The sequence below is a fragment of the Phascolarctos cinereus genome, unplaced genomic scaffold (assembly GCF_003287225.1).
Source record: "Phascolarctos cinereus isolate Bilbo 61053 unplaced genomic scaffold, phaCin_HiC Scaffold_1;HRSCAF=81, whole genome shotgun sequence".
NCBI lineage: Eukaryota > Metazoa > Chordata > Mammalia > Diprotodontia > Phascolarctidae > Phascolarctos > Phascolarctos cinereus.
Genome location: NW_027555514.1, coordinates 200,963,307 through 201,035,395, shown reverse-complemented (window position 1 = coordinate 201,035,395; position 72,089 = coordinate 200,963,307). Strand labels below are relative to the sequence as shown.

At 36.6% G+C, this 72,089-nt stretch overlaps 1 protein-coding gene across 1 annotated transcript; it reads right to left on the bottom strand.

Moving 5' to 3' along the window:
• Window positions 1-15,889: 15,889 nt before the first annotated feature.
• DBX2 (developing brain homeobox 2) lies at window positions 15,890-56,478 on the bottom strand. Its single transcript, XM_020973682.2, has 4 exons — window positions 55,666-56,478; window positions 35,759-35,854; window positions 19,954-20,141; window positions 15,890-16,905 (listed from the first exon to the last, which is right to left on the bottom strand). The coding sequence occupies exons 1-4, from the start codon at window positions 56,051-56,053 to the stop codon at window positions 16,579-16,581; spliced, it is 999 nt and encodes a 332-aa protein (XP_020829341.1). The 5' UTR covers window positions 56,054-56,478; the 3' UTR covers window positions 15,890-16,578.
• Between the last annotated feature and the right edge of the window lie 15,611 nt (window positions 56,479-72,089).

Genomic DNA, 72,089 nt, shown 5'->3' with positions numbered 1-72,089 from the left:
TGACATATTGAAATATATTATATAACCTGAATACCTTTAATATTCTATCTTTATAGAAAATACTCACTTTTGAGATGCTCTACACTTGGTCATATCCAGGGTAGTGCTGATAAAACAGAAAGTGTAAACAAAAAGGCTCTTTGGAGTCAGGCCACCATCAGAATGAAGATTCCATGTATGTTTGGAGCCAAACCCCCTTGGAGTGTGGGTAAGGGGGTAGGCAACAGGTAACATGTAAAAATGTGACACACTTAGGGACTATACCCAAATGAAAGTTAGAAATATAACCCATAGACTAAACGGGAGTTAAAGCAAACAATTTGTTTCAAAATCTAGCGGGAGCGTGTTAAGAAATTGTGATACCACTTGCTTTCTTTAGTTTAGGGCTATCTTATGTAGAGGATCTTCAAATATGGATGTCACTCATTTATTCATTCATTCATTCATTAAAGAAATATTTATTGAGTACTTACTTATGCATCATACTGTGCAACATACTGTAGTTGACATAAAGAATAAGCAAATTTATATCCTCCTAGAGGTTACCATATTAAAATGCAAAATAACTAAATTGACAAGTGGGTAAATACGATATCTAAGGAATATAATAACCCAGAAAATAATCTGAATTTGCCAGTTGTGAAGCAGGAATGCTTTGCATTTATTTAATGTTGGATCATTTAAGTAAGGTTGCTAATCAGAGTTATTGTATTTCATTTTTATCTTACTACTGATTTAAATTTTTTAAAAATTATCAATAATTATCAAATTCATATTTTTAAAAAATAGAGCTGATGAAACTCCAGTCCAGGGTTTTTTAACCTTTTGTGTGTCAAGGGCCTCTTTGGCGATCTGATGAAATCTATAATAGCCCTTCTCAGAATAATGTTTTTAAATGCCTAAAATAAAATAATTACAAAGAAAACCAATCGTATCAAAATTATCTATCTATATCTATTTCTATAGGTGTTGGTTTAGAGATAAAAATAATAGAGATAAAAGTTCAGGGAGCTCAGGTTTAAGAACCCCTGTATCTAGTCTAATTTTCAATGATTTAAAAAAAACAATTAGTGGTTTATTACTACTCAGCCAAAAAAAATGAAATAATTCATCTCAATGCAATTTTATAAAATTTATTTATTTTTAGTTTTCAAATTCACTTTTATAAGACTTTGAGTTCTAAATTTTCCTGCTCTCCAAGATGGCATGCAATCTGATAGAGGCTGTACATGTACAATCATATTAAATGTATTTCCACAATTAGTCACGTTGTGAAAGAAAATCAAAAGAGAATAGGAAAAATCATGAGAAAGAAAAAACAAAGAGAAAATAGTATGCTTCAATCTGCATTCAGAGTCCATAGTTCTTTCTCTGCATGTGATAGTATTTTCCATCATGAATTTTTTGGAATTGTCTTAGATCATTGCATTGTAGAGAAAGAGCTAAGTCTACAAAAGCTGGTCATCGCACAATATTGCTGTTACCGTATATGATGTTCTCCTCGTCCTGTTCACTTCACTCAGCCTCAGTACATGTAAGTCATTCCAGGTTTTTCTGAAATCTGCCTGCTCATCATTTGTTATGGAACAGTAGTATTCCATTACATTCATATACCACAACCTGTTCAGCCATTCCCCAATCTATAGGCATCCTGTCAATTTTCAATTCTTTGCCACCACAAAAAGAACAGCTATAAATATTTTTGTACGTATGGGTCCTTTTCCCTTTTTTATGGTCCTTTTGGGATACGGACCTAGTAGTGGTATTGCTGGATCAAAGGGTATGCAATCTAAGAATTCTAAAAGATTCAAGATGGAGTATACTATCCACATCCAGAGAAAGAACTATGGAATCTGAATGCAGATTGAAGCACACTATTTTCTTTCTCTTTTTTTCTTTCTCATGGTTTTTCAATTTTATTCTGATTCTTCTTTCACAACATGACCAATGTGGAAATGTGTTTAATATGATTGTACATGTATACCCTATATCAGATTACATGTTGTCTTGGGGAGGGGGAAGGGAAGGAAGGAGAAAAAATTTTGGAACTCAAAATCTTATAAAAGTGAATGTTGAAAACTTTTTAAAAGGGTTTGCACAGTTTTATAGCCCTTTGGGCATAGTTCCAAAATGCTCTCCATAATGGAGTGAACAACTCCAACAGTGCCTTAGTGTGTCAATTTCCCCACATCTCCGACATTTATCATTTTCCTGTTCTGTCATGTTGGCCAATCTGAGAGGTGTGATGTGATACCTCAGAGCTGTTTTAAATTGCATTTCTCTAATCAATAGTGATTTAGAGCATTTTTTCATATGACTATACATAGTTTATTTAGAATTTTAAAAATTGAGAATATTTAAAATTTCTATATCTAAAAACTGCCTGTTCATATCCTTTGACCATTTATCAATTGGGGAATGACTTGCATTCTTTTATATTTTTTTGGGGGGGGGCATTTGGGGTTAAGTGACTTGCCCAGAGCCACACAGCTAGTAAGTGTTATGTGTCTGAGGCTGGATTTGAACTCAGGTCCCTCCTGACTTCAGGGCCGGTGCTGTATCCACTGCACCACCTAGCTGACCTTATACTTTTATATTTGACTCAGTTCTGTATATATTTTAGACATGAGGCCTTTATCAGAGATGCTGGCTGTAAAAATTGTTTCCTAGCTTTCTGCTTTCTTTCTAATTTTGGTTGCATTTGGCTTTGTTTGTGCAAAAACGTTTCAATTTAATGTAATCAAAATTATCCATTTTGCATTTCATAATGTTCTCTATCTCTTGTTTGATCATAAATTCTTCCCTTCTCCATTGATCTGACAGGTAAACTATTCCTTGCTCTCCCAGTTTGTTTATAGTATCAGCCTTTATGTTTAAATCATGTACCCATTTTGACCTTATCTTGGTATACAATGTAAGATGGTGGTCTATGCCTAGTTTCTGCCATACTATTTTCCAGTTTTCCCAGCAGTTTTTGTCGGATAGTGAGTTCTTATCCCAAAACTTGGAGTCTTTGGGTTTATCAAACAATAAATTACTGTAGTGATTGATGACTGTGTCTTGTGTACCTAACCTATTCCATTGATTTACCACTGTATTTCTTAGCCAGTACCAAGTAGTTTTGATGATTGCTACTTTATGATACAGTTTTAGGTCTAGTATGGCTAATTTACCTTCCATTGCATTTCTTTTCATTAATTCTCTTGACATTCTAGAACTTTTGTTCTTTCAGATGAATTTTGTTATTATTTTTTCTAGCTCTATAAAATAAGTTTTGGTAGTTTTATTGGTATGGCACTAAATAAGTAAATTAATCTAAGCAGAAATGTCATTTTCATTATATTATTTCAGCCTACCCATGAGCAACTGATATTTTTCCAATTATTTATATCTGACTTTATTTGTGTGAAAAGTGTTTTGTAGTTGTGTTCATAGAGTTCCTGGTTTTGTCTTGGCAGGTAGACTGCCAAATATTTTATAATGTTTACAGTATATTAAATAGAACTCCTCTTTCTATCTCTTGTTATTGGGTTTTGTTAGTGATATGTAGAAATGTCAATGATTTGTGTGAGTTTATTCTATATCCTGCAACTTTGCTAAAGTTGTTAATTATTTCAAGTAGTTTTTTAGTTGATTCTCTAGGATTCTCTAAGTATACCATCATATCATCTGCAAAGAGTGATAGCATGGTTTCTTCATTGCCTATTTGAATTCCTTCCATTTCTTTTTCTTCTCTAATTGCTACAGATAACATTTCTAGCACAATTTTGAGTACCAGTGGTGATAATGGACATCATTGTTTTGCTCCCAATTTTATTGGAAATGCTTCTAGCTTATCCCTATTACACATAACGCTTACTGATGGTTTTAGACAGATGCTACTTATCATTTTAAGGAAAACTCCATTTAGGAATAGGAATGAGCATTTTATTTTGTCAAAAATTTTTTCTGCATCTATTGAAATAATCATATGATTTCTGCTAGTTTTGTTATTGATGTGGTCAATTATGCTGATAGTTTTCCTAATATTGAACCAACCCTGCATTGCTGGTATAAATCCCACTTAGTATATTCTCATGATAAATTGCTGTAATTTCTTTGCTAATATTTTATTAAAATTTTTACATCAATATTCATTAGGGAAGTTGATCTATAATTTTCTTTCTCTGTTTTGGCGCTTTCTGCTGCATGCATCATAAAAAGAATTTGGCAAGACTCCTTCTTCACCTATTTTCCCAAACAGTCTATGTAGTATTGGAATTAATTGTTCTTTAAATGTTTGGTAGAATTCACTTGTAAATCCATCTGGCCCTAGAGATTTTTTTCTTACCAAGTTCATTGATGGCTTGTTCAATTTCTTTTTCTGAAATGGGTTTACCTAAGCATTTTATTTCCTCTTAATCTGGGCAATTTATATTTTTGTAAATATTCATCCATTTCACTTAGGTTGTCATATTTATTGCCATATAGCTGGGCAAAATAGCTTCTAATTATTGTTTTGATTTCCTTTTCGTGGGTGGAGAATTCACCCTTTTCACTTTTGATACAGGTAATTTGGTTTTCTTCTTTTTTTAAAATAAAATTAACCAAAGGTTTCTCTATTTTATTGGTTTTTTTTTCATAAAACCAGATCTTAGTTTTATTTATTAGTTCAATAGTTTTCTTAATTTCACATTTATTAATCTCTCCTTTGATTTTTCAGAATTTCTAATTTAGTATTTAATGAGGATTTTTAATTTGTTCTTTTTCTAGTTTTTTTAATTGCATGCCCAATTCATTGATCTCTTTTTTCTTTATTTTATTCATGTAAGCATTGAGAGATATAAAATTTCACCCAAGAACTACTTTGGCTGCATCCCATAAGTTTTGGTATATTGTCCCATTGTTGCCATTCCCTTTGATGAAATTAAGATTTGTTGTTTGACCCACTCATCCTTTAGGATTAGGTTACTTAGTTTCCAATTAACTTTTAGTCTATCTTTCCATGGCCCTTTATTACATGTAATTTTTATTGCATCATGATCTGAAAAGGATGCATTTAGTATTTCTGCCTTTGTGCATTAGATTGTGAGGTTTTTATGCCCTAGTAGATGGTCAATTTTTGTGTAGGTGCCATGTACTTCTGAGAAAAAGGTATACTCTGGGGCAGCTAAGTGGCACAGTGGACCAAACACTTGGTACTCACTAGCTGTGTGACCCTGGACAAGTCACTTAATCCCAATTGCCTAAAAAAGAAAAGAAAAGAAAAAGGTATATTCCTTTCTATTCCCGTTCAATTTTCTGCAGAGGTCTACCACGTCTAACTTTTCTAAAATTCTATTCAACTTCTTTCTTGTTTATCTAGTTCTGAAAGGGGGAGGTTAAGATCCTCCACTAGTATCGTTTTGCTGTCTGTTTCTCCTGTAACTCATTGAACTTCTCCTCTAAGAATCTGGATGCATTACCACTTGGTGCATATATGTTTAGTATTGTTATTACTTCATTGACTATAGTACCTTTTACCAAGATGTGGTTTCCTTCCTTGTCTTTTTAAATTAGATCTGTTTTAGCTTTTGCTTTATTTGAGATCAGGATTGCTACCCCTGCTTTTTTTACTTCAGCTGAAGCATAATATATTCTACCCCTGTAGCTCTCTCCTTCAAATGTGTTTCTTGTAAACAAACATATTATAAGATTACGGATTTTTTCAATGCAAATTAAAAGAAAAAATTTGTTATAATGGATAGAGACTTTGAGTCAAGTAGACCTGAGTTTGAATGCTACCTGTGTGACTCTGAGCAAGTCACTAAACTCACAATATTTCTTTCTATCTCAAATCCTGCCCTCATAAGTAGGGGACCTCAATATACATAGATCCAGATACTCTCTCAAATACTCTAATTTCCTAGTTCCTTAATCTGATCGATTCCCATTAACCACTCCTCCATTCCATCTCAGATACACACCACCATAGTCAGTCAATAAACATTTGTTAAGTGTCTTCCATGTGCCAAGAATTGTGCTTAGTGCTGGAAACACTCCTTGCCCTCAAGGAGCTCACAATCTAATAGGGGGAAACAACACATTAAAAAAAATCTGAAAATCAGGGTGAGATGGGAAGGATACCTGACCTGGGTAATGTTGAATTCCTGCAGCTAGTCCCTGGGCCCCCTTCTTCATTGGAGGATCTGAGACATAAGAGCTAGAGGGGCAGAGAATATTGAAGAGGTATAAGTTTCACACCTGATTTCATTTTGTAGGAAGGTGAATTTCTGAAGACAGTAGCAGAGAGGAATTATGAGGTATTATGAGGTACTTTTCCTGGGCTCCCTCTTTAAATAAAGGATCTGGAAGGGAGAGGCCCCAGGAGCAGGAAATACTGAGGAGGTATGAATTTCAGAGTTGATTTTATTTTGGAAGATGAGTTTTTGGAAACAATAATGGAGTCTATGAGAGCATCCAGGTGGGAAATGATCATGCCCTTGATCTTGCCATCACCCACAAAGGTTTTACCTACATTTTCATGAACCCTGGAATTCTTTATTTGATCATAATCTTTTATCATTCCATTTTCCCCTCTGCTTTATGATCATTAGCTCCCTTTTTAGTCCTCACTGTGACCTCCAATATTCTCATCCTTCAGTTTCTTTCTAGGTCATAACCTCTGCACTGGGTATACTCTTCTTCCATTTTATCTTGACCCTTTGGTAAACCAATTCCACTCTACATTATCTTATACACTTGATTCTTTGACTCATAATCTTACAGCCTTATTAAGCCTCACCCTCAGATTATCCAGGCCATCTGCTGCATTTCCTTCTGAATTCATGTGTTGTTAAATAGAGATGGAAAACCAAAAAACTATGAGAAATCACTACAAATTTGGTTACATAATCTCAACTAGGCCCTAACTACAGGGAGATAATCCTTTTATACCTCTCTAATTGATTCACTATCTCACTTATCAAAGCTATTTCAAATCTTTTACTTCCTCCTCAATCTTCGCATTACACACCCTCACCTCACCATTACACCAGAAGACCTTGACTTATACATCACAAACAAATAATAAGCAAAAAGAGGCCAAACACTAAAAGATACTCAGGTATCTTGCCTCTTTTCTCTTCCTTCACCCTTTCCACCCTTCTTATGAAAATATGAACCTTTGAACCCATTCCATCCTACCTTCTCCAGCAGATTGGACCCTCTATCATATCTACTGCCAGTAATCTTCAGTCTCTCCCTATCTAATAGATGCTTGTTATCTGCCTAAAAAAAGTTTCATCTCCCCATGCTTAAAAAAAAAAAGTCAGGATCAAATGATCCTTCCATTCTTAATAATTTTCATCCCATATATCTCCTCCTTCTTGTGGCTAGATTCCTTGAGAAAGCTCTCTAACACAAGTGCTTCATCTTCTGTACCTCTTACTTTCTATTAAACTTTCTTGTAATCTGGCTTCCAATCACATCATTTAAGTGAAAATTCTTTCAATAGTTACCAATGACCTCTTAATGGACAAATCTAATATCCTTTTCTCATTTCTCTATATCATCTCTGCAACCTCTGACAGTATCAGTCACCTTCTTCTCTTGGATATTCTCTCTGTTCTAAAGATTTCATGACATTACTTTCTCCTGTTCCACTTCCAACCTCTGTGAATGCTCCTTAGTCTTCATGGCTGGGTCTTCCTTATGTACAGGTCAAGTCCACTAACTATGGGTGTCCCCCAAGAGTGTGTCCATGGCTTTCTTCTCTTCTCCTTCAATAACTTGTTTGGTGGATTAATTATCTCTACACAGATCTAACCTCTTTCCTAAGTTCCAGTCTTAAATCATCAACTGCCTCTTGGATATTTCAAACTGGATGTCTTTTAGACATCTTAAACTCAATATGTTCAAAACACAATTCATTATTGTAGCAACTACCCAGGTTCAGCCCTTAATCACCTCATATCTAGACTGTTACAATAAACTTCTAATTGGTCTTCCTGCCACAAGCATTTCTCCACTGCTTTCCATCATGTCAAAGTGCTCTTCTTAAAGCACATGTTTGACCATATCACCGAACTACTCAATAAAACCTAGTGATGCCAGGAGCCAAGTTGGCAGAGTAAGAAATAAGTCACTCACCCTCCCTCATTGACCTCTGAAAGCCCAGAAAATATTGACCCGAGCCAACAAAAAGACAGGGCAAAGCAGTCTTGTACTCCAGGAAGCTTGGGAAGTTAATGGGAAAGGCCTCTCTAGCTCTGGGAGAGGGGGAGCATAGAGGATGCCCCAGCAAGCTAGTGGCAAGTCCTACCTCAGCACACCAGGGGGAGATCCTGAGACCCAGGTTGGTGGAGCAGGCAAGTGACAATATCAAGACCCGCCCTCCCCCCAGAACCTCAATACAGGAAGGGGAACTGATAGACATCAGCTCAGAAAACCACCACAGGTGAGAGCATTCTCTAGCAGTGAAATCACCCAGTGCCTCAGTGCAACTCTGGGAAGCACAACTCCAGAAGGCAAAGCTCCAGGCTGACAGAAATTCACCAGCACTGAAACATCCCTGTGCAAGGCCCAGGCCAACAAGAGCCAAGCATTCAAGTACAAGCAATGGGTGAGCATGAGAAGAAGCTTGGGTAAGTGCCCCCTTCCCTCCAGCAGAACTCAACATTTTTTTAAGTCAGGAAATAGGCAAACACCATAAACAAAAAGCAGAAATGGAAAATGACCATAGATTGTTATTTTTGGGAAAGGGAAGAGCAAGGCACAAATTCAGAAGAGGACAACATTACTAATATACCCACATCCAAAACTTCAAAGGAGAATATGAACTGGTCTCAAGCCCAAAAAGCCTTCTTGGAAGAGCTCAAGAAGGATTTTAAAAGTCAAATAAGAGAGATAGAAGAAAAATTGGGAAAAGAAATGAGAGGTATGCAAGAGACAGTCAAAATCTTGGAAGAGGATGGACAAAAAATAACCGTGGAAACCAAGTCCTTAAAAAGTAGAATTGGACAAATGGAAAAGGAGGCACAAAAAATCATGAAGAGAACTCCTTAAAAAGTAAAATGGGCCAAACCAAAAAGGAGGTAAAAAATCTAATAGAAGAACACAACTCTTTAAAAATTAGAATGGGGCAAGTAAAAGTTAATGACTATGAGAGAAGAAGAATAAGTCAAACAGAAACAAAAGTATGAAAAAATATAAGAAAACATAAAATACCTCATTGGCAAAACAACTGACCTGGAAAATAGATCCAGGAGAGACAATTAAAAAATTATTGGTCTAACTGAAAACCATGATGAAAAAAAGAGCCTGGACAACATCCTTCAGGAAATCATCAAAGAAAACCGAAAGTACCGGAGGGTAAATTAGTCATCAAAAGAATCCACCAATCACCTCCTGAAAGAGATCCCAAATAGAAAACACCAAAGAATATAGTAGCCAAATTTCAAAATTACCAGATCAAAGAGAAAATACTGCAAGCAGCCAGAAAGAAACAATTTAAATATCATGGAACCACAGTCAGGATCACCCAGGACCTTGCAGCTTCTATATTAAAAGATCAGAGGGCATGGAATACAATATTCTGTAGGGCAAAGGAACTTGGATTACAACCAGTGATCAACTACCCAGCAAAATGTAGCATAATCTTTCTGGGGAGGAGATGGAAATTCAATGAAATTGGGGACTTTCAAACCTTCCTGATGAAAAGACATAGCTCAACAGAAAATTTGACTTTCAAATACAAGATTCAAGAAAGGCATAAAAAGGTAAACAGGAAAGGAAAAAAAAAGAACAACATATTATTATTAATAAGGGTAAATTGTTTACATCCCTACAAGGGAAGATGACACTCATAACTCTTAAGAACTGTAATATCATTATAACATTTAAAAGGGGATATACTTAGACAAAGGGCATGGGTTTAAGTTGACTTTGATGTGATGGTAAAAAATCTAATTAAGTAGTGAAAAGGGATTGTACTGGAAGAAGAAAGGAGGAGGCAGACAAGGATAAGTTACATCACATGAAAAGGCACAAAAACCAAATACAGTAGAGGGAAAGAAGAGAGGTAGATGAGTATTGTTTGAATCTTACTCTCATCAGATTTGATTCAAAGAGGGAATAACATAATCAGGTAGGCACAGAAATCTAACTTACTCTAGAGGAAGTAGAAAGGGTAAAGAGAAAATAAAAGGTAGGGGGCTAATAGAAGGTAGGGCAAACTGAGGGATATGGTGATCAGAAGCAAAACTCTACTGAGGAAGGAAAGGGAGAAAGGAGAGAAAAAAGCATAAATGGGGAGGGGGAATAGGATGGAGAGGAAGACACAGATAATAATCATAACTCTGAATGTGAATGGGATGAACTTTCCCATAAAATGGAAATGGACAGCAGAGTGGATTGGGAAACATAATCCTACAATATGTTGTTTATTAAAAAAAAACATTTGAAATAGAGGGGCACACAGAGTAAAGGTAAAAGGTTGGAGTAGAATATATTATGCTTAAGTTGAAGTAAAAAAAAAAAGCAGGGGTAGCAATCCTGATCTCAGACAAAGCAAAAACTAAAATAGATCTAATTAAGAGATATAAGGAAGGAAACTACTCTGGTAAAAGGTACCATAGATAATGAAGTAATGTTATTACTAAACATATATGTACCAATTGGTATAGCAACCGAATTCTTAGAGAAGTTAAGGGAGATACAGGAAGAAATAGACAGCAAAACTATACTTGTGGGGGACTTCAACCTTTCCCTCTAAGAACTAGATAAATCTAACCACAAAATAAGCAATAAAGAAGTTAGAGATCAATAGAATCTTGGGAAAGATGAATAAATAAATATAAATAGACCTCTGGAGAAAACTGAATGGGAACAGAAAGGAATATACCTTTTTCTTGGCTGTACATGGCACCTACACAAAAACTGACCATGTACTAGGGCATAAAAACCTCACAGGTCTAATGCAGAAAGGCAGAAATATTAAATGAATCCTTTTCAGATCATGATGCAATAAAAATTACATGTAATAAAGGGCCATGGAAAGATAGACTGAAAATTAATTGAAAACTAAATAATCTAATCCTAAAGAACAACAAATCATAGAAACAAGTAATAATTTCATCAAAGAGAATGGCAACAATGAGACAACATACTAAAATTTATGAGATGCAGACAAAGCAGTTCTTAGGGGAAGTTTTATCTCTCTAAATGCTTACATGAATAAAACAGAGAAAGAAAAGATCAGTGAATTGGGCATGCAACTACAAAAACTAGAAAAAGAACAAATTGAAAATCTCCAAGTAAATATCAAATTATAAATTCTGAAAATCAAAGGAAGGATTAATAAAATTGAAAATAAGAAAACTATCGAACTAATAAATAAACTAAGACCTGGTTTTATGGGGAAAAAAACCCAATAAAATAGATAGACCTTTGGTTAATTTGATTAAAAAAAGGAAGAAGAAAACCAAATCACCAGTATCAAAAATGAAAAGGATGATTTTACCACCAATGAAGAGGAAGTTAAAACAATAATTAGGAGCTATTTTGCCTAACTATGTGCCATTCACAATCTTATTGAAATGGATGAATATTTACAAAAATATAAATTGTCCAGATTAACAGAAGAAGAAATAAAACACTTAACCCCATTTCAGAAAAAGAAATTGAACAAGCCATCAATGAACTCCTGGAGAAAAATCCCTCCAGGGCCAGATGGATTTACAAGTGAATTCTATCAAACATTTAAAGAACAACTAATTCCAATACTATATAGACTATCTGGGAAAATAGGTGGAGAAGGATTACTACCAAATTCTTTTTATGATACAAATGTGGTGCTGATACCTAAACTAGGAAGAGCCAAAACAGAGAAAGAAAATTATAGCCCAATTTCCCTATTTAATATAGATACAAAAATTTTAAATAAAATATTAGCAAAAAGATTACAACTTATTTTGAGGATAATACACTATGACCAGGTAGGATTTATACCAGGAATTCAGGACTGGTGAATATTAGGAAAACTATCAGCGTAATTGACCATATCAACAACAAAACTAACAGAAATCTTATGATTATCTCAATAGGTGTGGAAAAAGCATTTGACAAAATACAACACCCATTCCCATTAAAAACACTAGAAAGTGTAGGAATAAATGGAGTCTTCCTTAAAATGATAAGTAGCATCTGTCTAAAACCATCAGTAAGCATTATATGCAGTGATGATAAGCTAGAAGCATTTCCAAAAAGATCAGAGGTGAAACAATGATGTCAATTATCACCACTGTTATTCAATATTGTACCAGAAATGTTAGCTGTAGCAATAAGAGAAGAAAAAGAAAATGAAAGAATTAGAATAGGCAAAGAAGAAACGAAGCTATCACTCTTTGCAGATAATATGATGGTATACTTAGAGAATCCTAAATCAAGTAAAAAATTACTTGAAATAACCAATAACTTTAGGAAAGTTGCAGGATATAGAATAAACCCACACAAATAATCGACATTTCAACATATTACTAACAAAGCCCAGGAGCAAGAGACAGAAAGATAAATTCCATTTAAAATTATGGTAGACACTATAAAATATTTGGGAGTCTACCTGCCAAGACAAAACCAGGAACTCTTTGAACACAATTATAAAACACTTTCCACACAAATAAAGTCAGATATAAGTAATTGGAAAAATATCAGTTGCTCATGGGCAGGCCAAGCTAATATAATAAAATGACAATTCTACCTAAATTAGTTTACTTATTGAGCACCATGCCAATCCAACTACCAAAAAATTATTTTATAGAGCTAGAAAAAACGATAACAAAATTTACCCGGAAGAACAAAAGATTCAGAATATTAAGGGAACTAATGCAAAGAAATGCAAGGGAAGGTAGTCTAGCTATATCAGATCTTGAATTGTATTATAAAGAAGGAATCATCAAGACTACTTGGTACTGGCTAAGAAATAGAGTTGGTGGATCAGTGCTATAGATTAGTTATGCAAGACACAGAAGTCAATGACTATACTAATCTACTATTTGATAAATCCAAAGACTCCAGTTTTTGGGATAAGAAATCACTATTTAGCAAAAACTTCTGGGAAAACTGGAAAAATGCATGGCAGAAACTGGACATAGATCAATATCTTACACCCTATACCAAGATAAAATCAAAATGGGAACAGGATTTAGATATAAAGACTGACACTATAAGCAAACTAGAAGAGCAAGGAATAGTTTACCTTTTGGATCTATGTAGAAGGGAAGAATTTATGACCAAACAAGAGATGAAGAACAATATGAAATGCAAAATGGACAACTTTGATTACATTAAATGAAAAGTTTTTGCACAAATAAAGCCAATGCATCCAAGATTAGAAGGGAAACAGAAAGCTGGGAAACAATTTTTACAGCCAGTGTCTCTGATAAAAGCCCCATTTCTAAAATAGAGAACTAAGTTACATTTAGGACAGGTCATTTAGGAGAATACAAGTCATTTCCCAATTGATAAATGGTCAAAGGATATGAACAGGCAGCTTTCAGAGGAAGAAACTAAAGCTATCTGTAGTCATATGAAAAAATATTCTAAATCACTATTGATTAAAGAAATGCAAATCCAAACTACTCAGAGGTACTAATGGCTAACATGACAAAACAGGATAATGACAAATGTCGGAGAAGATGTGGGAAAATTGGAACATTAATACATTGTTGGTGGAGTTGTGAAATGATCTAACCATTTTGGAGAGCAATTTGGAACTATGCCCAAAAGGCTATAAAATTGTGCATACCTTTCGACCCAGCAATACTAGGTCTATATCCCAAAGAGAGCATAAGAACAGGAAAAGGACCCACATGTACAAAGACATTTATAGCAGCTCTTTTTGTGGTGCCAATATGGAAATTGAGGGGATACCCATCTATTGGGGAATGGCTGAACAAGTTGTGGTATATGAATGTAATGAAATACTATTGTGCTCTAAGAAATGATGAGCAGGTAGGCCTCAAAAAAAAACTTGAGCAGAACCAGGAGAACACTGTACACAGTAACAGCCACATTATGGGATAGACTTGGCTCTTCACAGCAATGCAAGAATCAAAAACAACTCTAAAAGACTCACAATGGAAATTGCTATCCACACCCAGAGAAAGAACTACGGAGTCTGAATGCAGATGGAAGCATACTATTTGTTCTCCTTTTTCATTGTTGTTTTGTTTTATTGCATCATTCTCATGGTTCCTCCCATTAGTTCTAATTGTTCTTTACATCATGACTAATGGGAAAATATGCTTAACATGAATGTATATGAAGAGCTTATATCAGATTGTACATTGTGTGGGAGGGGTAGAAAATATAAAACTCATAATCTTATGCAAGTGAATATTAAGAACTAAAAATTAAGTAATTAATTGATTAATTAATTAAAACAACAACAACAACAACAACAAAGGGGCAACTAGGTGGCACAGTAGAGACAGCACTGGCCCTGGAGTCGGGGCACCTAAGTTCAAATCCTGCCTCAGACACATAACACTCTGGGCAAGTCACTTAACCCCAATTGCCTCACCAAGAAAAAAAAAAGAAAAAAATCTAGTGACTATTACCTCCATTATCAAATATAAAACCCTATTTAGCTTTTAAAGCCTTTACAATTTGCCCCTTCTTATCATTCCAACATTCTCACACTTTACTTAACTTCTCAAAGTCAGCAATTTATTGATTCTGGTCTTTTTGCTGTTCCTCATGCACAACACTCTGTCTCCCAATTCCATGCCTTTCCATTTCATGCTTAAAATGCTCTCCCTCCTTACCCTTGTCTCCTGGCTTCCTTCAAAATTCAGCTCAAATCCCACCTTCTCCAATAGACCTCTCCACTCCCCACCCCCCAAGCCTGCCCATTCTTTGTTCCTTCCCTTTGAGATTACCTTCTATTTATACTTTATCTTCTATATATTGTGAAAAGATAAAAATATTACTTCCGATTTCTGCGGTGTTGATTTTACAATGTAATTGATTTTTGTGATGTATTGAGTTATATAATTGAGTTAGTATCTGCCTGAAGTCACCTTGTTCAGAAATGTAGTTTCCCTTCCAGTTACTTTAAAAGTATGGTTGAAAAGGAATGTTATCACCCATGCAATTAGCCGCTGGGACATTTTATTGTCTGTAAACCCCAACCAGCTTAACCTGGTGCCATCCCCCCAAAAGGCAAGTCATCTGTCTATGTCTGTCCTTGCCTATCCTTGTGCAATTAAAGGAGCCTAGATCTCCTCCAAGAGAACAACACACACGGTGGTTCTGGTTTCATAGCCAAGATTGCAAGAGGCAGAGAAGTCCTATAAAACAATTAACATTCTTTAATTATCAAAGAGGGACACAATTAGCCATACCTGTACGCCACCCATTTTCCTTAGTACAGACAATTGTGATATTCCAAAACCACTCAGATGCCCCTCCTCATTTCCTGCATGTCAATAAAAAGGATCTACCCTTTTTCGTTGCTGTCATTGACCTTACTGGAGTGGCCAGTCTGGCCCATTTTGTTAACAGTTATACAGGTTGTATTACACTTGGACTTCACTGCATTTACCAACCACAGTTTATAGTTGTTTGCACATTATCTCCCCATTTAGAATGTGAGTTCCTTGAGTGTAGGAATCATATTTTTCCCTTTCTTTATATCTTCAGAACTCAACACAATGCCTGGCCCATAATAAGCATTTAATAAGTGCTTGTTAACTGACAATTCCTCTGGATTTCAATTTCCTACTCTGCAAAATGAAGAAGTTTGACTAGAAGACTGCTAAGGTCTGTTCCAGCTCTTAATCCATGATACTATTATCTTATGTGTGTTTATGTACATATTTATATACATATCTATATAAACATATAGCTATATAGAGAAATGTATATGTCTATTATTTCATATAGGTAGACACAGAGCTATAAAGATAAATGTATCTGTATAAATACATGTGAGGATGTACATATATAACCTCAACTAAAGTCCTACTCCAACACCTCATTATAGTGTGGAGGTGACCCTAGGTTTTTGAGGTGAATAAGTGTTTTAGCAGGTGCTACAAAATTGGAAAGGCTTTGAGTATGGACCTGATGATTGAATGTATGTCTTTTGTCCATGGATCAACCTAGTTAATGTATGAGAGGCTCATCACCAGGTCAACTACAACTATACAAGAAAATCGAATACAGATGGGTTGTGATCTGCATTAGTAGAAGAAGTCCCCACGTTGACTTAATTACAAGTATTGAAGTATTAAGTACCTGCACACATGCATATGTGCACATGTGAAACAGTGAAATAAAACAAAGCCAAATTTGGGTTTCATTTTGCACTTATATTTCCTTGCAATTTCTTTATCACTACAAATTTAGCATAAGAACAGTAACAAAATGAGAGAAAACTGAATAACGGGAATCACTTCTTAAAACACCAGTTCCTACACTTTTTTCAGTGGCGTTAAGAGCTTAGACACTGCTGACGTACAAACTAATTGGTTTTAGTGTTCCAATAGTATTAGCTTAAAAAGAATATCCATTTCAAGTTTCTGCTTTTGTAGTCAGTGTACAGTTTTCAGTTATTTTTCATATGGCTGCAGTAATTCCCTTGTCTCTGGTGTCTGCTTCAGAGTACAAATACAATGACTGATGGGAATCTGCTTGTGGAAGTAGCTGCAATGAAGTTTCGTAGTTAAGTTTTTCTGAAGGCTCTGGTGAATTTTCCCTCCATCTTGAACTTGCGTGCTGTTGAGATACTTTCCATACTCTGGGACAAGGGGAAGTAAAGCCTAGAGTAGGTCTTGAAATTTGATTCTCTTGAAAGCTTTCTTCCTTGATACGCTGGTTGGAAAGCACTTCTTTTTCTTTGCAGTTTCGCCATTTCATTCTTCTATTTTGAAACCAAATTTTCACCTATTTGTAAAAAAATTGAATAAGTAACTGGTCTTATCATTTCACTCAATGATTTTATTTCCTCTACCTGTGCCAAAGATGATTTGAAAAGGATAACTGGACCTGGCATTTTTCACTAAAGTTTTTGACTTTTTATACACACTTTACATAAAATGTTGGACAGCATTATATATAATCAGAACCTAGTGAAGATCTGGAAAACCAGTGCACAGCACATATCCCTGGAGATAGATACATGCATGCATACATACACACATGCAGATATAGATTATAGCCATGAAGTCAGACACACTTAGAGACTATACTATTTTAGACCATAAAGAGCATTTGGTAGATACACTAGTTCAATTGAAATTCATTGAGGCCAATTTTCTTCTAATGGAAACTGCATTAATATAATAATTAAAAATTTTAGTGCACTTCTTAGTCTGCTATAGTGTACCGAAGGATGTCCTAACCCTTCAAGGAGGCTATTGCAATTTCTGAAAGTATTTGACTTTCTCCTAGAAGTAAGTAGTAAAATTGGTGCTCAGTCAATAATAAGTGATTATAATATTAAATTAAGGCAAGTAAATTAGCTCATAAAGGTGTCCTGATAGTTGTCCTCTAGAAGTTAATTCTTTCTTTACATTTAAAATATTTCTTTTCCAGGACCCACATTTACAAACATATTTATAGCTCTTTCTGTGGTGGCAAAGAATTGGAAATTGAGGGGATGTCCATCAATTGGGGAATGGCTGAACAAGTTGTGATGTATGAATATAATGGAATACTATTGTGCTACAAGAAATGATGGGCAGGCAGACTTCAGGAAAACATGGAAAGACTTGTATGGACTGATACTGAGTGACGTGAGCTGAACCAGAAAGTAGGATTTATGCTGGGTCTCATAGAAAGCCAACAGGAAAAAAAGGTAAGGAAGAAAAGAATTATAGGCAGGGAGGACAGCCAGTGAAAAAGAACAGTCAGGATATTCAATATGTGAAATACAGCAATAAGGCCACTGTGGCTGGACCATGGAAAAGATGGAGAAAATAAAATTTAAGATGACTATAAAGCTAGGTAAGGAGCACATCATGAAGGGCTTTAAATCCCAAACTGAGCATTTTATATTTGATCTTGGAAATAATAGATAGCTACTGGAGTTTATTAAAAGAGAAAGTAACATGGCCAGACCTATAGCTTTAGAAAGATCAGTTTTACTGTATGGTGGAAAATTGACTGGAGGGAGGAGAGACTTAAGGCAGGGAGAACAACCAGAAAGCTATTGCAATAGTCCAAGTGTAAGGGGATGACAGCTTACATAAGTGTGGTCACTGTGTGATTAAACAGAAGGTAATATATAGAAGAGATGTTCTAAAGGCAGAAACAATGAGACTTGGAAACAGATTGAATATGTGGTAAGTGAAGAGTCAAAGATAATACCGAATTGCAAGTCTAGGTGACTAGAAGGATGGTGTAGACAGTAATAGGAAAATTAAAAAGGAGGAAAAGTTTGGGGAAAATTATAATGAGTTCCATTTTGAACATGTTGACAGGAAGTAAAGAGAAGAGTTAGCAGAGTAAGTAGAAAGGGAAGGAGAAGGGAAAGAAGATGTGAATAAAAAGTCAACCAGTGCTAGAAAGGGGGGCCAGGAAAGCTGTGTGATCAAAAGGAATCCAGGCCTTAGTGAGAGAGAGATGAAAGGAGTGGGAAACGAAAAGATATAAGATGATGACAAGTTTTTTACCTGCAGAGCATGTATTCCAGAAAGTATGGTGGAAGCATGATTACCTCAAAAGTAAACCCAATAATAATCATGACTATTATTAGAAAATACCAATAGTACTCAGACCGTAGCTCCTGAATCATGTGTAGCTTTTTTATTCACAGCATGGATGTTTTCAAAACCTCTAATTCCTATATTATATATTCTATAATATATTTTATTTATTACAATATAATATGAAGTATTATATTATAGTAGATTCAAAGACAAATTTAAGTTTATGAGGATTATAATTATTACTCTAACATCATATAACTATGACTATTACTGATTTTTAAATTATTTATGTATTGTCTATCTTAATATATAATAATATATAAATATTTAATATATTACATCATATAAACCATAGTAGCCATAAACTATATTTATATATTATTGAATAAATTATTGATTAAATATAACATGTAATAATATAAATATGATAAATAAAAATATACATAATACATAAAGTATAAATATAAATACATATTTATATATCCACTTATATGGCAGCCATGAGGCAGAGTGAGTACAGTGTTGGGCCTGAAGTCAGGAAGACTCATGTTCCTAAGTCCAAATCTGGCCTCAGGTACTAGCTGTGTGACCCTGGGTAAGTCACTTAATCCTGTTTGCCTCAGTTTCCTCATCTGTAAAATGAGCTGGAGAAGGAAATGGTAAACCACTCAAGCAACTTTGCCAAGAAAACTCAAAATGGAAACATCATCTAGTCCAACTCCTTCATTTGGAAACTAAGAATTTGGTAAATTAAGTGATTTGTCCCAGGTCGAAGACATTAATAAGTGGTTTGTGAGCATACACACACATACACACACACACACACACACACACACACACACCATTTTTAGACTTTCAGATTTTGAAAAAGGAGAAAAACAGTAAAGCTAAAATCCACTTGAACATAGTTTTATCTATAGACAGAAAAAACCAAGCTCTGTGCTCCTGTATAATCTGAAATATATCATTATTTATTAGGATAGAACCAGTGTGCCCACTACCAAAAGTTGGCCATATCTGCAAACAGACTAGTTTTCAAATATGAACCACAATACACAATATGAATATTTTTGTATCTCCAGTGTTTAGCATATAGTAAGTGCTTAATAAATGTTTTTTGATTGATTGGTTCATTGAGCTAAAATTAATGGAGAATCTATTGTGTTCATCATCTGACAAGCATCCATTAAAGCCTGTGGCTAAGGTGCTAGGCAAACAAAGATAAAACACAAGTCCAAGAGAAAAGATAAAAGTCTGTGGACATTTTTTTATCCATTAGTACCTGTGACTCCTTTAGTCCCAAATTGATGGAGAGTTTCTTTCTGTCTGTTTTGCTGATGTACTTCTGTTTCTGAAACATTTTCTCCAGAGATTTTCTCTGCTCATTAGAAAACACAGCTCTTCTTAAAATTCCTCTTTGCGCTTTGGAACTGGAATCCTGTGTCAGTAGAGGCAACATGGTATCCTCTCCTAGGGGAAGTACAAGGCACAAGCTGAATTTAATGTAATCTATAATAAGTATTTAGTTTATTCCAAGCATTATATGAGAGTGGGGGAAGAATATTACTTTAGACTCTTCAAGTTAAATACTAAGGACTACATTCACTTATTTCATGTAGTCTCATAGGACTTAGAACTCAAAGCTCAACTCTCTCAATTTACACACGAGGAAGCTCATTCAAGATCACACAGATAGTACTAGTGGCAGATCCAGGATTTGAAACCAGATTTGTTGTTGTTGTTGTTGTTGTTGTTGTTGTTGTTGTTGTTGTTTACTACAAATCCAGTGCACTTTCTATTATGCTGCAAGTGAAATAACTTATTCAGAGTCTATGTATTGCAGGAATCTGAAACAAGGCTGAAGCAAGAAGAAGGCTTGAAAGTTAGTGAGCTCATTGAAAGATAAACAATTTGAAGAGATGAGTAGAAAGTCAATAATATGAGATTTGAGATACACTTTCAATTAGGATTTAGGAGAATATAAAGAAAAAATATAGCATTGTGGAAGTCCAAGAAGGAGAGAATTTTAGGAAGATGTCAACAACATCAAATGCCAATCACATGGACTGAAGAAAGGTCAATGGATTTGACAAGCAAAAAGGTGATAAGAGGGTATCCATCAAAGTGGAGGTGAGAAGACTATATGGAAGAAGAAACTAGAGGTACTAAAGAGGAAAGGCTTACAACCAGTTTGACCTTGAGCGAATGAGTTAAGCTCCCTAACCCTTGATTTTCTGACTGTAAAATGAGAAGATTGGACTAGATTATTTCTAAATTAGCTTCCTGCTTTAAATCTATGATTCTCCATCCTTTATCCTTTTATCCAGTATCAGAGGAAAATTATTCTCTCCTCCATCATCTCTCTAGTAATAGTCTAGATTCCATTCCTTACCACATTTTCCAGTACCTCACCCCTACAATCCAGGATTAAGGATACTCAAGAAATCTTTCTGTAAAGCAGGTTGTGAGGGGTCATCTGCTGAAAGTATGTATGGAAGGGTAGGAATAAAAAGAGAAGTATTGCACTTTTGGAAGGAAAGGATAAAAGAGCCTGGAAAAGAAGGTGAGTAAAATGAAGCAGTACAGCCCAGATCTCTCTCACAACAACTCCAACAAATAATAATGATGATAATAATAATAATATAACGCTTAACATAACATTTACATAGTACTTACTATGTAGCAGGCACTGTGCTAGGCACTTCACATTTATTCTCTCATTTGACCCTCAGAATCCTGAGAGGGAGGTGCTATTATAACTCCCTTTACAGATGAGACAACTGAGGACAAGAGAGGTTTAGTGACTTGTCCTAGGTCACAAAGCTAGCAAGTATCTGAAGCTGGATTTGAACTCAGGCCTTCCTGACTCCTGGACTGGGCTCTATCTACTGCTCCAATAAAAATGGCAGAACAGTAACAGATTGAGTAGTGAAGAGAAAATCTGAAGTCCAAATCCAGAGTGAATAATTTTCTTCAATCCAGCCAACATAGGAAGAGAGCTAGAGGCTAGTGGCACTGGGAAGAAGATTCAACCAAGAAGGCCTGTATAGAGCCTTGTAGCACTGAGACTAAATTGAGGCCTGTGGCTCTGAACCAGACATGGAATGTGGATTAGTCCTAAGGCTGTGTACCAGGCAGGGAACAGGAACAGAAATGAGCCAGTAAGCTATGTCACTCTGACCTGGGAGCTGTGTGACAATGCCAGTGTAGACTGAGTCTGGGCCTGGAGCCTTGTAGCAGGGCAAGAGTAAAGAGTCAAAGAACCAAAGATCCATATAGCTGTGGGGGAACAGGAACAGGAGGAAGCCCTTCCAGGGAGCTGCGGTCAGCAGCTTCTATCTGGGAGATCCTGGTCAGGCACAAATAGTCCATATGAACATCTGGAGTGGAGATGTCACTAAATTTGCACATCTCATATTTCTTTCGAGCTATTGCAATTCTTCTCTGATGTGGGCATGCCATGCTGGATGGTCCTATGCCACTGTCTCCCATGTCTTACAATCAATTCCAAAGTTCTTCAGAGAGACCTTGAGACTATTCTCATTTCACTTCTTCTGACCTCCTTGTGAGAGTTCTCCATAAAAGTATTTTAGGAAAATGTACATTTGAACTATTGTTGAACAAATATAATTTGAACAACAAACAAATTGAATAAATGTAATTCAAGCAGTATGGCTGGTTCATCAGAGTTGTGGTCTGTGAAGACTGAATGTATGAATGTATGAATGTTTGGCAGTTCAGCTCAAGAAAAACCACAGTGTGTGCAAGCTTATCTTGCTAGGTGATGTTCAGAATCTTCCTAACACAATTCACATAGAAGTGTGACACTGGTAGACTATCCGGGCTTCACAGACATGCAACAAGGTCAGCACAATGGCTTCAGTGAACCTTCAGTTTCACAGGTAGCCTAATGCTTCTTCTCTCCTACACTTTCCTTCAGAGTCTCCCATGCACTGAGCTAGTTCTGGCAATGCAGGCATCAACCTCATCATCTATGTGGACATCCCTGGAAAGTGTACTGCCAAGGTAAGTGAACTTATCCACAGCATTCAAAATTTCTCCATTTGCTGTAACTGACAGTTCCATGTGTGGATGGTGTGGTGCTGGCTTGTAGATAACTGTGTTTTCTTGGTGTTAATTGTTGGGCCAAATTAGCACAAGCAGCAGAGAATTGATCCATACTTTCTTGCATTTCAGCCTCAGAAACTGCATTGAGTGCACCGTCATCTGTGAAAAAAAATGCACCAACTCTCCCTCTTCTTTAGTCTTGGCTTTTAAATTAAATTTAAATTTAAATTTTAACAAAGTTAAATAATTTACTGTCAGTGTGATAGCTTACCTTGATGCCATTTTTATCCTCATTGAAAGCGTCCGACAACATTGCTGATAACAACATCGTGCTAAAAACCATGGGAGCAAGCACACAGCCCCATTTCATTCTATCGGTGATTGAGAGCATCATCCATTATTCAGAACCTGTGTAAACTTGCTATCATGAAATTGATATACAATACTGGGGAACTTCTCCAGGAAATCAAAGTTTGCCGTAATTTTCCTTCACAATTGCCAGTATCAAAGGCCTTGGTTAAATCAACAAATGTTGTGTACAGAGCTCTGTTCTGCTCCTGGCATATCTCCTGGAGTTGGCAAACAGCAAACACCATATCATCTGTTCCTCAGTCCTTTCTGAAGCCACGCTGGCTCTCAGGTAGATGACCATCTTCAAGGCGAAGAATCAGGCAATTAAAGAGGACTCTGAAAAGAATCTTACTGGCAATAAGTAAGAAAGAGAACCCCTTATTGTTACAGAACAACCTATTTCCCTTTCCTTTACAGGAATGGACGATGTAGGCATCCTTGAACTCCTGGGGGATAACCTCCTTTTGCCATACAACCTGGAAAATTTCAGTCAGCTTTTGTATGAGCAGTGGACCCCTGTCTTGTAAACCTCAGCTGGAATAGAATCAGCACCAGGAGCTTTGCCACAGAAAAGTTGCTGAATGGCACTCAAACCTCTTCTTCAGTTGGAATTTTTGCTAGAGAGTGCTTGACTTCAACCTGAAGTATATGGTCAGTGGCTTCAGCATTGATTGGTAATGATCCATTGAAAACACTATGGAAGTGTTCAGCCCATCTTTCCAGCAGCATGTTCTTATCACTAACCAATGTGGCTACATTAGCACTGAGTATTTGAAATGCACCATAGGCCTTTGGCCCATAAATAGACTTCAAGGCATCATAAAAGCACTTTGTATTGTTATTATCAGCATAATACTGAATTTTGTCTGCCTTCTTACTGAGTCAAGAACCTGCATCTTTCTAAGCTTCCCTTGCCCTTTACTTTTCATGGAGTTAAATATTGCCTTTTCAGAGATGGATGAATTAAATTATTATTAAATCCTGTGGAGTTCTATCTTTTAATTTAGCAACTTCTAAAGTTCCTCATCATTTTCTTATGACCAAGCTTAATGTTTGTAAGTATTCTTGCTTAGATGAGCAAATGTGATGCTGAACACCAAATCTCTAAGAGCTGCCAACTCCTTTTCTGCTCCACTGTTGCCAACCATGTGTTAACTCAACTTTACCTCCAAATTAACCGTTCGTGCTCAGAGAAGCACTCTAATCTGTTGATATTAAGTCTTCTGGTAGTGGTCTTGTGTTGGGGCCACTACTTTTGTTGATTGTAAATGTTTAGTTTGGAGAGAATAAGTTGATTTTTGGTACAGCACTCTGTGCCACACATAACCTTTATTACTCTCATAATCTGTCTGTCTCTTCTCCTTAGAGTGACATAGTCTATTAAATGCCAGTGTTTACTGTAAGGGTCCATCCACAAAATTTTGTTGTATTTAGGTAAGCAGAAGACAGTGTTGGAGATGAGAAGATCACGTGACATTAGTAGTGTCAGTAGCAAGTGACTGTTGCTGTTGCTTTTTCTAACTCCATTCCTCCCAAGAATTCCTTGCCATGTCTGATAGTCTGTGCCTACTCTGGCATTAAAGTCACTCAGAATTAAAAGCTTGTCTCCTTTTGGCACATTGATGATGAGGGTCTCCAAGTCTTCATAAAATTTTCCTCTGATCTCATCAGGGTTCATCATGGTGAGACCATGTGCACTGATGACGGTGGCATGGCAACCATCAAGTAACAAGAGCATTGTCACTCACTCCTTTCGGTAGGTATACAAGCTTGTTGACTAGATTAGTTTTGATCACAAAACCTACACCAGCTTCACAGTATTCCCCTTCACTGTGGCCACTCCAGGAAAGCATGTATCCAGCTCCAATTTCAGTAAGCTGACTTTCATTTGCCAGCCTTGTTTCACTCAGGGCTGCCCTTTGGATGCAACACTTACTTAGTTTTCTCACAACAAGAATTATTCATTTTTCAGGTCTACTAGATTTCGTATTGTCCATAAATGTGTGCACATTCCATGAGTACATAGATGGTGCATGGATGGTGAGTGGAATTATCTTTGCAAAAGTTTTTGTACATTTTTTGTGTTTCAGCTACCAGGTGAAATCCCTACCTGCCTTAGTAAGCAGGCCTGGATTGGGTGAAGCAGACAATGAATGTTTAAGGCCACCTCCTCATGCCAGAAGGTGAGCTGTGCAGGCCTTCAAAAAGGCTGCTCAGACACCCAATGGGCTGCCAAATCCCACTGCTGCTTCAGTACAGTGAGAAGACAACCCTATAGCTTGGGCTGCCAGTGTGGTGGGCTGTGACTACATGTCTCAGTGTATCTGTACCTGTTGTTTTGTCACTTGCCTGTTTCCACAAGACTTTGAGGTAGGTAAAAATGGTAAAATAGTATGGGTGATATCTTTTGACAGGCACGTAAAATGGATTTAAGTGAGGCAGAATTGCAAGAAGTCATCCTAACTCTCTTCCAGAGTCATTGAAGTCGAGTGTCAAGACAAAATCAAGATGACTTGGTGACTGCTCAGGATGTAGGGGATGACATTGGCATCTTCAGTGTCTAACCAAGAGCTCCACAGTACCTGCTTCAGCCACCTTCATGGCTGTTGGTACAAATGATTCTCATCTGCAACATTCTACCACGGGAAGTCTTTGTATGCTTAGGGTAGACACTCTCTCACTCACTGACAGATTTAAGACCACTCTGTTACCCACAACCTGAGTAGCCTGTCTGCCAAAACACTTTACCATGGTGTGGCCTCTGCTCATGCTACAGCTTCTAGGAGCCACAAGTGAGAGTTGTGCAAAACAGGTGGACACTAGAGATAGAAAGTAACCATGAAAAGGGCTCAGCAGCCCTCACACCAGAGGTACTAATCTTTCCTGAACCACACTCCTGAGAGAAACCCCAAAATGAAAAATCCAGAAAGACTTACATGAACCGATGCTGAGTGAAGTGAGCAAAACCAGGAGAAGATTGTATACAATAATAGCAACATTGTGCAATGACTGACTTTGTTAGACTTAGCTCTTCTGAGCAATGCAATGATCTAAGACAATTCCAAAAGACTTATGATGGAAAATGCTGTCCACATCCAGAGACAGAACTATAAAGTCTGAATGCATAGTTCTGTTCACCTCACTCCACATCTGTTCAAACAAGTCTTCCCAGGTTTTAAGTCTTTGACTTAAGGCTGATTTTTAAAAAGTAGACAGTCAGCTTTGGTGTTATATTTTCTTTCTCGTGGTTTTTCCCTTTTGCTCTGATTCTTCTTTCAAAACATGACTAATGTGGAAATATGTTTAATATGATTGTGCATCTGTAGTTTATATCAGATAGCTTGCCTTCTTGGGGAGGGGAGAAAAAATTTAGAACTCAAAATCTTGTATAAGTGAATGTCAAAAACTAAAAAATAATTAATTAATTAAAAAATCAAACTTATAAAGGCCCCAAAAAGTGAGACTCTCTCCCCCACCAAGAAAAATCAATTAAGAACTTGTGGTTTGCAGGCCAACAGGCAAACTTTAACCAGTGGAATTGTGGTCCATAAAGATCTCAAACAAGGTATCTGTATTTAGGTCTCATTAAGGCAAGTAGTCTGTCTGCTTAAAAGTGGGGGGGAAAACAATCATAGATGAACTCCCATAATATATTCCAAGTGAATTGTTAAGCCTCATTAGGATGTTAGGATGCAATATCCATATTGCTGATGTTAGCTGCCATGCCCATAATGGATAAGTATATCAGTCAATTCGCCAGTAGGCACTTTATTTATTTATTTGTTTGTTTGTTTTTTGGCTAGACAATGGGGTTAAGTGACTTTCCGAGGGTCACACAGCTAGTAAGTGTTATGTGTCTGAAGCCACATTTGAACTCAGGTCCTCCTGAATCCAAGGCCGGTGCTCTATCTACTGCGCCACCTAGCTGGCCCATCAGTAGGCATTTTAAAAGCACCTCCTGGAGGCGGAGCCAAGATGGCGGAGTGAAAGCAGTGACCTGTTTGAGCTCTCCCCCCAAACCCCTCCAAATACTCATAAAAAATGGCTCTAAACAAATTCTGAAGCAGCAAAACCCACAAAAAGACAGAGTGAAACAAATTTCCAGCCCAAGACAACCTGGATGGTTGATGAGAAAGGTGTATCTCGCCGGGCTGGGAGCGCAGCGCAGGGCAGCGTGGGCATGCAGGGCACAGCAAACCTGGAGCAGGCCTTAGAGGACTGAATTGTGGGCAGCTGTGGAGGTTTCCAGACTCCTCAATCCACAAATGCCAAAGACAACTTAGAAGGTCAGTGGGAAAAGTCTGTTTCTGTCCCTGCTGAGAGAGGAAGGCGGGGTCTCAGCTCCATTCCCCAAGAGCGTGGCGCTGGGGGGGGCAGCTGCTTCCCGAGCTTCCGGCCCACAGACTGAGGGGGAATCCAGTGGCTGATCAGAGAGGGACTGCAGGGATCTCTTTGCCAGTGCTGAGGCAGGAATCTCTTGCTTTGCCCATGCTTGGATCTGGGCCACAGTTCTGGGCAGCGGTGCTGGGGTGAGGAGGAGCACTGGCTTGGTGGAGCTTATAGTGACTGTGGAGAGGAACCCCTCCTCACAGTCACAGGACAGAAAGGAGTACTTGTAGTCGCAGGCCAGGAAAGGAGTAACCACCTCGCCTCTTATCATACCACCTTGGAAGAACTGAAAATTTACAGGTCCCTACAAGTATCTCTGAAAACAGCTGTACAAACCCCAGAAGCTTGGGACAGTACACTCTCCACATTGGAAGCAGATTCATACCTTAACAAAGAGTTTAAAACTCAAGTAATTGGCCGGGATCATGAGCAAGCAGCACAAAAAGAGTCAGACTATATTATCTTACTTTGGTGAAAAAGAAGAGCAAAATATACAACCAGAAGAAGACAACAAAGTCAAAGCCCCTACATCCAAAGCCTCCAAGAAAAATATGAATTGGTCCCAGACCATGGAAGAGCTCAAAAACGATTTTGAGAAGCAAGTTAGAGAAGTAGAGGAAAAACTGAGAGTGATGCTAAAGGAGACCCAAAAAAATACTGAAGAAAATAACACCTTAAAAAATAGCCTAACCCAAATGGCAAAAGAGGTCCAAAAAGCCAATGAGGAGAAAAATGCCCTAAAAAGACAAATTGGACAAATGGAAAAGGAAGTCCAAAAGCTTACTGAAGAAAATACTTCCTTAAAAATTAGAATAGAGCAATTGGAAGATAGTGACTTTATGAGAAATCATGACACAGTAGAACAAATCCAAAAGAATGAAAAATTAGAAAACAATGTGAAATATCTCATTGGAAAAACAACTGACCTGGAAAATAGATCCAGGAGAGAGAATTTAAAAATTATTGGACTATCTGAAAGCCATGATCAAAAAAAGAGCCTAGACATCATCTTTCAAGAAATTATCAAGGAAAACTGCCCTGATATAGTAGAACCAGAGGGCAAAATAGAAATTGAAAGAATCCACAGATCTCCTCCTGAAAGAGATCCCCAAAGGAAAACTCCTAGGAATATTGTAGCCAAATTCCAGAGTTCCCAGGTCAAGGAGAAAATATTACAAGCTGCCAGAAGGAAACAATTCAAGTACTGTGGAAACACAATCAGGATAACACAAGATTTAGCAGCTTCTACATTAAAGGACTGCAGGGCATGGAATATAATATTCTGGAGGGCAAAGGAGATAGGATTACAACCAAGAATCACCTACCCAGCAAAACTGAGTATAATCCTTCAGGGGAAAAAATGGTCATTCAGTGAAATAGAGGACTTTCAAGCATTCCTGATGAAAAGACCAGAGCTGAATAGAAAATTTGACTTTCAAATACAGGACTCAAGTGGAACATGAAGAGGTAAACAGGAAAGAGAAATCATAAGAGACTTATTAAGATTGAACTGTTTACATTCCTGCATGGAAAGATGATATTTATAACTCATGAGACTTTGTCAGTATTAGGGTAGTTGGAGGAAAAAAATTATATGTATGTATATATAGATAGATAGATAGAGGGCACAGGGTGAGTTGAAGATTAAGGGGTCATATCTGGAGAATAAAATTAAGGGATGAGAGAGGATTATACTCGGAGAAGAAGAAAGGGAGAGGTAGAATGGGGTAAATTATCTCACAAAAAAAAACCAGAAAGAAAAGTCTCTTACAGTGGAGGGGAAACAGGGGAAGGTGAGAGGGAATGAGTGAATCTTATTCTCATAGGATTTGGCTTAAGGAGGGAATAACATACACATTCAATTGGGTATGGAAATCTGTCTTACCCTACAGGAAAATAGGGGGAGAAGGGGACAAGAGAGCAGGGGGATGATAGAGAGGAGGGCAGATTGGGAAAGGGGTTAATCAGAAGTAAATACTTCTGAGGAGAGACAGGGTCAAAAGAAAGAATAGAATAAATGGGAGGGCAGGATAGGATTAAGGGAAATAGAGTTAGTTTTTCACAACATGTCTACTATGGACATGTTTTGCATAACTGCACATGTACAACTTATATTGAGTTGCTTGCCTTTTCAATGAGGGTGGGTGGGGAGGGAGGAAGAGAGAAAATTTGAAACCTAAAGTTTTAAAAACACATGTTTAAAAAAAATGTTTTCACATGCTACTGGGAAATAAATATAGGAAATGGGGTACAGAAGTCTATCCTGCCCTACAGGAAAATAGAAGGGGAAGGGGATAAGAGAAGGGGAGAGAGATAGAAGAGAGGACAGAGTAGGGGAAGGGATATTCAGAATGCATGACATCTTGGGGTGGGGGGAGGGGGAGATGGGGTGAAAATTTGGAACTCAAAAACTTGTGGAAGGGAATGTTGAAATGTTGAATGTTGAAAACTAAAAATAAATAAATAAATTTATACTAAAAAAATAAATTAAAGCACCTCCTATGTGCCAGGCACTTGGCTGTTTTCAAGGAGCTCACAATCTAACAAGTGAACAATATGTACTATGGATAAATGGGAAATAATCAAAAAAGGGAAGACACTAGGATTAAGAGGACGAGGGAAAGGCTTCCTATAGAAAATGAGATTTTAACTGGGACTTAAAGTAAGCCAGGGAAGCCAGCAAGTAGACATGAGGAGGGAGAGCATTCCAAGTATAGGGAACAGACAGAAAAAAAGACTGAAGCCAAGAGATGGAGTGTCTTGTTTGTGAAACTGACCAGGAGGCCAGGGTCACTGAATCATGGTGGAGAAGTAAGACATAAGCAGACTGAAAAGGTGGGAGATTAGAAAGGGTTTTGAATGCCAAACAGCATTTTGTATTCATTCCTTAAGGGAGCCATTGGAGTTTATTGAGTAGGGGAGTGACATGGTTCAACCTGAACATTAGGAAAAATCACTTTAGTAGCTGAATGGAAGACAGATTGGAGTAGAAAGAGACCCACCAGTAGGCTATTACAATAGTGTAGGTGTGAGGTGATGAGGGGCTATATCTGAGTGGTAACAGTGTTAAAGGAAATAAGGGGGCATAGTGGCAAAACATTATAAAGGTGAAGTCAATAGGCCTTTGCAATAGATTGGATCCGGGAGTGAGATGAGAGTGAAGAGTTAAGGATGACATCTAGGTTGTGAACCTGAGGGACTGAGGGGATGGTGTTGCCTTATATAGTAATAGGGAAGTTAGGAAGGGGACAGGATTTGAAGGAAAGATGAGTTCAATTTTGACATGTTAATTTTGGGATGTCTACTGGGTATCCAAGTCAGATGGAAGATGAGAGATCAGTAGAGAGGATAAGGAAAGATAGATAGATTTGAGAATTAACATCATAAGATGGTAATCAAATGCATAGAAGTTGATGAAATCACCAAGTGAAGTAGAAGGAGAAGAGAAGAAGACCCAGGACAGAACCCTGTGGGATACCTAAAATTAGATGGCATGATCTGGATGAAGATCCAGCAAAGGAGACTGAGAATGAACAATTTGATAGGTAGAAAGAGAACCAGGAGAGAATGGGGTCCTAGAAAACTATAGAGAAGAGAGTATCAAGGAAGAGAGAGTGATCAATAGTGCCAAGGGCTGCAGAGAGGTTGAGGAGAATGAGGATTGAGAGAAAAGCCATTGTATTTAGCAATTAAGAGATGATTGGTAACTTTGGAGGGAAAAGTTTTTGTGAAATGACAGATCAGAAGGGGCTAAAAAGAGATTGAGTAGAGAAAGTGGAGACAGCCTTTTCAAGGAATTTAGCCACAAAGGGAAGAATAGATATAGAATGATAGAGGGGATAAATAGTTTAAGTAAGGGTTTTTCAGGATGGAGGATACATAAGCATGTTTTTAGTAGGGAAGAAGCCAGTAGACAAGGAGAGATTGAAGAAAAGTGATTGATTGGAATGACAGAGGGAACAATCTGTTGGAGGAGCTCAAAGGAATGGGATTGCTTATGCAAGCAGAAGGGTTAGCTTTGATAAGGAGTAAGGCCCACCTCTTTATGTGAGATATGAGTAAAGGAAGAGATAGTGGCTGAAGACATATGAATAATATGAGATGAGGAAGAAAGTTCTAGAGTAAGCTCATGATGAATGGCTTCAAATTTTTTTTTTTTTGTAAAATATAAGGAAGGTTCTCAGCTAAGAGGCTGAGGAGAGGTAGAGTCATGGGAGGTTTGAGGAAGGAAGAAAAGGATTAGAAGAGCCACTGTGGAGAACAGTGAGTTGATAAGAGGTATAGTAGGATTCCCTGGTACCAGTCAGGTCCCAGTTGAAGTTGTGCAACGTAAGTTTTAGTGGACCCAATCAGAACAGTTGCTTGACTTTCTCTACTTTCATTCAGTAGCATATGTGTAGGAGCAGAGGCAGTGTGATGGTCGGAGTTTTCTAAGGCTGAGGTTTACCAGGGCGTAATTGGTGATATGATAAGTGGGTTGGGGATTCAAGAGGACAATGTAGAATTGAATTGGTTCACCAACGGGTCAAGATAGGGAAAAGAGTAGTGAGTAGCAAGTAGAGGGGAGATGGCCTGGGAGAGATTTGAGAAGTTGAGGGATTAGAAGTCATGATACAGAGAAAGAGATAGAAAACCAATATGGTCAGATAAGAGGATTTCAGAATTCTTAAACATGAGGTGGTTCATTTGTGGCTAATGGCAAGATCAAGGTAGTGTGGGGGACTAGGCCATGCTTATGATTTTTGAGGGATTCTCTCTCTCTCTCTTTTTCCTCTCCTAAACACACACACACACACACACACACACACACACACACACACACACACACATGTTCCTAAGTATGAGGGCAGGAGTTTGGGAGGAAAGATTGTGAACCAGGTACTGAACTCATTAAAGAAATAAGGGAAGTGACCTGGAGATCTATAGATAATAGCTACCAGGTTAAGGTTCTATATAAATCTAAAATCTTATGTGTATTAAGCTCTTTACAAATTTTGTGGCACTATTTTATAATACTTCCCTCAAATTTATACATGATCCTGGTCTCTGACTTTGAACAACTGAAGCCATTCAGAAAAATTGTCATGTTGCTTTTTAAAAGTGCAAAACCTGAGAAACTGTCCAAAAAATTCCAAAGAAAAATCCACAATACACGCTGATAGGGTTTAGCAATTTCCCATGATTGCTTTTTAATTTATTTAAGAGAAACAAAAATATTCAGCCTATTCATCCTGCTGGAAAACTTCTTTCTGCTCTATTTCAAAACTCTTGATAAAGCAAGAGAAATCATCATAAATACACACATATATATGTATGTATACACACACACACATATATACATACATAAACACATATATACATGTGTATGTGGTTTTTTGTTTGTTTGATTTTTTTTTTGCTAAGCAATGGGGTTAAGTGACTTGCCCAGGGTCACACAGCTAGTAAGTGTCAAGTGTTTGAGGCTGGTTTTGAACTCAGGTCCTCCTGACTCCAAGGCCAGAGCCCTATCCACTGCACCACCTAGCTGCCCCTATGTGTATGTGTTTTATGCTTCCTTTAAATGATTTAGTCAGTTGACCAAATGTCATTTATCTGTGGAACATCATACTCTTCACCTGGGAGATATAAATAGCTATTTAATATATCTCTAGTAATTTCCCTTCACCATTCTGATAAGCCTTATAATGGTATAGTTAAGTTCCCCTATAAGATTAACAACATGCTGCATATGTCTTAGGAACTTTTAGCTACAAAAGCCAAATCTCTACTTTTATAATATATATTTTTGGCAGTTTAGTTCAGTTTCCAGAGGCCCAGATATTTCTCTGGCTAACAGCTCTGAAACACAACACTTTGTCCATTTGGCAAGCAGTTGGTACTAACACATATACTGTTAGAATCCATACTCACTGAGCAGCATTTATTAAGTACTTACTGTGAGCCAGACACTGTGCTAGAACAAAGCATACAATCCATCCAAAAAAATTAATAATGAATGTCCTGACTTTGTCACCTCCAAAGACATCTCAGTTAAATAATTAACCTTCATAGGTTAAAAGCATCAAAGTACTTTGAAGTAAGGAGCTTAAGGGAAGATAAAAAGAGAAAGTATAAAATCATAATAAAAAATAAAGGTTTCCCTCCTAAGCAAGATGCAGTTTTAATTCAGAAACAGGCTTTCCTTGCTCTGGTCAACATGCAGCTCTTTCTATAAAGCTTTTAATTCTTCACCAATCAAATATAGACTATGGATTCAAAGGCAGAGTAAAACAACTGATAAGTTTCCAAAATTTCCTTTTAAAATGTCAAAATAGGGACAGCAAGGTGGTGCAGTAGATAGAGCACTGGCCCTGAAGTCAGGAGGACCTGAGTTCAAATCCAGCCTCAGACCAAACACTTGACACTTACTAGCTGTGTGGCCCTGGGCAAGTCACTTAACCCCAATTGCCTTTAAAAAAACAATAAAATAAAATAAGACGTGAAAATAGAAAAGGCATTATTTAGGTTTATTTTATAATTGGGAATTTCCTCTTAATATCTTTCTCCAGTTTATATTAGACTCAGGAAGATTTAATTTCACACTGATGTTATCATCGATTTAGCAAAAAAAAAATTGATTTTGAAGATTTTTTTTCCCTAAAATCTTTCTAGTACTCTTATGTATGCTGATAAATGCCATTCTGAGTTTAAGATGTGTAGCAATTTTCATTTATGTGCATGGAAGACCACCTTAAAGGAGTAAATAAAGAGGTTAAGTCATAGTTTCTAATTTTTTTCCAATTGAATTGTAGACGTTCTATTTAAGTGGACAATTAATTAGTCACTTCCAAAATAGTAATGTATCATCTTGATTAATAAACAATCCCCGCAGTTGATTATGGGTCTTAAGTATTCAGCAAGTCCCTGTATACGCTCAGGTCATTCACTAAATCTCTTTTCAGGTAGGCAGGGTTATATGGAAGATGAGCTAGAATGAGTCTATAAAAGTCAATTTCATTCACTGTGCATTTTTCAGTCAAGTACTTCAAATGTCCAGAAATTCATCTGAAATGTGAGACAGGAGAAAAGACTGGCACGCAGAGTATTGCTTTATGACCGCACAAAAGGGCTGCTGACCCTTACCAAACTTCTTTCTATATGAAACGATTCCTAAAATTCATCAGCACAGTGAAAAATTATGGTGAGGTCGCGTGTGGATGAGTAAAGCAAAAGTAATGATTGGTCATGGTTTTCTCTGCCATTGTTGTTGATCCTGGACCATGTAAAATGCTCTGTGGGAAAGCGTCAACCTCTTAAATAGGTGTTCAGAAGCTTTCAGCTCATTAAATTGCCAGCATTTGCTGCCTCACTTGTCAAGAATCATTCTGTTTAGCAACTGCTATCCAGTCATATTCATAAACTACATCTTCATAATTAGCATGTGTCTACATTAAAATGTGATATAAAAATATAGTTTAGAAAAATTGAACTTTGATCTCACTTTTCACTTGAGAAAATACTCTGTATGAGTGCATGAGGAGATACAAGGATAAGCATATGATCCAATGTTTTCTAGAGATACCAAGATAATAGTAATGTAAACAACAACACCAGTCTTCCTTAATTATAAACTTAAAAATTGCCTGATAGCGAGCCTTAACTTACCCGTATATCTCAAGATCAAGTTTAGCTTTAGTCAAAGAACTTTTGTGATTCACATGGAAAAAAGAAGTTACTTTAAAATATTGAAGTATTTTTTCCTAGTACTGGGAGAAAAATGTTCTTCAAAATAGTTCTTAAAAGGTTACTGTTACATTTTTTTTCTTTTGAAAGCATGAGAAGCATTTAATTCCTTATGGGAAAAAACTTATTCAATGTAATTACTTTTCATAAATCATCATTTTCTAAATCATAATTTAAGAGGATCAAATATTTTTGCCCAGTCTGTGCTTTCTTTACACTTTTATTCTCATTTCATTTATGAATATTATTGCTACACATTTCAATAATAGCTAAGTTGATTCATTAGAAATATTTAATATTAGATCAAAACCAAGGAATTTTACTTAGCTAGCAGGGTTTTAGGACTTTCATGCCATTAGAAGCCTCACACAATTGCACAGTATGTTTGTGATACACCATGAATCCTTGGAAACCTCCTGAATGGGGTTGCTGTGATTTTTACTGAGAAATTAGCTTCTTGACATTGCATTACCAATTAGTTTTCTAGAACACATTAAATCCTGCTGCTTTGGTTTACAGAATAACTCAAGCATTACTGATGAAGCATAAAAACTTACTTGGTGAGGCAGTGGGAGACACAGGGTGCTGACAGGACCCACCACAGCAGGTTGAGTAGAATTGTGGACCTCTCAGAAAAAAAAGTTTGGAAGAAGCTGCAGATAAAACATCAATCTCATTGGTTATCCATTTATTTTAGATAAAATACCAGTTGCTTAAAAGTCATTAAACAGTGCCTTCTGAACCCCATTTTTTACTTGTCAAATAGTAATCCTTTAATATTAAAAGCATGATTAGCCAAATGAGCTGCCACATATGTTTACTACATTATTTTGGCAAGGTTTCATGGACTTTGCAGGTTGAATTAAAATACATTATGAAATAATGAACCATATATGTTTACATATATAATGTATATATTTCCTGAACTATGTAGTCATATTTATTAATATAATGTGTTCTGGATACCCTGAAAATCAGGAAATAAATGTTTGCTACATTTATAGACATAGATTTTTTTAAAATAAACTATTTAACTAAGTATTTATAGGAAGCTATTTAAAATATATAGTCAGATTCCACGGTTACTGACATTATAATATGTTATTTTATAGCTCAGTGAATGAAAAGTACATATCAAACATTTCTGATTATATTAGCAATATTGTAGTATCTATGAATTTATAAAGCCCTTTTACTTGAGAAAAAAAAATATCCAAACCAAATCACTTGCAAATATAGCATATATAACACTTCTTTTAAAACTTTGGGCTATTATTTGTTTACATTTTTAACCATTGATTCAAAAAAATATTACTTTTAGAAATATTTAAACTAAATTATAATCTCCTTTCCTCATGACACATTTTACATTCATATTCCTCTACCCCCATTCATAGATAAGGAAACTTAGAGTAGGAGGTGGCTAGCACTTATCTTGGGTAGAAAATTACAATAGCTGAACCCCCTACTAGCCAATATGATGTCAAATGAAATGGGATGTTAACTATATGCTTAAAAAAAATAACTTGTACTTTGCAACATGATTTTGTAATTTAAAAAAAACACAAACTTTTTATGTTCGTATGCAAGTGAATCTTTTCCAGTCATAATATATGGGAACATATATGGAAACAGTATTTTACAGGGTTGTTGTTAGCTCTTGATCAGATTTATAAACTTTAGATCACAACTTTCCTAGGTAAGGTTGGAGTGATTTCAATCTAAGCTGTACTTGAAAGGTAAAATGGATTTTAACTGTGATGAAGTAACTTAGCTAAAGTTTCAGAGTTACACCTCCACTATCTCATAGCTAATTAAATAATAGCTAATCCATGAACTAGTTTTCTTACTATTAGACTAGAATTATCAAATATGAGTCATGAGTGTTTGCTGATTGTACCATTATATCATAAAGTATCTATTTTTAATCTTGATTTTCTGAAGATGAAGACAAATGCAGACATACAGAAAATGAAGCCTAGTAGACGACACCAGTATAAAGAACAAGTTTCTATTAGGAGCTATTCTTATAAATAATGTAGTGGTTTAAGTATAAGTTCATTCATTTTGATTTAACATCACAAATTATATTCTAGTGTCCTAAATTAGGAGAACCCTTATATGTTAGTTTTATGAAGATGGATGATATATGTATAAGAGCAGAATGTGGCTCATTATTTTATACTTTCTGATCAGACATTTAATTGAATTCCAGAATTAACATTCCATAGAAAATTGAAAGTATAGCTGCAATGTTGGTTGGCATTTTTTTCCTTTAAGAGGAAAAAAACAGAAAAACTATAAGTTTGTTTTTCTGGAAATCTATATGAATTGAATACAGATCATGTTAGCTGGAAAGGCTAAGTAGAGAAATCTCACTAAATAATTAGCATAAATTAACAACAACAACAAAATTGTACTAACTGTGCCATATGTGATTTTTATTTTATTTTACTTGAAATACTTTATTTTCTGAATTACATGTGAAGGCAATTTTTAACATTCATTTTTAAAGACTTTTGAGTTCCAAATTTTCTCTCACCTTCTCTTACCTTGCCCTTCCCTGACATGGTAAGCAATTTGATATAGGTTTTTTTATGTGAAATCATGCAGAACGTATTTCCATATTAGTCATGTTATGAAAGAAAATAGACCCAAAAAACCCACAAAAAATAAAGACAGTGAAAAAGAATATGCTTCAATCTGAATTCAGATTCCATAAGTTTTTTCTCTAAATATGGATAGCATTTTTCATCATGAGTCCTTTGGAATTGTCTTGAATCATTGTATTATTGAGAATAGCTAAGTCATTCACAGTTGATCATTGAACAATATTGCTGTGACTATGTAAAATGGTCTCCTGCATCTGCTCACTTCACTTTGCATCAGTTTGTGTAAGTCTGTCCAGGTTTTTCTGAAATTGGCCTGCTCTATTTCTTATAGCACAATATTATTCCATTACAATTGTATACCACAATGTGTTCAGCCATTCCTCAATTAATGGGCATCCTCTCATTTTCCAATTCTTTGCCACCACAAAAAGAGCCATTATAAATAGTTTTGTATAAATAGTTCCTTACCCTATTTTTTTTAATCTCTTTGGGATACAGACCTAGTTGCAGTATTGCAGGATCAAAGGGTGTACACAGTTATAGACCTTTCAACATAGTTCCAAATTGCTTTCCAGAGTGGTTGGATTAATTCACATTTCCACCAATAGTGCATTAGTGTCCCAATTATTCCCTTCAATATTTATTATTTTCTTTTTCTGTTATATTAGCCAATTTGATAGGTGTGAGGTGGTACCTCAGTTATTTTAATTTGCATTTCTCTAATCAATAGTGATTTAGAGCTATATGTGATTCAGACTATATAGTGATTTTCCAATATAAAAAAATCTGTCAAGTGTTCTGCAATGTACTTTATAACTACCACTCCTTTCTGCACCCCACTCCACCTCCAAAAAGGGATAAAAGAATTAAGATCACTAAGACTAGATCTTCAATTATTTAGGTGAGATTTAACTTAAGTTAATTGGGCAAGAGCAAAAAAATTTTTACAACTAAATGGACTGATATTTTCTTAGGGAATAATCTATATGGATTGTATGTTTGCTATAAACAAAAATTAAAGTCTGGGGATTCAGAAATATTTAAGAATGAGTTAAATCAGCTTTATACTCAAATTCTATCATGTCTACCATTTCTATTACTTCCACAATGACAGAAAATGATGCTACAGAATAGCCAATTCCTACATACACACACACACACACACACACACACACACACACACACACACATCCCTTTCTGCCAAAAGTATTGTTTCAAGTAGCTCACTGCTCATTCTGATTCCTTCAATTTCATTGTTATTGCTAGCATTTCTAATATAATATCGAATAATATTGGTGTTGGTGGGTATCCTTGCTTTGCTCTTGATCTTGTTGGAAAGGTTTCTAGCTTATCCCTGTTACAAATAATGCTTGCTGATGACTTTAAATAGATGTTTCTTATCACTTTAGGAAAAAATCAATTTATTCTTAGGTTTTCAATTGTCTTAATAGGAATGAATGTTGTATTTTTGTCAAAAGCTTTTTCTACATCTATTGATACAATCATACAATTTTTGTTGCATTTGTTATGAGAAGTTATGTTAGCAGTTTTCCTTATGTTAAACCATCCCTGCATTCCTGGTATAAATCCCAGTTGGTCACAATGTATAATCTTTGTAATACAAGGTAGTAAGTAGTCTGCTAGCTAGTATTTTATTTAGGATTTTTGCATCCATATTCATTAATAAAATTGGTCTATAATTTTCTTTGTTTTTGTTCTTGATTTAAGTATCAGTACCATATTTTTTTCATAAAAGGAGTTTGGTAGAACTCCTTTTTTGTCTATGGTCTATTGGTTTATTTAATATTGGAATTAGTTGATCTTTAAATATTTGGTAGAATTCACTTGTAAATCCATCTGGTCCTGATACTTTTTTTCTTAGGAAGCTCATTTATAGATTGTTCAATTTCTTTTTCTAAAATTGCTTTATTTAGCTATTCTATTTTCTCTTCTGTTAATCTAAGCAGTTCATATTTTTGTAAATATTCTTCTATTTCATTTAAATTGTTAAATTGATTGGCATATCATTGGGCAAAATAACTCTTAATAATGGCTTTGATTTCATCTTCATTAGTGATATATTCATCATTTTTATTTTTTATATTAGTGATTTAGTTTTCTTCTCTTTTTAAAAAAACCATATTTACCAATTGTTTATCTATTTTATTGGCTTTTTCATAAAACCAACTCTTAATTTTATTAATAAAATAATTTTCTTACATTCAATTTTATTAATATCACCTTTAATTTTTAGGATTTTTAATTTAATATTTAATTAGAGATTTTTGATTTGTTCTTTTTCTAGTTTTCTAGTTATTTTATTCTTTTTCTAGTTTTTAATTGAATACCCAATTCATTGCTCTGCTTTTCCTCTATTTTTCCCCTCTATTTTATTAATGCAAGCATTTAAAATTTTATAGCAAGCATTAAATGCTTTTTCTGCATTCCATAGGTTTTTTTGTATGTTGTCTCATTATTATCATTCTTTTTAATAACATTATTTGTTGTTTCTATGACTTTTTTTAAGCCAATCATTTCTTAAGATTATTTTATTTAAAAAAATGTTACGTTATTTAGTCTCCAATTAATTTTTTATCTGTTTCCATGGCCACTGACTAAATAAAATTTTTATTGCATCGTGATCTGAAAAAGATGTGTTTAATATTTCTGTGTTCCTGCATTTAACTGCAAAGATTTTATGTCCTAATATATGGTCAATTTTTGTAAAGGTGCCATAGACCACTATGAAAAAAGCATATTATTTTCTATTCCCATTCACTTCTCTCCAGATATGTATCATATCTAGATTACCTAAAATTCTATTCATCTCTTTGAGTTCTTTCTTATTTTTTTTTTGGTTAGATTTATCTAGTTCTGAGAGGGGAAGTTTGAAGTCCCTCACTACTATACTCTTGCTATCTATTTCCACTTGTAATTCACTTAATTTTTCCTTTAAAAATTTGAATGCTATAATATTTAGTGCATATAGGTTTGATATTATATTATTTCCTTATTATCCCACATTATAATAGTATCATAATGTAATAATTTCCCTGCTTCTCTTTTGATTAAATCTATTTTAGCTCCAATGTTGTTTGAGATCATGATTGCTACCCCTGATTTTTTTGCATCAGCTGAAGCATAATATATTCTACTCCAGCCTTTTATTTTTACTCTGCATGTATCTCTCATTTTTAAATGTGTTTCTTATAAACAACATATTGCTGGGTTCTGGGTTTTGCTCCATTCTGCTATCCTTTTCTATTTCATGGGTGAGTTCATCCATTCACATTCAAGGTCATAATTATTAGTCATATATTTCCCTCCATTCTTTCTTTTTTCTCACTTTTTATCTTTCTCACTTCTTTTTACCCTCCTCGGAAATCTCCTTTACTTCTGACCATTGCCTCCCTAATCTGCATCTCTTCTAAAAATCCCTCCTTTATTCTCTCCTCTTGCCCTCCTATTCCTTAATCTACCCACCCTTCTAAGAGTCCCTTCCTTATCCTCTCCTCTTACCCTCTTGTTTCTTGCTCTGCACACTCTTCTGAGTCCCTCCCTTATCTTATCCCCTTGTCCTCTTATTTCTTAATATCTATGCCTTTCTGAGTCCCTTCCTTATCCTTTCCCTTCACCTTCCTATTTCTCTGTAAGTTAAGAAGACTTTTATATCCTTCTAAATGTGTATGTTATTCCCTTTTTAACTCAGTTCTGATGAGAATAAGGTTCTAGCACTACCAGTCCTCCACCACTTCTGCCCTCCATTGTTTGTATGAGATAATTGCTCCATTTTACCTCTCCCTACCCAATTTTATATTTTAGGAACATTCCATCATATTCAATTCAATCTGAAGTTTTCTATGTATCTAGTAATGATAATGTTCTTGAGAATTATAGCTAAAAAATTAAAATTTAAAAATTTAAAAAAGAACTATAGCTAATTTTTTTGCATATAAGAAGTAAACTTCTTATTAAATCCCTTGTAACTGGTCTTTCATATTTGCCCTGTTATGTTTCTCTTGATTTTTGTAGGTGAAATTTTCCATTCAGTTGTGGTCTTTTCCTTACAAATACCTCAAAGCCATTTAATTCATTAAATATCGATTTTTTTTTTCAAGCAGGATTGCACTCAACTTTGCTGGGTAAGTGATTTTGGTTGCAAACCCAGTTTCTTTGCTCTTCAGAATATCATACTCCATGCCCTTCAGTCTTTAATACAGAAAATGCTAAATCTTGTGTTATCCGGTCACTCTACCATATTTAAATTGTTTATTTCTAGTTTATTTCTACCTGGGAATTTTGAAACTTAACTGTAATTTTCCTGTGAGTTTTCATCTTAGGATCTCTTTCATGTGATGATGGGTGATTTTTTTTTCCAATTTCTATTTTACCCTTTAGTTCCAAAACTTCAGGCTATTTTTCCTTAATAAATTATTGGATTATAATGTCTCCACTCTTTTTTATCATAAATTTCAGGTAGTCCAACAATTCTAACATTCTTTCCTTAATCTGTTTTACAGGTCAGTTGTTTTTCTAATAAGATGTTTCACATTCTCTTCTATTTTTTCATTCTTTTGATTTTGTTTTATTATTTGTTAGTGCCTTATAACATTACTATCTTCCTCTTGCCCAGTTCTAATTTTTAAGGAGTTGTTTTCATTTTTGGATCTCTTTTCTAATTGGTTGACTTCCTTTTCATAATTTTTTTACATTGCTCTTATTTTTTCCTAATTTTTCTTCAGTTTCACTTATTTTAGTTTGAGAGTCCTTTTTAAGCTCTTAAGCGCTCCATTTAAAAAAAAAAAAGCTTTCACTTTTACATGGACTCAAGGGCCAGTCTGTTTGAGCTAGTGATTGTGGTAGTGTTGTCTAGAAAGTGTTGTCTAGAAAGTTGTCTAGAAATTATATCAAAATATTTAACTGAAATAGATTTTTTAAAATTGTAAACTGTTTTCAAATACTTTGAAACCATTCACTTTTTTTTCTAAATGGGAAAAGATGAAAACAAAGAACTTAAAGTCTGGTGCACATAAAATAAAATTTAAAACTACAATTACAGGTGTGAATCTGTGGTTGTGCTAGTAAGTTTAATAATTAGTTCTCTGCAGAAAAAAAATAAGAATGACATATTTTTTAAGTTTAACTTGAATTATTAATATTTTTCATCACTTTTTTCAGTTTAGACAGTCAATAAAGGTATGATCCTATGAACTAACAGCCAAAAATTGAAAATAGAACAATATACCAAAACAATATAATGAAAAGTTAAAAATTACTAGCTTAGTATACACAAGAAATAAAAATGTTCAAAAAACATGTTATCAGGTAGACCAAATACCAGATATAATAATAGCATCTATCTCCCAGGGTTATTGTGAGGATAAAATGAAGTTATATTTGTAATGTGCTTTGGGCATAATAAAACATTGTCTAAATGTTAGGTATTAGTAGTAGTAGCATTAGTAGGAGTAGTAGTAATAGTAGTAGTAGTAGTAGTAGTAGTAATGATATTTAACTAGAATTTTCATTTTTTTATCCTGATATTTTGACTGATACTAAAAAATTAGTCCTAACTTGCTCTCAAAATAACCAATTGATTCATTCTAAGATTTTTTTCAAGCTAAATATTTTCATGGTATTTACTACATTTGACATCAATAGATTGATGCTGCTAAGTACGTTTAGTACTTTCTGATAGCTACGTCCATTCAAAGATTAAAATAGTGAGGTTGGATTAGAGGTACTTGAATGTCAAAAGAGAATAAATTATTTTTATAGATCATAAACATATTTAAATATGTTGTACTAAGTTTCTAAAGAATGGATACCAAAGGGGAAACCAGATAGATTCAAACTAATTTTTAGAGCAAATAAAAGCAATGTTTGGAGAGTTGACCAAAAGAACCTTCCAAGGAATGAAATCATTTGAACAGGAAAATGTTTGAATGAGTATGACAATGTTAAATAAGCTTTAACTATAACTGGTCAAGTAGAGAACCATTATTATTAAGCAATATAATTATTATTATGTTAAAGTAATTTAATTAATATCATATATTTAAAATATAACATAATAATATGGCATAATATGTAATGTAATTATTTTGTTAATTTCCTGATAGTCAATCTTCACAATATCCTTTAGACTATTAAGAATAGGAAAAACCAATCATCTATCTTGAATGGCTAAATCTGGGAGGAAAAAACCGGCTGCCTAACATTGTTTTGTTAAACTTGCCTAAGGTCAGTGAGTTGAATTTGTAAGCTTTTCAACCTAATTCAGGCAGTCAGCCAATAAACATTAATTAAGCACATATAAAGTAGAGGCACAGTGCTAAGCACAGGGGATTAAAAAAAAGAGGCAAAAGGAGCTCACATCCTAATGGGGGAGACAACAAGCAAACAAATATGTACAAACAAGGTATATCCAGGATAAATAGGAAATAATCAAAAGAGAGAAGGCGCTAGAATTAAGAGGGAGGGAGAAAGACTTCCTGTAGAAGATGAGATTTCTAACTGGGACTTAAAGGAATCCAGAGAAGCCCTCAGGTAGACATGACGAGGGAGAGCATTCCAAGCATGGGGACAGCCAGAAAAAATGTCAGGAGCCAAGAGATTCTTGTTCGTGGAACAGCCACAAGACCAATCCCACTGGATTAAAAAGTACATAGTGGGGAGTAAGGTATTAAAATATTGGAAAGGTAGGAGAGGCCTAGGTTATGAAGGGCTTTGAATGCCAATCAGCAACTGTGTGGCTCACACCTCAGCAATAGAGCAGTATCTCAGTTCTAGCTTCAAGCCCAGTCTAAAGCTTGCAAAGGAATAACCAGGGCAGGCTTCCTGCTTTTCAAAAGGAAACCTACAGCTCTATCACTACCAACCGAGTACCACTTCCCAGCTGGTTGATAGTGGCTGGGTTAAGCAGCAGGGTTAAGCAGCAGCCTGTGGAAACTCCAAATGGGGGAAACAGGCCTGTTGCTAAGAATCAAAATCAGATCTGTAACTTATAGATCTCTGCTGGGGGGTGGGAAGTGGTCCAATGATCAGATTGTGCCCTGAATCACATCACTTTGGGAGCACTGAAAGCTTTCAGGTCCCTCCTCAGAATTGCCCGTAAGATTCTAAAATAACTCTAGATTATATAATAATTCTAGTCTGTAAGATTCTAGAACACTCAGTACTGCCAGGAAAGCAACAGTAGGACCAGTCTAGGCCTTCGCTCCAGAAATGCGTAGAGATTGGCCCTAACAAAGTCTGAAGTCAGGAAGTAAACTGGAAGAATAAACAAACAAAAAAGGATCCCACTTTTAAAAAGCCATTGTGATGACAAGGAAGCTCAAGATACAAGTCCATAAAAAGAGAAATCTCCAAAATTCAGTAAACAAAGCCTCAAAGCAATCTTAACTTGGGCACAAAATTTGAGTACAATTTCTGGAACAGATAAAGCAAGAGTAAAAACAAAAGTTTTTATGTATAAAATGAGAGCGCTAATGGAAAAAAATGGAAAAGAAATGAGAACTATTGAAGAAAGAATTGGAAAGGTAATTAATAGCTTGAAACAAGAGATACAAAACCTTACCCAAGCAACAAACTCCCTGAAAATTAGCTAATGATTCCACAAGACACAGGAAATATTAAAACAATGGCAAAAGACTGAAAAAATAGAAGAAAATATAAGGCATCTCACAGCAAACAAACAAAACTTGGTAAACTGATAAAGAGGAGATTATAAAGCCATGACCAAAAATAAAATAAAATAAAATAAAACCAGTCTAGATATCATATTTCAAGAATTCATATAAGAAAACTGACCACATTTCTTAGAACCAGGGGGCAAATTAAAAGGAGGGAGAATTCTCCAGTTACCACCTGAAAGATACCCCAAAATGAAAACTCTCAAGAACTTGTAGCCAAAATCCAGAGCTTCCATCAAAGAAAAAATACTTCAAGCAAAAAGAAAGAATTCAAGTACCCAAGAATTACAGTCAGGTTCTCACACAATGATATTCTAGAAAGCAAAAGATATAGGATTATAACCAAGAATAACTTACCCTACAGGGTAAAATTGGACCTTGAATCAAACAAAGAATTCCCAAGCATTCCTGATGAAAAAATCAAAACTGCATGGAAACTTAGAAGTAGAAACACAGGAGTCAAGAGAAACATAAAAAAAAGACAAACACAAGCAAGCTATCGTGAGGATTATAATTGCCTGATCTGCAAGTGAAACCACTGAGGCAGAACTGTGAGCCAATGGCACTTCATTAAAAGGTCCCTCTAATGAAGTGGGCCTCAGATCTTCATGATATAAAATGCCCCCTTCTTCCAAGGCCCTATTTTTATAAGGCTTAATACCAGATTTGGTACTTGAACATTCTAGAAGAGCTACACAAAATATATATAACCCCATTGGTTGATAGACCTTGCTTTGAGGGCCAAAAAATGATGCATTAGCTAGAAATGGTATGTTAGCAGAAGTCTCAAGGTTGGCGAAGCATGGGGCATCTCCACTGGCTAAGTGGTCATAAGATGGTCACTTGCTCGTGTTGGGCAAGAGAGAGTGGTCTGAAGGTATAAAAATAGGTAGGGGGACTTTCCGTGTAATTGAGTCACTTCTGCCACTCTGGGCTAAGGAAAAACAAGGGTGAAGGGCCTCTAGTTAGCTTCCTATGATTAAGCAAATGAGCTTACAACATGCAGTTCATAGCTCTGGGGCCTAACATACAGAACTTAAAATCACTAGCCCTGTGGAATCATACCAAACTGGTTAATACCGATTGGAATAGATTAGGAGTCCAAATTAATTCTTTCTCACACAGACATGAGGGAACTGTTTATACTCTAATATGGGGAAATGATTTGAATCTTATCATCATTGAAATCATTGAGGTGTCTAATTAGATAGAAGGTCTGAAGGTGGATCTTTTATGTCTTGATCATAAACAAAGAATGGAAAAAGGGAAGAGGGATACACTGAGGAGGGGAGATGAGAGTTAGGGAAAATTTTTTCACAGAATTAGGGTGCATAAGTCTATACCAATAAAGAGAATGGGGTGGGAGAGACAGCAGTTGACACTTGAATCTGACTCTCTTCTGAACTGGTCAGAGAAGGGAAGAATTTACACAGTAGGGTGCAAAACTACATTTTACAAAACAAGAAAACAGGAAGGGAAGGGAAGAATAAACAAACCATTGGGTGCAAAATTATATTTCACTAAACAAGGAAACAGGATGGATAGGGAAGAAGGGGGATTTAGAGGGAGGGTAGATTAAGAGAGGAATTAGTACTAAGCTAAACAAACTTTAACTAAAGATGTACAAAAATATGCATAGCTCTTTTTACAAATGCCTCACAATGCCTTTCTTTTTAGAGGGCAGAAATTGGACTCTCATGTCACTCCACTTTGCATCTGCTGCTCTGCCTGGTTTCACCTACAGTGAAACAAGATGCCCACACAGCAGGGAGTCTTGTTTTCTTCTCCCTGCCCTCCTGCCTCTTTTTGTGGGTTGTCTCCCCCCATTAGATTGTAAACTCCTTGAGGTCAGGGACTGTCTTTCCTTTTATTAATTGTATGCCCAGAGTTTAGCATAGTGCCTGGCATGTAGTAGGTGCTTAAAAAATGTAAATTAGATCAGATTAATGACAAAGATTTGGAAACTAAAGAGACGCCCATTGATTGGGGAATGGCTGAACAAGTTATGATATAGAAATGTGATAAGATACTATTATGATATATGAAATAATGAAGGGGATGGTTTCAAAGAAACCTGAGAAGAACGGTATGAACTGATGCAGCATGAAGTGAACAGAAACAAGAGAACAATTTTTATAATGACAACAATAATGTAAGGACAAACTATTTTCAAAGATTTAGGAACTCTAATCACCATAATGATCAACCGTAATTCCAAAGGGCTCATGATACCCACCATTTGACAGAGACTTGACAAAGACCATGAGGATCAGTAGTTTCCTAACATAGCTTCCTTGACCCTGATGCAGTTTCCACCCCCTCATACAACCTAAGCTGTCCCAGCTTCACTGTGAATGGGATGTCCCAGTGAAGACTTCTCAGTGTAATTAAGATAATGAGTTCAGAGGGTAGGATAGGGTTAAGAATAGATTTCTTTGAGTTAATTTTTTTAGTGACATGTAACAGTAGTTAAAATTTGTCTAGTGGTTTAGCCTTAACCTTTTTTTTAACCTTATTCAAATGCGTCTTTGCCCCTAAAAGAATCTGGCTCCAGAAAACCCTTAAAAGGTTCCTTATCTACTCCCCTTATCTCCCTTTGACAGGATCTTACTCAGATGTCTTTCAGTTCCCAGCATTGTCTGTTCAATTCCTAAGACCTTCCAAAACAATTGTAAATTATCTTCCTAACTGCACATATTTTTATTGCTTTTTTGACATTATCTCAACAAACTAAGAAATATAGAGATGTATACTATGTCCTTTGACCTATGTTGGAGTCTGGCATGTGAGATTGTGAGCCGAATTAATGGGCAGTTGGGGGAAGGAGGAGGAATTGAACCTTCAGGGTTGTATAAACTGACTTCTACCTCTGCGGGTTGTCTCCTCTTATCAGAGCCATTGGTGTGAGGACACCCAAATCTCAAGATTTGAAATAATAATAATAATAATAATAGCTATAATAAATTAACTTTCTGTTTCTCCTTGGACACCTCTGTGTTTTGTTTTATTTTTAATTTGAGTGGCATCCCACACACCTGATGCAACTTCCTGGTGTAATTGGGACCTTTCAGACTTGGTGGCGGCCTGAGACCATGTGAGTGTCAGATTCTGATGACAAAATGACCACATATGTTTCCAAACGGAGGTGAGGGGGACTGAGGCCAGAGAAGCTAAGTGTCACTGTATCTTTGTTTCATATCCTTTCTGTGTAGGTCAAAGACAACCTTTTCCTTTGTTAATATTCAGTGGCTTGCAAGTGCTTCATTTCATCCCAATATGAAATTACAGCTTTAAAGATGTGCATAGAACGAGACTTCTTTTTCCACTTGGATATAGTGTTTTTTTTCTCCACTATCTCTGTTTTCAAGGGAAAGGATATGGATTTTTACTGATTGAAAAGAAAAGAATTTAATTTTTAAAAATACAAGATGGGAAAAACTAGATAATTCCCCATGCTTTTTTCATATTAAATTTGCTGGCCTTTCCCATCTGGTGTTTTTTTTTTCAATTAAATTTTTAAACAAGACCAACGAGTCAAGAGTTTGTTACAGCAATCCAAAAAGATAATCTGATTTGGGCTACATTAGGGAGGAAAAGTTTTCAGGAATAAGGAAGATGCTATACTTTTTCCTGGACAGACCACATCTAGAATATTGTGTTAAATTCTGGGTGCCATTTAAGTAAAGACATTAGTAAGCTGGAGAGTATCCAAAGAAGGTCAATCAGAATAGTGAAGGACCTTGAATTCATGCTATATGAGGATCATATGAGAATGTTTAGCCTGGAGAAGACAAGACTTTGGGGGAGTATGATAACTGCCATCATTTTTTGAAGTGCTGTCATATGGAAGAAGGACTAGATGTACTGTTTGGACCCAGAGAGAAAAAGTGCGAGCAGTATGTGGAAGTTTACAAAGAAGCACATTTAGGTTTGATATAAGAAAAAAGCTTCCCGACAGTTGGGATTAGAGATATCCCTAAGTGGAACAGGCTTCCAAAGAAGGTGGTCTTTATGCAAAGGTAGGATGACCACTTAACAGGCATGTCAAGTCATACCTTAGAGGAGAGGTGGTTACTGTTCAAGTACCAGTTTACTAGATGTCTTGAGGTCCCTTTCAACTTTGAGTCTGCAGTTAAATGGTATTTCCATTCCATTCAGCACTTATGAACTCCTCCTAAGCTCCTACATTTATGCACACCAAAAAAAAAAAAGATATTTTCCTCTGCCCAGAGCTTATACCCCTATCCCTATATCCCTGAGATCTTATTGGTGAGATTTCATTATATCTATTTCTAGTTTCAGGGTCACCGAACCATTTTCCAGCCATGCACTAACAGATGGGACTTGCTTGCTTGCTTTCAATGGTATCCTGAACACTTTAGCATAGTGTCTGGCATATAGTAAATACATAAATTCATTCAATCAGTCACAATTAGCTCTATGTCTGCTTTCCTTGTACTTGATCTTAATAAAAAATACTGATTCTTTCAAATCTGTGAGTATCCCTAGGTGAAAATATTAATTTGGTGGGGGGTAGAGAGTTAATCCCCTCAATATTGAGGCTCTACTCTAAATCCAAACTCTTCTTCCTAGCCCATAAGTGAAAACTTACTTAACACACTATATCTAGCTGAATGGAGACCATGATTCATGTATCCTATCTCAGCAGATGGCAATCCACTAAGATATCAGGACCAATCTACTCTGAGCATCCTCCCACCTGCCCTATTCCAACTCTGTACCATATCCTCCTTACTCATACCTTCCTTCCTTTTTTTTTTTTACTTCTATTGGAAAAGTCAAATAGTCTACCTTATGACTCCGCTCACAATCCCTGATTACCTACCAGGGGTGAGGAACCTGTAGCCTCAAAACCACATATGGCCTTTTAGGTCCTTCAGTACAGCCTTTTGACGGAGCCCGAGTTTTACAGAACAGGTGCTTTTATGAAGGGGATTTGTCCTATGAATTTTGGATTCAGTCAAAGGACCAGACTTGAGGACCTAGAGGGCCACATGTGGCCTGCAGGCCACAGGTTCCTCACCCGTCCTAGATAATAACCCACTGCCACTGATCTTTATATGTGTTATAGCCTCCAACTAGAATGCAAACTCCTTAAGAGCAAGCACTGCAGCAGCAGCAGCAGCAAATGGAGCAGGATGGGAGAACAGGAGCAAAAAGGAACAGAAGCAAGCAGTGTTGAACACACACACTCACACACACACAGTAGTCAAATCTTCCATTGTGGAAGAGGCAGGGTACTATCATGGAAAAAACACTGACATTGGGGTCAGAGGAAGTACTAATTGTATAACTTTTTTACCTCTCTGGGTCTAAATTCTTCATATGTAAAATGAAGAGATCAGACTAGTTGGCTTCTGAAACCACTTCCAGTTCTAAATCTATGATCTTATGATGATTTTCCCCACCCCAATCCAAATACATCAGATATCTTGGAAATATCCACTAAGATTTATGTATTGTGATGATAAATTGTTTTAATCTATAGCCTTTAAGATCAAATATTGAATTAAACTGAATTTGGAAACAGATTTTCAAATTACCATTTCACAAAATATAAGAACTAGATTTTCAAAAAACAGTGAAGCATATTCAACACATTACTAAGAAGAAATTATAATTTTTTGTGAGAGAAAAAAGGTTTTTGTATTACAAACTAAAAACTATTTTAAAATATTACTTGATTCATCTTTATCTCATCATCTAAAATTTATTTTTGTGTATTTTTTCATAATAAACATACTATATGTATAATTATAAATCAATGTGTGAATAAAAAATAGTTTGAGGATCACCACTCTAGAAGGTATTTTGGATATTTTAGCATATAGAAAACTAGCTTAAAAGTCAGGAAGGTCTAGGTTCATTGCCAGTTGTATGAAAGACCCTGGGGAAGTCATTGAACCACTTGGTGACATAAGGAGTCTGAAAATTGCAGAAAAGGTGCTAATTTGCATTGGTAGAGGAGGTTACCAAAGAAATGACAAGTATATATATATATATATATATATATATATATATATATATATATATATATATATATATATATATGCCTATATGTCTATGTGAATATGTATATATCTCATATATGTGAATGTATCTATGTATACGAATCATATATATTTTGTTACATATACATACAGAATAAGGATTGAGAAAAGGTCATTGGATAGGGGCAGCTAGGTGGCGCAGTGGATAGAACACCGGCCCTGGATTCAGGAGGACCTGAGTTCAAATCCGGCCTCAGACACATAACACTTACTAGCTGTGTGACCCTGGGCAAGTCACTTAACCCCATTGCCTAGCAAAAACAAAACAAAACAAAAAAAAAGAGAGAGAAAAGGTCATTGGATTTCACAACTGAAAAATAATTGGTAAATTTGGAGAGAGCAGTTTCAGTTGAATGATGAGATCAGAAGCCAGGTTGTAGAGTTAAAAAGTGAGAGATAGGAAAGGAATTCGAGGCATAGATTGTAAATTGCCCTCTCAAGGAGTTTAGCTATGAAAGAAAGATATAGCATGATAGCTATCTGGGATAGACAGATCAAGTAAGGTTTTGGGGAGGATGGAAGAGACGTGAGTGTATTTGTAAGCAGTTGGAAAGCAGCCAACAGGGAGATATTGAAGAGAAATGACAAGAGGGGTGGTAGAGGAGGTCATCTGGAAAAGACAGACTGGAATGGGATCACTTGTGCATGTAGAGGGGTTCCTTATCAGGGAGAAAGAAGCACCTCTTTATGTGAGACAGGGCTAAAAAAAAAAGATGGTGGAAGGCATCTGAACAATGTGAGATGAGGAGAAAGAGATAAGAGGGAATTTTCAGCAAATACTTTCCTTTTTTAAGTGAAAAATGAGGTAAGGTTCTCAGAGGCAGCTGGTGGCACAGTGCATAGAACACTGGGCCTGGAGTAAGGAAGACAGTTCAAATCTGGCATCAGATATTTACTGTGTAACCCTGGGCAGACCACTTAACCTCTGCTTGCATTGATTTCTTCAACTGTAAAATGGGGATAGTAATAACGCATACCTCACAGGGTTGTTGTAAGGATCAAATGAGATAATATTTATACAGTGTTAGCACAGTGCCAGGCACATAGCATACATTAGCCTAATGCTTATACCCCAACCTCTTCCCTTTCTCAGCTGAGAAAGTCAGGATGCTGTGGGAGGTTTCAGAAAGGACAAAAAGGTTTAGAAAAGCACCTACAGGATAGTGACCCGGGAGATGTAACAGATTGCCTTGCCCCAGTAAGGAGCTCAGTTTAAATTATGTAATAAATTTGTAGTGGAATTAACACAATTTCATGATTTTCTCCAGTTCCACTTAGTAGCACATGAGTTGTTCATCCTTCATTTTAGAAGAGGACCAATGACATCACATGAGAAAGAGTAAAGACAGTCGGTGGTGGGAATAATATATGGCTGAGGTATGTCAAGTCAAGAAATTCCATATAATAGAGTGCAAGGGAATGGAGAAAAGAGGATGGTATAGAACATGCATATGATTTGATTTGTTACCCTGTGATATTTTAAATGGGCACCACCATTGAGAAATCTTATGGTAGAAATAAATAAAACATTGCTTTCTTATTAAATCCATGAGTACACTCTTATGTGCTGTCACATTCACTTGTTTTATTATAATAAATTTTTAAAGTTCATTTTAATCATTCTCTAGGTAATCTCCTATAAAATATGAACCTGACCTAATTCAATCATCTTATTTGTAGAGTGCAGAATTTTTAAATCTCCCCAACATTATGCATGATATAAAGCTTTAACTAATCCTCAGAGTGAAAATAATTTGAATTGCTTAAGTAATGTTATAGAATCAGTGACCAGAAATATCTTCTGTTCTAAAGCATATTCTGCGTCTCTGATTCAACAGATTGATTTTGATAAAAATTTCTAGGATATGGCCATTCTGTAAAGCTTTGGGAATGGTACATTTATTTTTTTTAGATTTAAGATAAATTAAGAGCTAAGCAATATACTCAATCATTTAAATAAAAAGATTTGGTGATCCCACTTAATTTAGTAATTCTTTAAAAGAATAATAAATTTTCTTCAATCAAAATTCAGATAGCTGAAGCATAACATATCAATCATTTGTACAACATGTATGTAATATTAATGTATATATCTTTCTAATTTCTAAGTATTAACCAAAATTATTTGGCCTGCTTCTTAGCTAAAGTGAAAATTATAGGCTTATATAATAAACCAAAATCAGTAAATTGCAAAATACTACATAAATACTATTATTATTCCAATAAAAATTCTACAAAATTAAGAAGTAGGAAAAAACTATTTATTTGCTAATAAAATTGGTAAGATTTTCTGGAAATCATCTTCCTCTCTGGAAATTTTAGAGGACAACCTATCCACCCTGTGATTTGATGCAGTGTAAGTGTATAACCAACATTACTTTTATTCACTTTTAGTTTTTTATTCCTTTTCTGGTTTTAAAATAAACTGAAACTATTTGATTTAGTGATTAACAAAAAGTTGTCTTTTTATATAAAAATTGACAATTTAAAAATTCCAACATCATCAAGAAGTTTCTAATAACAGATTATTTAAGTAATAATTAAGGGAACATGTTTTCAAACACAAATAAAACTAATATTTTAAAATTTTAATTTGAAAAAAGATTTGTTGCTCTTATCTTACCATCTCAACGTTCCAGGAAATGTCCTAGCCAACTTAGTGTTTTGATATGCATATTGGAAACGATTTTAGTTTATCTAAATATGTGCATACTTATAGCATTTATTAAACTTAACACATTTTTAAAAATATTTACTTGAAGAGGGGTTTGTGTGGCCATTGTAAACCACACCTATGCAGGATTAATTTACAAAATACTTGAAATAGTAGTCAAGAATGTTTACAGGCCACATCACCCAAAAGAGATTCTGAATGTTAATTATCTGCTGTTTTCATATGCAAGGTACATGATGGGTAGATGACTCTACCAATGGCTATTTTATAGTTTTCTGATCTTCCTAATATTTCTTTTTTTATACAAAATTTTGTTTTCAATTAACAAGTATTTTCCTTTTCCTTTAGAAGAAAAGAGAAAAAACAAAAAGCCTTGTAACAAATACCCTGTATTTGATACTTGAAGCTGACCTTTCAAACAAGCAAAAACGACACTGTCACCTGAATCGTCATTCCCTTCCCCTTCCCTACCAAAGGGCAAAATTGTTTAATTAGAATTTTATTGTTGTCGTAAAGAAGAGAATGGCTTTGGAGTTTGATACCTGCCCCCTTTCCAACAATAACCACTTTAAACTGAATGCAATGGTTAAGTTTTCGCCTAAATCATGTGAAGTCATTAACATCAGATTTTCCCTAGGAGCTCCTAGCCACAATACGATCCGTAGAACAGCAAAAGGATTGATTAGTGAGTGCATACTGTTCCAATTTTTTTTTTAAATTTATGTAGTTCAATCTGTATGTGGTCTATTATAGTCATAAAGTTATCTCCCCGCTTTCAAAATCACTTTATCCCCCTGATCTGGATCTCTCTAAAGCGTTCACAAATTGGGGGGTGGGGGTGGAGGGAGACAGTCCATCTTCTCTCTCTCTTTTTTTTTTTTTGGTTTAGTTAGTAGATAATGAGGTTGGAAATATCCATCACAAAGAGAATTCTGAAGGTACTTATTTTTAAACCCTCCAGGAAAACTCCCTACTAGGATTTGAACTTAAAATATTTTTTATATTTGAGAGAGGAGAGAGAGAGAGAGAGAGAGAGAGAGAGAGAGAGAGAGAGCGCCAACCTGAGCTTTCTATGGAAAGCCTGCTTCTCACTATGCCCCACCCCCTTCTACTAGCACAGAGCCTCCAGAACACCCCAAAAGGCCAGAATTAAAGTGTACCTGATCCCTAGTTAATTTATAAAAACAAATGAAAAGGTGGAGTTCCAGGAAAGAGAAAGACGTTTTTGTTCCTTCCTCCATGACCCCTAAGGTGGCAACTACACAAAAGATGATGTCTTATCTAATCAATACAAATTAGGAGGAGTAGCAGCAGAAACTCCGCGCCCCAAGAGCTGCAGTTTCTGCAGCCTCTACACTGCAGGCAGTCCTCCTGGGGCTTGGATGAACTAGACTTAGGGAAGGAGAGGTTCACCTGGGATAGCAAGTTGGAAGGCGCCACCTTGGTTTCCTAGAGCCTGGCCATGCATCTGACTGCAGTCCATCGAAGGATTAAGCACTTGAAAAGCCCAATGAGTCCGATAAGGACTTCCGATTTGTTCTGCTGCTGGGCACAACTTGAGGGATACCGGACTGGATGAGAGGGGATGCTCCAGGATTTTCGCCGTGGTGTTTGCGGCTGCTGCTACTAAGGAAGAAGAAGCTGGAAGACGCTGTGGAGAGTCATCGCTGGCCCGCAGCAAGTTGTCAATTAGGAAACTCTTTCCCAGGTTCCCAAAGCCTGGAGTTGTGTCTAGTAGTGCAGAGGAGCTCAGTATATTCCAGTACACGCCAGTACAGGCAGATAAAGCACTAGGAAGCATGGTGAAGAAGAGCAGGTAGGCAAACAATTCGATCTTTCCCACGCTTTCTTCTGCTCCGCTCTTTGCTGCCGCCGGGCAGCTGCCCCTGGATTTGGTCTAAGACTCAGCCGCTACCTCCTGCTCCCTTGCCACAGCCTCCCACCAAACTAAAGCAAGCTGAGAGGGTGGAGATAGAGAGAAAGGGGACTAGGGACCATGGGAAAAGGTCGTTGGGGAAACGAATCATTATTATTTATTTGGGTTGGCTGGGGTTTTTTTAGAAGAAGGGAGGAGTAAATCGTCAGGTTTCTCAGGCAATGTGGAAATAACTCTGGGGACTTGGTAGGTGTCTCTCATTTTCTATGTTAAACAAGGTTTGTTTTTTTCCCTCGTGGACTGGAAGGTGTGTACCACTCATCTATAAAAATGTCACTCTAAGAAATTGTAGACCCAACCAACAATAAAATGTGACTCCAAGAGTCTGTACAAGAGGAAGGGGCGGAGAAGGAAAAGGTGGGAGTGGGGTCAGGGGAAACGAAATGAGAAAGTGCTTCACTCTACACAGTGAGTTTGTCAAACGCTGATTTTGCGGCTTTTCGCCCCTAAGAGAACAGAGGCAGAACAGTTTGTTCTAGCCCCAAGTAGTTTCTGGTCCTGAGCCTGCACGGAGCTCTGTCTTAGAGCCAGACTGTTCTCTGGCGCTGCCCATTCTGGGAAAACTCCTAGGACAGAGTAGACACAATGTGGGGACTGAGAAGGCTGTGATATAAAGGAATCTCTAATGATTTGTAAGAAAAGTTTCAATTGCCTAGGAACCTTTGTAAGGGAGTGCTTGGTTCGACCCCACAGGGGGAAAAAAGTACTTTTTAAAATGCCCTATTTGAATTTTTTCATCCTTGATGAGCTTATCCTTCGAGAATGAAGGACAATCAACAACAGTCCTCATTTAGAGGAGAAGCCAGTCTCCCCTCCACCACCCCCATCCATTCTACCCTACCATGGAGTCTTTCAACTTCCTGTGGTTCATTTCTGGGTATGTTTCAAATGCTATTTGTAGGGGGCTAGTGCCTTTGCCCCAGAAGTGCTGAGTTTCCAAACTAAAGGGCAGATGAAGGCAGAGCTCCTTGGGTTGGGCTTGTTCTCAAACTTTTCAAATTTATGATTGGAGAAAAGGGTTGAGGGAGCAGGAGGCAAGAGTGAGGTTGGGAAGTTTGTTGTTTTCTCCTCATAGAAAAATAAAGACCGCTGTATCACTTTGGAAGGATTAGATTTGTCCTTTCTTCATTTTGAAAACTGAAGACACATTTAATCTAGTACTATCGGGCAGTGACTTGGAAACGAGGTGAACAAATGAAGAAAATTATAAAACATGCTCTTATATTTGTAATTGGTGATCCTCCAACTATGATACAACTTGAAGAGGGCCTCTTTTACATCCTGGCATAGTCAAAAAAAAATTTCACCCTTACTTAGTTGTTGTTTTTTGTTTTGGGGGGTATTTTGTTTTTGTTTTTTGCTATTGTAGTTACAAATGATCTTTTAATTGCCCAATCAAATGGCCCTTTTTTTGGTCTTCATCCTTCTTGACCATTCTCCATCATTGAACACTATTGATTGCCCTCTCCTCCTGGAAGTTCTCTGGTTTGTGACTTTGCTCTCTCGTTATTTTCTTCCTACCTTTCTGACTGATACTTACTACTCTGTTGTACTGATTCTTCATCCAGGCCACACCTACTAATGTGTGTCTATTCAAGTCTCTCTGGTTCTCTTCTCTTTACATTCTGTACTGTCTCATCAGCTCTTATGGGTTCAATTGACAATTCTACCCACATTTTTATGTCAAAGCAGAATTTGTGGTACAGGCACACATCACCAATTGCCTAACAGTGCCTACAGTATCTGTAAGTCCTATAGGCATCTCAAACTCAGCATGCTCAAAAGATGATTTTCAGTGCAGCTAGGTGGCACAGTGGAAGAGCACTGCCCAGTCAGGAGGACTTGAGTTTAAATTCAGCCTCAGACCAAACACTTGACACTTACTAGCTGTGTGACCCTGGGCAAGTTACTTAGCCCCGGTTGCCTAAAAAAAAAAAAAGATAATTTGCTGTCTTTCCTTAAAAAAAACCACCAAACCTCTTCTTTTCCATACCTCCCTATTATTCTTTTTTCTTTTTCTAAATATTTATTTTGTTTCTTTTTACAGTTTGAGCTCCAAACTGTTTCCCTCCCAACCCTGTGCTAGAGAAGGCCAACATCTGACAGAGATACACACACACACACACACAAAAAACACACGTGCATGAGTGTGTGTGTGTGTGTGTGTGTGTGTGTGTGAAATCATACAATATATGCTTCCATATATCAATTCTTTTTCTGGGGGTAGACAGCATCTTCCTTCACAGGTCCTTTGTACTTGATCTGAATATTCATATAACTCAGAATAGCTTAGTTATTCACAGTTACTCTTGGAACAATATTGTAGTTAGTGTATATATTGTTCTCTTGGTTCTATTCCTTTCACTCTTCACTCTTCTGCAAGTCTTTCCATGATTTTCTAAAATCAACCTGTTTGTCATTTCTTACAGCACAGTAATATTCCATCACAATCACATACCACAACTTATTCAGCCATTGGATATCCCCTCAATTTCCAGTTCTTTGCCATCACAAATAGAGCTGCTATAAATGTTTTAGAATATATAGGTTCTTTTCCTTTTTCACTGGTCACCTTGGGAAACAGACCTAATAGTGGTATTGCTGAGTCAAAGGGTATATACACAGTTTTAAAATTCCTTGGGTATAATTCCAGATTGCTCTCTAAAAATGGATGGATCAGTTCACAGTTCCACCAAGGTGTCCCAATTTCTCTACATGCTCTCAAACTTTTGTTATTTTCTCCTTCTGTCATTTCAGTCAAACTAACAAATATGAGATGATATTTCAAAGATGTTTTAATTTGCATTTCTCTAATAAAGAATAATTTAGAGCCTTTTTTCATCTGACTATATACAGCTTTGATTTCTCCATCCAAAAACTGCCTGTTTGTGTCCTTTGACCATTCGTCAATTGGAGAATGATTCATATTCTTATAAATTTGACACAGTTCTCCATATATATTTGAGATATAAGGCCTTTCTCTGAGAAACTATAAGAAAAGTACTCAATTTTCTGCTTTCCTTCTAATCTTGGCTATATTGGTTTTATTTGTACAAACCCCTTTTAATTTAATTAATCAAAATTATCCATTTACATCTCACAATGTTCTCTATCTCTTGTTTATTCATAAATTCTTCTATCCATAAATCCATAAATGTATTCCATGTTCTTCTAATTTACTTATCTCACTTAAGGTCTAAGTCATATATCCATTTGACCTTATCTTTATAAATGGTGGTCTATACCTAGTTTCTACCATACTACTTTCCAATTTTCCCAACAATTGTTATCAAACAGTGAATTCTTATCCCAAAAGATTAAATCTGTACATTTATCAAACAAGATTACTATAGTCATTTGCTACTGCGTATTATATATATCTACTCTATTTCACTGTTCTATTATTCTATTTCTTAGCCAGTAGCAGATAGTTTTGATAATTACCCCTTCATAATACAGTTTAAGATCTGGCACTGGTAGAACTCCTTTCATTACTTTTTTTTCATTAATTCCTTTGATATTCTTGACCTTTTGTTCTAAATAAATTTTATCATTTTTTCTAGTTCAATAAAATAAATTTTTGGTAATTTTATTTGGATGGCAATGAATAAGCAGATTAATTTAGGTAGAACTGTTGTTTTATCATATTGACTAAGCCCACCTATGCATGATTTATATTTCTCCTATTATTTAAATCAGACTTTGTGTAAAAAGTGTTTTATAATTATGTTTATATAATTCCTGGGTTTGTCTTGGTAGTCATACTCCCAAATATTTTATATTATCTATAATTATTTTAAATTAAATATCTCTTACTATCTCTTCTTACAGGGCTTTGTTGGTGATATATAGAAATGTTGATGACTTATGTTGGTTTATTTATATCCTGCTACTTTGCTAAAATTATTGTTTCTACTAACTTTTTAGTTGAATCTCTAGGGTTTTCCAAGTATATCATCATATCATTTGCAAAAAGAAATAGTTTTATTACCTCATTGCTCATTCTGATTCCTTCAATTTTTTTTCTCCTCTACTCTCATCTCCCTTTGCCTCCCTTCACCTCCCCTCCATTCCTCTCTCACCCCTTAATTTTGTATTTTAGATATCATCCCTTCATATTCAACTTACACCTGTGCCCTCTGTCCATATATGTTCCGACTACCCTAATAATGAGAAAGGTTTTATGAATTACAAATATCATCTTCCCATATAGGAATATAAACAACTTAAACTTATTAAGTCCCTTATGATTTCCCTTTCCTGTTTACCTTTTTATGCTTCTCTTGAGTCTTGTATTTGAAAGTCAAATTTTCTATTCAGCTCTGATCTTTTCATCAAGAATGCTTGAAAGTCCTCTATCTCATTGAATATCCATTCCCCCCCCCCAAAGAATTATACTCAATTTTGCTGGATAGGAGATGCTTTGTTGTAATCCTAGCTCCTTTTCACTCCAGAACATCCTATTCCAAGCCTTCTGATCTTTTAATGTAGAAGCTACTAAATCTTATATTATCCTAACTGTGGCTCCACCATACTTGAATTGTTTCTTTCTGACTGCCCACAATATTTTTCCTTGACCTAGGAACTCTGGAATTTGGCTATAATATTCCTGGCAATTTTCATTTTGGGATCTCCTTCAGGAGATGATCAGGATATTCCTTCAATTTCTAGAATATCGGGGTTCTAGAATATTGAGGCAGGGTTTTTTTTTATCTTTTTTTGAAAGATGATATCTAGGCTCTTTTTGATCATGGCTGTCACTCAGGTGGTCCAATAATTTTTAAATTATCTCTTCTAGATCTATTTTCCAGGTCATTGTTTTTCCAGTGAGATATTTCACATTGTCTTCTTTTTTTTATTCTTTTGGCTTTGTTTTATTGTTTCTTGATTTCTCATAAAGTCATTAGCTTCCATTTTCTCCATTCTAATTTTTAAGGAATTATTTTCTTCAGTGAGCTTTTGGACCTCCTTTTCTATTTGGCCAGTTCTTTTTAAGGCATTCTTCTCTTCGTTGGCTTTTTGTACCCTTTTACCATTTGGCCTAGTCTGTTTATTAAGGTGTTATTTTCGTTTGTATTTTTTTTTGTCTCCTTTGCTGAGCTATTGACTCTTTTTTCATGATTTTCCTTGTATCATTCTCATTTCTGTACCTCTAGTACTTGATTTTCAAAATCCTTTTTGAGTTCTTTCATGTCCTCAGACCAATTTATATTTTTCTTGGATGTAGGAGTTTTGACTATGTGGTCTTCTTCTGAGTGTGTGTTTGATCTGCCTTGTCACCATAGTAACTTTCTATAGTCACAGTTTTTTTTTTCCATTGTTTGCTCATTTTCCCAACCTTTCTTACTTTTAACTTTTGTTAAAGTAGGGCTCTGCTTCCAGGTTGGAGGGTACATTGTCCCAAGCTTCAGGGGTTTTGTGCAACTGGTTTCAGAGATACTTCTAGGGGCCTGTAAGTTTCCAGTTCTCCCAAGGTGGTATGATCCAAGGAGAGGTGTTTACTACTCTCCTGGCCTGTGCTGTGGTTTGTGAGCAATCGCAAGAACTCTTTTTTGCCCTGGAACTGTGAGGATGTCCCCCCTCCACTGTGGCCATAAGCTCTGCTATCCTAGTACTTCTCCTCAAGCTGGGAGTGACACCCACAATTGCGACCTGGATCCAAGTACGGGCAAAGCAACAGAGTCCTGCCTCAGTGCTAGCAAAAAGACCCCTGTAATCTCCTTCTGACCTGTTGTTCAACCTCATTACCATTGGTGGGCTGAGAGCTCCAGAAGCAGTGGCTGCCACTGATTCAGTCACTCCCAAAGCCTCTTCCTGGCTTCCTAGTGCTGGGGCTGTGCTGGCACAGCCTGCATTGGACTGTGCTCCACTCTCACTCTGGCGCGACAGACCCTTCTTCCTGACTTTCCAAATTGTCTTTGGTATCTGTGAGCTGAAAGTTCTGGAAACCACTACTGCTGCCAGTGATTCAGTCCCCTAAAGCCTGCTCCTGGTTTGCTGGAGCCAGGTCTGTGCTGGCATAGCTTGCACTGGACTGCACTCTTGTCTCACCTTGGTGTAACAGACCTTTCCTGCCAAACTTTTAAGTTGTCTTGGGCTGGAAATTTGTTTCACTCTATCTTTTTGTGGGTTCTGCTGCTCTAGAGTCATTTTTAAAGGTATTTGGAGGGGTTTAGGGGACAGCTCAGTTGAATCTCTGCCTTTTCTCTGCCATCCTGACTCTACCTTCTTGTTGAAGTCTTTTTTTAGCTCTTCTAAGAACTTTTTGGGGGCTTGTGACCATCTTAAAATTTTCTTTGAATACTTACAAGTAGACTTCATCATCTTCTGAGTTTGAAACCTGATCTTCTCTATCACCATAGTAATTATCTATGTTCAGGTTCTTTCTCTGTTATTTGCTTTCTTTCTTTTTTTTTAACAGCCTATTTCTTGGCTTGTAATTTTATGTTAGAGTTGGGCTTTGTGGTGTGGAGGATAATATCTCAGGCTTCAAGTTTTTGATGATCTTGCTTACTGAGTCATGTCTATGGGTCTTTGACTTTTTGGTTCTTTCAGTATTCTATGATCTAAGGCCAAATGTGGTCACTGCTCCTTTTCCCCATGCCTTGGTCTATGAATGACCTCAGGTGCTCCTCTCCACCTGTCCCCTGACCAAGACCCCCAGCCACTGCCACACAAATGCTCTTGCTCCCTTTGGTTATTCTGGTGGCTTTAAGCATCAGCTCTTCTCTCTTCCCTAGAACTGAAACCTGGGACTTCACTTTCCTGTGAGTGGCCACAACCAACAGGGTTCCATTTCTCACATCTTGGGACCGTGTACGGTCAGCACATCTGAGCCCCTAGGTCCAGCGCCAGAGGAGAGCCTCTACAGTCTTCCCCTGATCAGCTGCAATCCTCATACTGTCTGTAGGGTGAAAGTTCCCAAAGACAAGGTTACCATAGACACAGCTGCTCCTAGAGTTTGCTGTTTGTTGACTTGAGAGTATCTGCATTTCTCTTGCTCAGGTGACCCCAAGTAAGCCACATTTTTCCTAATGTCCTCCCCAGTTGTCTTAGATTGGACAACTTTTTTACCCCAACTTTTAATTATTTCTGCCACTTTAATATTCACTTTGGGGCATTATTTTAAATAATTGGTCGGGGAGGAGGGAACGGGGAAAGCCTGGTGATTTCCTGCCTTAGCCTGGTAATTTCCCGCCTTAGCCTGGTAATTTCCCACCTTAGTCTACCATCTTGTTGTAATTCCCTACCTCTTCCCTATTATTCTTTTTTACTGATTTATTTTTAAACTTAAAAACTAAAATTTAAATACAACATAAGAAAAGGAAACATATTATAAACTTAAATACAAAATAAGAAAAGAAAAAAAAAGCATTGCCATGTGCACAGCAGAATGTAAGAAAGAATTCAAAATATACAGCAATAAATTTCCATTTCAAGCATCCTTTCTTTGCTTCCTTGTCAGTTTTCTTTTGTTCTCTGCTGTGCACTTTTTACTTTGTTCTTTTTCCCCCCTTCCTCATCCACCCCACAAGCCTACAATTAAGCATGGATATATATATACACACACACATATATACATACATACATACATACATATATGCACACATACATATGTAAACCTATATACATAAATATACATACACACATATACATACATACACTTAGATATCTATAACCATACTCATATACAGACATATACATTCATATGCATCTATGTAAGATGATGCTATACTTGTTTGTTCTCTTTCTCTGAGGGTGATAACATCTTCTTTCACAAGTCCAAGTCTTTCCATTTTTTTCTAAGTCTACCAACTAAGCATTTCCTACACCATATCAATATTCCAATTTTATGCTGTCTAGCTATTTTCAAGAATCTAAAACAATATTGATTAATATGGCTGACATATAGTGTAGTTTCCCTATTTTTCTCTTCTGCTTAAATCTATTTTACCTTTAACTTTGTCTGAGATCATGTTTAGTACCCCTGCTTTTTTTTCCTAATAAATTCTGCTGGACCATCTCCAATTGTCCTAATCTATATCCGACCATTGGATCCAGATGTCTCCAGAAGAGAAAGTGAGGCTGCTGACTTTGCACAGCCCTCCCTCACTTAAGTACAATACACTTGTAAGTCATGACATCTTCCTGATGTCACGGTCCTCTTCAAGAATGAAGGACAAACCACTACACAGTCTAATAAATTCTACTCCTGATCTTTATTTTATGTTTGCATTTATCACTTATTTCCTATTCCTCTTGATTCCTCTACTTTACTTCAACCCACTACCTTGCCCTCAGATTACTTAACCTGCCCCCCCAAGATCCCTCCCTTATCCTTTTCTCCCCATCCTTTCCCCTTACCATTTGATTTCTATGTGAATTCAGAAGACTTTTATAGTCTTTGAAATATGTTATTCCCTTTATTCCATTTCCATTAATCTAAACACACTTTCTATTCCTCCCCCTTAGCCTATTCCCTCACCCTGTTATTTCTTTATAAATTTAAAAGACTTTTGTTCCATTCTAAATGTATATATTGTTTTCTCTTTAAGTCAGATTTGATGTGAGTAGGGTTCTCTCTAAAAATCCCTCCCTTACCCTTTCCCCACTCCTTAAGTCCTTAGGCTTTTATTTCTTTCTGAATTTAGAAGACTTTCATATCCTTCTAGATACATATGCATTATTCTCTGTTTAACCCAATCCTGATGAGAGCAGCATTCCAGAACTACCAGCCCTCCTCCCCTATCTAATTCCTCTGTGTCAGTTTTTCTTGCACCTCATTTGTAGAAGATGATTACTTTTTTTTTGCCTTTTCCTAAATGGTTTTACTCTTTAGAATCACATCATACTCAGGTCTACCCAGTCTTTTTTTGTATGTTTGTTTTTTTAACTACCCAATTACTAATAACAATTTTAGACATATGTTTTCCATTTCCTCATATAAAAAGTAAACAGCTGTCTTTATTGAGTCCTTTTCATTAGTCTTTGATGTGTACTTTATATTTCTCTTGGATCTTGTATGTCAAATTTTCTATTAAATTCATGGTTTTGGAGGAACAAAATCCTGAAAGTCTGGCCATTCATTGAATGTCCTTTTTTTTTCATTCAGGATTATGCTTAACTTTGCTGGGAATGATATTTTTGGCTGCAACTCCAGTTCTTTTGCTCTTTGATATGTAGTGTTCCAAGACCTGCAGTCTTTTATTGTTGCCTCTGCTATGTCTTGTGTGATTCTAATTGTGGCTCACCATATTTGAATTGGTTTTTATTTTCTTGTTGCTCATCATATTTTTTCCTTGAGCTATGCATAGGTTTCAGAATTTGACTATGATATTCCTGTAGGTTTTCCTTGTAAGATCTCTTTCAGGAGATGATCAGTGGATTTTTTTTTCTAATTCTACTTTCTCCTATTGTTCTAATGCTTCAGGACAGTTTTATTTAATTATTTCTTGTATTATAGTATCAAGATTCTTTTTTTGGTCATAGATTTCAGATAGTCCAATTGTTCTTATAGTTTCTCTTTTTGATCTTTTTTTGACCTTTTTTCCAGATCACATTCTCTTTTTTTTTTCATTCTTTATATTTTGTTTTATTATTTCTTGGTCTTATAACTTTGCTGGCTTCCCCTTACCCAATTCTAACTTTCAAGAAGTCATTTTCTTAAGATTCTGAATCTCCATTTCTTTTTATAATCTTTTTGGTTTTCTTGGGTGTTCTTATTTTTTTAATTTTTAATTTTAAAGTCTCATTTTATTTTTAAAATCTTTTAAAAGTTCTTTAGTGAATTCTTTTAGGGTAGATAACCATTTGACATTACTCTTTGGGGTAGGAAAGGCTTTCTTTGCTTCAGTATCCTCCTCTGAAGATGAATCCTGGTCTTTTCTATTCCCATAGTAACTTTCTATGGTTAGATTGTTTCTCTTTTGCCTGCTCATTTTTAAAATTTGTAGCAGCTTTTTTTTTTGTAATCGTCTCTAGTTCTGGGGTATGGAGGATGGTGCCTCTGGCCTCAGATCCTCATTCAGTTCTCCCCTCTGGCCTGGAACTGAAATAAAAAACTCTTCCCTCCTGTAAGTACCCACAGCCAGCAGTGTGCCTGGCGCACTGCTTCTACACTCACTGGGTATGTGCTGGTTCCTTCTTGCCCAGGGCTGCATCTCAGTGGCACAGCTGAGCTCAGCATCCCTTATCAGCAGAGGTTCACTCAATATTCTCCCTCTTAGACTGCTTGACTCCCTGCACTGTCTGGGAGATGAAAATTCCTGTGTCTGGGGCCTAGGCTACCTCCCAACCCAGCTAGACCCAGAGCTAGCCACTTGCTGCTTCAACAGAACTATGCTGAAGGTGTTTACACTTCACAGGAACCTAACCTCAGTCCTGGGATTTTTCTTCAGATCTTCTTCCAGTTGTCCCGGGAGGACCACCATTCTGCCCCAATTCTTGCTTATTTTTACTGCTCTATGTTCGCCCTGAGGTGCTATAGTTTGTGGGGGCAATCTGGAGAGGTTGGGATTTTCTGACCTACTCCACCATCTTCTCAGAGTCCTCTCCTTCCCTATTATTCTTAAGGACGCTATTATTCTCCCAGTTATCCAGGCCTGAAAATTTAGTGTCGTTCTTACCTACTAATTCTCACATATTCAAACAGTTGCCAAATCTTGTTTTTACCTTCTCAGCATCTCTGTATACATTCTCTTCTGTCTGCTGTCATGCCCACTATACTACTTCAGTCTTTTATGGATTGTTGCAATAGCTTTTTAATTGGTATTCCTTACACAAGTGTCCCCACTCCAAATCATCCTCCAGTCAGCTGCTAAAGTGATTTTCCTAAAGCATGGGTCTGTCGTTTCCTGTTACCTTCAGAATAAAATATAAAGTTTTCAGTTTGCCATATAAAGCTTTTCACAGCCTGTCTCTTCCTACCTTTCTAGTCCTCATACTTTATTCCCTCCAGTTATTCCGTAATCCAGCTACACTGTCCTACTTTCTTTTCCTTATACCTGACACTTTTTCTTCTGTCTTTGTCCTGGATGTCACATGTGCCTAGCATGTACTACCTCCTCATTTCTGTCTCTTGGTTTCCTTCAAGACTCAGTTCAAATCCTACCTCCTGCAAAATCTTCTTGCAATCCCCTCAATTACTAGTGCATTCCTTCCTTCTGAGATTTCGTCTATATATATACCGATAGGTAGGTTGTTTGCTCTGGCACAGTCTCAAAGTCAGGCTGCTATCATCTGCTCTCAAGATTCTAGGAGATTTGCTATTTCTCTCTATTGTCACCAGTTACCTACATTATTAGTCAGCAAGTGATTAGCACCACAGTTCTATTTAATCACTAACATCAATTAGGTTTTGCATAGGGAGTTTTACTTTAAAAAAAAGTATAGCACAAAAATATATAAACATCTCTGCCCCCAATCCCTTAGGAAGCATACTTTGCCCTACAACATCTCTGGGTCACTGGGGAGTGATCTCAAAACTTAAGTCAGTTACTGTACAGCACTGGTCCTACCAATTTTAAATATAGATGAGGTGAATGAATCTTCACTTCAGCTACTGCTGGTCTGGGGTCACTAAAATCACTCCCCAAAGTAGCTTCTTGTTCTTCTGGGCACTGATGCTGTGCTAGTGGGAAAACCCCACCTGGACTCTAATTCCCAGATTCCTGTGGCTTGCTCTTCTAACTTTTTAAAACTTTCGGAGTTGAAGACTTCACTTGCCTGATGTATAATAGAAAAGAACAAATGAGAAGACTGAGGACCAAGGCTTTTTCAGCGAGACCACATAGCCTCAGTGGGGAGAAGGTCCTAATGCATCTCCTCTTAAATTATGGTGAATGAAAGAGTCACAAAGACCACCCAAGAGTGACTGAGGCAAAAAAAAGGAAGTGACTAATGTTGACCAACCTTTTCACATGCTTCTGAAGTCAGAGTCTCCTCTTAAACATGTAGTTAGCTAAACAGAAACAATCTGAAAATGCCTATGCATGCTTCATAGTTTCTCCAAGGTATTTCCTTTCCACGTTATCGCGGGTTGCATCAGTTAAGCAAATTCATGGAGTCTGTGTATGCACCAGACCCTAGTTACGTACATCTTAGTGTGCTCTTTAAGAGCAAGTACTATTTTTCCTTTTCTTTGCACACTCTTTGACCCAGCAGTAGCACTTCTAGGGCTACATCCCAAAGAGATCACAAAAATGGGAAAAGAGCCCACATGTACAAAAATATTCACAGCAGCTCTTTCTGTGGTGGCAAAGAATGGGAAATGGAGAGGATGCCCATCCATTGGGGAATGGCTACACAAGCTGTGATATGCGAATGTAATGGAATACTATTGTGCCATAAGAAATGAACATGCAGACTTCAGAAAAACCTGGAAAGACTTGTATGGTCTGATGCTGAGTGAAAAGAGCAGAACCAGGAATACGTTGTACACAGTACAAGCCATGTTATGTGATGACTAATGTTGATAGACTTAACCCTTCTCAGCTATACAAAGATCTAAGACATCTCCAAAGGCCTCATGACAGAAAATGCTATCCACATCCAAAGAAAGAACTGTGGAGTTTGAATGCAGATCAAAGAATACTATTTGCTATTTTTTTCTTCTGTTGTGTTTTGTTTCCTCTTTGTGGTGGTTCCTCCTATTCATTTTAATTCTTCATTACAAGATCACTAATGTGAAAATGTTTAATAGGGATGTATATGTATAATCTATATCAGATTGCACATCGTCTTGAGGAGGGAGGTGGAGAGGAAGGGGGAGAAAAATTTAAAACTTAAAAACATATGGAAGTGATTGTTGATAAATCAAAATAAATTAACAAATGGTTTAATCTAAAAAAAAAGAAGAGTCTGAAATGACTGAATAACATTTTGATTCAATTTAATAAACATCAGTTAGGCAGTGCCTATGGTGCAAATCACTGTGCTCACTATTAAAATGATTAGGATAAAAATCTGAGAGATCCCTTCTTTTACGTATAAGCAGAAAAGTAAATACAGTACAAAATTATTGTGGAAGCTAAAGAATCTTAGATATGGATATGAGGTGGAAATTAATTCTAGGCATCAACAAAAGAATAGAAGGGTACATGATTTAGACATGAAAGATAATACCATAAGCAAATTAGGAAAGCAAGGAATAGTTTACCCCAACTTACATAACAGGACTTTAGTAAAAAACAAGTCTAGCCTACATGGCAGAGACCCTCATACCCCACCTTTGCCCTTGGGGACAAAATCCTAAATGGCTTCTAAAGAACCTTCTCCCACTTTTAGTGGCTTTAGGGTCATTACTAGATAACCCCAATCCCAGGGATGTGAGAAGCCTACCAGGCGCACCTTGGCAGCACTGAAAGAGGAGTTAAGGTAAAAGAAAAACAAAGAGATAGCAATTGGCAACAAATAATGTAGCAAGCACCTGAACGAGTGAAAGAATACAGAGAACAAAAAGCAGAAATCCCAAGCTTTGCATTTTACCTTTAGAAGGATTAAGTCCCAGATATTAATGAATTCACCCATGTAGTGGGTGATGTCAAATTTTTGCAATGTACAGTGAGTCTTGATGTAAAGAAGTGACCATGAGTAGCAGTAACACCTGAAACATCAGGGAAGTAACCCCAGAAATGTCACTTTTGTCATAGTCACTGATCCTCATCATAGGTCTTTTTTCATGCACCCTATTCCCATATCAGGATAAACACTGATAATCATTCTTTACAACCACCCATTCAATGTTCCTCTGTTCACTTGCCAGGACCTCCCTCTCCCTGTGAGCCCCATGGTAAGAAAAAATACCAACTATTTACCCCTTTAGAGACCTCTAATAAGAGATTGCTCTTCTTCCTTAAGGGCTAGGTAGAGTTTCACCTCCTTCTTGTGTCTAGAAAACGAGACATCTCCCAACCTTTCTACTCCTTGGTCCTCCAAGTCCTTTCTGAGAAGATTTTTCTGGCAGCAATGTGGAATTTTATCAGTTCCAGATTACAATAAACAATGGGCTACCCATTGGGCCCATTCCAGGGTCCACTTTGCTGAAACCCATGCCACTGGGATCCTGAGCTGCCTGCTCTTCCTGGGTGCTGCCTGCTACTGATGCCCCCACATGCAAGGGTCTAGAACTGCCTCCCAGTGTCAAGACCAAGAAAATGCCCTCCTATGCCAATGTCTGAGCAATGCTCCTTTCTGCTGGGGCTTAGAGATGACCCTGAGCAGAGGACTGAGTGTTATCATCATATTCCAGGTTCTGAATGGTGACTCTCTAGTTGGATCATGCACTGCTATGCATGCTGCCGTGGCCCTCTTGTGCTTTGTTCAAAGCATTGAGGTGTTTTCACTTTGCTTCTATGCCAGGGGTAGATTTCTGCCTTCCTGTGCTCTTCTATGTGTTACTTCCCTATGCCAAGTCTTATTCATTTGCCCCTGTACTGATCTGAGAATTGTTCCCCTGTACCAGTGCTCTGCTACCTACATTGATGGCTCAGAAAACTCCAAGAGATAAACTAATTCAGAGCTTCGGTACCTTTTCCTGTCAATGGTCATCTTCTCTAATGTAGCAAATTGCTTCTGTTTCCAATCAACTCCTATTGAGGGAATCAGTCACTCTATGATGGGAATTCAGGAAATGGCCATGAAACACTCAGGATTACTCACCTGTGAGATACAAATAGACACAAAGCAAAAGAAGCAATTAATTAGTACATGTAGGATAGCTGCCATCTGTTAACGGTCACTATTTCTGCTAGGGGCAGGGAAGAGTTGGGGGAAAGATACCCAGGGCTTTCACTAGGTCCACTGCATAGGAACCATTCATGCACCTCTCACTAATTGTTCCAGAAAAAAAAAAGTTATAATTCACAAGAGTGAAAGTGAAATCTTTGTCTCCTTTTAAATTGATTGTAGCCCCCCACCCTGTCCTCAGCAAATCATTTTACACACTTGTTGACACCTAAACTTCCCAAAAAAGTCTCTGTAGTCTGGGAAAGAAGCAATTATTATCCATTTGAATGTCTTCACAGGTTCCAATGGCAACCTCACAGAATTACTTCTCTGTGCCCAGTTGGGCCTACCTTAATGCAAGGACTTCCTACCTCTTAAAAGAAAGAAAAGAAAAGAAAAAGAGATAAAAGACCAATGCTAACTCCTCCACTTACCAAAGAGTAGCTTCCTATCCACCATAGAGAAGCTAATTACTAATTTATTTATTTTTAGTTTTCAACATTCACTTCCACAAGATTTTGAGTTCCAAATTTTCTCCCCATCTCATCCCTTCCCCCACCCCAAAAAGGCATGCATTCTGAATACTCCTTCCCCTAATCTGCCCTCCCTTCTATCTCCCCCCCACCTTCCCCTTCTATTTTCCTGTAGGGCAGGATAGATTTCTATACCCCATTGACTGTATATCTTATTTCCCAGTTGCACGTGAAAACAATTTTTAACATTTGTTTTTAAAACTTTGGGTTCCAAATTTTCTCTCTTCCTCCCTCCCCACCCACCTCATTGAAAAGGCAAGCAAGGTTATACATGTGACACTATTATTCATGCAAAACATTTCCATAGTAGTCATGTTGTGAAAAATTGTTTCGCTTCATCCTATCTCACCACACCCCCCTGTTTATTCTATTCTCTCTTTTGACCATGTCCTTCCTCAGAAGTGTTTGCTTCTGATTACCCCCTCTCCCAATCTTCCCTCCCCTCTATCATCACCCTGCTCTCTTATCCCCTTCCCCCACTATTTTCCTGTAGGGTAAGATAGATTTCCATACCTAATTGAGTTTGTATGATATTCGCTTCTTAAGCCAAATCCAAATTCACTCATTCCCTCTCACTTTCCCCCACTTCCCCTCCACTGTGAAAGCCTTTTCTTGTCTGTTTTATGTGAGATAATTCACCCCAT

Coding starts and splice junctions, on each gene's coding strand:
- DBX2 (XM_020973682.2), bottom strand. CDS start 56,053: ATGCTTCCTAGTGCTTTATCTGCCTGTACTGGCGTGTACTGGAATATA. Junction 35,855..55,665: donor CTTCCAACTTGCTATCCCAG/GTGAACCTCTCC, acceptor TTTTATCTGCAG/CTTCTTCCAAACTTTTTTTT. Junction 20,142..35,758: donor GTCTCCCACTGCCTCACCAA/GTAAGTTTTTAT, acceptor TACTTCCCCTAG/GAGAGGATACCATGTTGCCT.